The sequence below is a fragment of the Cupressus sempervirens genome, chromosome 5 (assembly GCF_028749045.1).
Source record: "Cupressus sempervirens isolate cs-2001-9-10 chromosome 5, ASM2874904v1, whole genome shotgun sequence".
In the NCBI taxonomy this organism is placed as follows: Eukaryota; Viridiplantae; Streptophyta; class Pinopsida; order Cupressales; family Cupressaceae; genus Cupressus; species Cupressus sempervirens.
This window is the reverse complement of record NC_143122.1, coordinates 542,729,722-542,801,810: the sequence shown is the minus strand read 5'-3', so window position 1 is coordinate 542,801,810 and position 72,089 is coordinate 542,729,722.

Below are 72,089 nucleotides of genomic sequence, written 5' to 3'. Positions count from 1 at the left end.
TGGTTCCACATGTTCCATGTTGAGGGTCCGAGGTTCAGAGTAACCAGTCCAAGGTAACTCAACGCTTGAGGGTTCGATGTCTATTAAGAGACCAGTCTAGGGTAACTCAAGCAGCCATGTGATGACACTCCCCTAGAATGTAGCCTAAGTCTCCTCTATAGAGTTGGTGTACCTCTGGTGGTGTACTTATTGTTGGATGTGCTTATTGTGGTTATTTACTTTCATTGATGATGATTGGCAATTTTTGGATGATGTACTCTTGACATGTGGATTTTGACTTGAGCCTCTCTCCTCCAACGCATTCTTTGTTGGCATTTACCTTCCTTCTATTCTTGGATCATTATGATGGATTTTATATCCTATGTTGGATGTTATTTGTTAACACGATTCTTTATATTGATGATTCGCATGTGATAGATGATGTTATCTACTTTGTAGGATCATCTTATGCTTTATTCTTGTATGCTAGATTTCTTTATGCATATGATGTAGCATGATAGATTTCTTTATGCATATGTTGTAGCATGTTTAGGAGTGACATCCTTATCATGATAGTACCGATGATCTCTTTGATGGATTGGGATGTTACGCACGGAGGGATGGCTAGGGCCCATGATGGTCTAATGATGCTATTGACGGTTGGGAGGAACCGTGCACTTATATTAATTGTGTCTTATGATGGATCATTATCTTTTACTATGGATGGATGTATCATGTAAGTTATTAGTTTCATTTACATTATTGTACTTGTATCATGAATTCAATGAGGATGATGCATCTTTATTTTGACATATGTATATTCTTTTAAGCCTTTCATACCCTGTGACATGTATAGTAGATGATTGAGCATTCCAAGTCTCATTTGCCAAGAGGCATTTGGAAGAGATGTATATTATAGACTTTGGACTATTCAATCATTCTTTCATGTTGATGTGGTAGTTGTTGGACTTGGTATTAATTAAATTAAATGTGATTCAATGTCATGGGATCCTTAAGAAATGTAACTTGTTATGTATGCCTTGGTTGAATTTATGTTATTGCTTCTGCTACTATGTGATGATGTGTATGATGTTATCTTTCATGTTAAAAAAAAAAACTCTACAAACATAGTGAAACTTTAGGTTAATTCTTTTGGATCCCTTGGTAGGGCATTACATATTCAACCTTGCGTACTAGACTCTAGGTGCTTTCTTTAATCCATACAGTGCTTTCTTCAACTTACAAACCATATCTCCTTTTGTTAAAGGAAAACCTTCAAGCTTCTCAATTTAAACTTCTTCTTCAAATTCTCCATTTAGAAATGTTGATTTGACATTCATCTGATACACTTTGAATTTCTTATTAGCCATATAAGCCAAAAACATTCTAACTACCTTTATTCTAGTAATATGTGAAATTTTTTCCTCATAATCAATACCTTCTTGCTGCAAATAACCTTTACAAATAAGTCTTTCTTAGTTTCTGACAACCTTTCCTTGTTCATTCATCTTATTTCTAAAAGCCCACTTAATTCCTCTAACATTCTTGTCCTTAGTTCTATCATTCTTCTCAATCTTATCTAATTCTTCTCTCATAGCTTTAATCCAAAAATCATCTTTACTAGCTTCATCTATACTTTTAGGTTCTACTTGTGAGATCAAACATATTTCTTCTATTTGTACCTTTTTCCTTGTCTTCACTCCATTATTTTTGCTACCAATAATCTAATCAGTAGGATGATTCTTTATTAGATTCTTATTGTGTCACTCTCTCAAATCTTACTTTAGCTCTAGGTTCACTCCTTGTTTCTTCTCTTTGTTCCACAATCTGTAGGTGACTCAAAAAATTTGTTTCAGTCTCATAAAACAACTCAAAATTCTTTTGGTTAGCATTTGCATTAGTCTCTTCATCAAAATTATAATGAAACATTCTTTCTTGAACTCCAAATTTCTTATCAACCTTAACATTTGTGCTTTCAACAATAGTCTTAGTTTTTTGACTAAAACATTTGTAATCTTTACTTTTCAATGAATAATCAAGAAACATACCTTCATCACTTCTTGCATCAAACTTACCAATATCATCTTCTCTCTTAACATAACACTTTTTTTCAAAGTTTTTGAAGTACTTAATTGAGGGTGCATGTCCAAACCAAATATCATAAGGGGTCTTACTAGTACCTTTTCTTATTTGTACTCTATTCATGGTGTATATTGTTGTACTAATTTCTTTTCTCCAAAATTTATTTTAAACATTATTTTCAAACATCATAGCTCTTAATACCTCTATTAATAATATGTTTCTTCTTTCTGATATACCATTCTTCTCAAGTGTCTTAGGGGTTGAAAGTTGTCTTTTAATGCATTTTACTTCACAAAAACTATAAAACTCATTCGAAGTAAACTCTCCACATCTATCAGATCTTAAGAATTTAATCCTCAATATAGATTCATTTTCAACTCTATTCTAAAACACCTTAAACTTTTTAAATACTTCAGATCTCTCTAAGAAATACTACCCACATCATAATAGTAAAATCATCAACAAGAATCATGAAGTACCTTTCACCATAGAACAATATTGTCTTTGTAGGACCACTCAAGTCTATGTTCACTATTTCAAAATTTGTTGATGTAGTAAACTTTTTCATAAAAGAACTTTTCTTTTTCTTTTCCATACAATGCTCCTTGCATACCATGTTAGTAGGCTTTATAATGTTAGGAAAATCTCTAATAAAATGTCTAGTTACTACATGGACGGTTGGGAATTAGGACCAAAGGCATGCCTAACTATCCAAACACCCAATAGAGTTAACACAATGGAATAAAATAATAAAGAAAAACACCAAGGAGAGAAGAAACAATAATATCTATTATTGATTCATCAAATTATCTACAAACATGCCCAACTATGAGGCCTTTTAGGTTAAGGCCAATACAAGATGATTATAAATTACAACTTCAAGATCTATGATCTCTACAAATGCTAACTCTAGACTCATGCCTCTATGATCATCTACTCATTTTTCAAAACTCTCTAAGCACTCTAATCTAAGCCTAAACACCTCTACTTATACTTGCTTAAATGGCTTACAAAATATTTTAGATCTTTACATAAGAGAAGTCTGATCTTATGAGGATCTGCATGTATCCCAAAATATTATCCTTACATTAAGTTCATGGCTTGAATAAATGAACAAGTTGACTCATACTAGGAACCAATCAAAGACAAACTAAGGAAAAGAAAGAACTGAGCATCAGAAAATCAACACATGAAGGAACTTGGCAACAATAGGACTCAGCCAAAGAAGAAAATTGGAAAATACAGGGAACTCAGTCATCACTACAACTTAAAATAATTATGCTTAGCCATAATGCACAAAGATGAGTTGGATATCAAGGCAACCCAAGATGCTCCTGCATCAGAAAACTAAGGTTGAAAGAAATGATTCTCCTAAATCATTTAGATGTCTCAACCTAAGCTAAATCCAACTTAGATTGATAAATCCATGTAGCATCTTCAACTAGTATGTTCTTCCACTTCAACAAATATTCACAGTACTATTTTCCTCTTGTGCTCTTACAAACTCATTGATCCAATATCTATTTAACCTCTTCAATTTTCTTCTTAGGATAAATATATGGTACAAGAACTTCATCATCCAACTCATGATACTTATACAAGAAATATTGAATATAGAAGATATATCAATATCATTAGGTAACTCAACTTCATAAGCAATTCCACTATCAAAATTCCTCAAAATTCTACAAGAACCAAACTTCTTCATTTTTAGCAACAAGAAATCTACCTTTCTTCAAATGAACCATCATCTCATCACCAACTTCAAAAACATGATGTCTTCTCGACTTATTTGCATTCTCCTTATACTTTTGATTACTTTGTTCCAACCTCAAATACACTTCCTAATGCAAAGACTTCATAAAATTAACAAATACTTCTTCTTCAACACTTCTCTTCTCTTCACCAATAACATCCCTCAAATCTGATATACCTCTAGGTTGCATTCTAGCAACAATCTCAAGAGGTGTTTTCTCTGTACTCTTATTCACAAGATTATTATATGCAAACTCAACTTGTGCCAATACCATATCTCAATTACGCATCTTATCTCCAACTAAACATCTCAAGAATTACCCAAGATTCTATTGACAACCTCTATATGTCCATCTCTCTGTGGATGGAATGTATAACTAAAATTCAACCTAGTATCCATCTTCTTCAATAAAGTCTTCTATAAAATTTCAACAAACTTGTTATCTCTATTAGAGATAATACTTCTGCAATCTAACAATCTCTTTGAAGAAAAGATCTACAACATGCACTATGTCATATGTCTTCTTACATGGTATGAAATGTACCATCTTAGAAGATCTATACACAAAAACAACTATGGAATCATACCCTCTTGTTGTCTTAGGTAATCCAAGAACAAAATCCATACTGATGTCACTCCAAGAATTCATAGGAACAAAAATGGGTGTACACAATCTAGTATTCTAACTGACTTCTTTTGTAACTTGACAAATTGCACAACTCCTAACAAAATTTTGAACACCCTTATACATTTTTGGCCAATAATACTTACCCTTAAGAAAACTCAATGTCTTATAAATTCCAAAATGTCTAGCCAATCCACCACAATTATTTTCCTTAATAAGATTTACTCTCATAGAACTTCTTGGTGTATACAATTGAAATCCTTTCAACAACATAACTTCTTGAATGAAATACTCATCATACTTACTTAGTTGATCTAATCCATGCCTTAGAAAATTCAATGTTAGTATCATACAACTCCTTTATCTCATCAAAGCCAATAACTTCAACCCTCATCTTGGTCAACAAAGAATGTCTTATACTCAATGTAGCTACAACTTGATTAGTAACTCCACTTTTATGATTTATTAAAAATGTAAAACTTTGCATGTACTCAAACCACTTCATATGTATTTGGTTAAATTTACGTTGACTTCCAAAATTCTATAAAGCTTTATTATCAGTATACAACACAGACTCTTTAGGAATCAAATAATGTCTCCACTTCTTCAAGGCTTGAACAATATCAAAGAACTCTTGATCATACAAAGAGTACTTCATTTTAGCATCATTCAAATTCTCACTAAAGAAAGTAGTAAATTTACCTTCTTGACTCAACATCTCAAAACTCTTATCATCTCCATGTGTCCACTTGACATCCTTTTTTTTATCTCCTCTCATAGTCTCAGTGATACCATTACAAACAAAACTAGAATTCCTTATAAACTTTATGTAGAAACTAGCCAAACCATGAAATGATCTTACCTCACCCACATCCTAACATGTAGGCCACTCCAAAATTGCTTTAACCTTCTCAGGATTGATTCTCAAACCATCACCTGAAACCACAAATCCCAAATACACAATCTCCTCTTGCTTAAAGGAACACTTCTTCAAATTGATCAAAAACTTCTCCTCATTTATCCTTTGTATTACTTGCCTAATATGCTTAAGGTGTTCTTTCTTAGTCTTACTAAATATCAAAATATTATCCAAATAAACAATCACAAACTTACCCAAAAATTTCTTTAGAACTCCATTCATCAACCTCATGAAAGTACTCAGTGAATTAGTCAAACCAAAAGGCATAATCAACCACTCATACAAGCCATCTTTTTTCTTGAAAGAAATCTTCAACTCATCACCTTCTCTTATTCTGATATGATGAAAACCACTCTTCAAATCAATCTTGGTAAAATATTTTTCTCCACTCAAAGAATCCATTTTGTTAGCCATCCTTAGCATAGAAATGTTGATCAAATAAGTAAGGTTGACAAATGAGTGTCAACACACTTAACCATCTTCACTATACATGCCAAGTATACAATGGAAGCTGAGCTAAAACTCTAACACATGCTAAGTTACAAAGAGTGTCGAGTAGATCAGAAGATAGTATGTGCCGAGCAAAGCAGAATTCCAATGTGTGCCAAACACAGGGAGTTAATAGGTGCCAAGTAACAAAGGAAGTTAATAGGTGTCGAGTAACATAGGAATTCTATAGGTTTTGAGTGACACATTAATTCTATAGGAGTCGAGTAACTAGGAAATAGAGTGGATGTCGAGCAATCTAGAATAGATGGTACCGAGCATCAGTATTACTTCATGTGCCAAGCAATGCAGGATCAGAATGAAAGTTTGTGCAATTGCAAGCCAAGATGTAAAATGGTTATGCATGACTCATTACTTAATAAGGAGATAAGATCAAATCCTCTCAACCACCTATGTAATCTTCATGTAGCCAATAGATGAATTTCAGGGGTTTGAGAAATAACACTTGAATCAAGGATGCATAACGAACGACTAATCCTTATAAGGGAGTCTTGATGCCATTGAACAAAAAAATAAAAAAAGAGAAGAGTTGGAAGAAGAAGGAAAAACATAGCCTATTATTAAGGTCGTTGCAAAACATTGGTGTCAAAGATTTAGTGGAAAAGATGGCATTTACACATCTAGTTGATCAGAACAGAACAAGGAACACAATCAGTAGATCAGATCTAGTAGAGATCAGTGATAGAAGAGCAGATCAAGTACCTGAGATTAGCATCAAAGATTGCATTAGATTAGGTGTATTATTCTAATACTCTCTCACAATTGTATTAGAAATTTGGAAATCCTATTGAGTTAGGTGGGTTTAACAGCTCTATATAAATCCTTTAATAGGGTGGCATTCTAAGTTGAATGTTCTTAAGTCCTCTAATAGGGCACACTCCTAATAGGGTGTAGAAATCTTTTAATAGGGTCACATTTAATAGTGTGTTGTAGCCTTTAATAGGGCAGGCCTTTAATAGGACAAACCATCAGAAGTGGTTGAAATCAATTGCTGCAATAATTTTGTGGGTATCATCCCCACCCCAATTTTACCTTCTTATACCTGGAGGGTTTCTGGGTCACCAAAATCTCAAGTGTTATGTGGTGATGCATGTTTTCTTCTCATGATTGTTTAATGTTTATATGCATGCAAAGGCCAGTACTTTTGATTCAACACCCCCCCCCCCCCCCCCACCCCCTCTCAAAAGCACTCTTCCCATTAAGACATTCCAAAAAGAAAACCTATACTTCAAAGTTATCTTGTTAATATCTCTAGAATTAGCACACATTCTCCATTTTCCATTCTTCTTAGGTAACAATAGAAAAGGTACAATACATGGACTCAATATTTCTCTAATAAAACCCTTATGCAACTACTCTTGCACTTGTCTATTAAATTCTCCATTCTTTGTAGGTATCAATCTATATGGTGCTTTATTCAAAAAGTTAACTCAAAGAATCAAATCCATATAATGACTTACAATCCTTACTAGTGGTGCAAAAATCTCCTCATACTCATTTAGTAAGTTTTTAACTTCTATTGTCACTTGGCCTCTATTATCTTCTATTGCTTGGCCTTTATTATCTTCTGTCACTGAACCATTATTGTTGTCTTTTACTTGGCCATTACTATAAAAAATTGGCCCTCAAGGAATTACAACAAAGAAAACTTGTTTTTTCTTCATCTCCTTCTCAAATTGTTTCCCATTGACCATACAAACTCTAACAGTAGTACAATTTACCTCATTTGGAACTTCAATCAAAGGAAACAATGTTTTCTTCCCTCTATTCACCCAAATAATATATTGATTCAATCTACCATCATGTAGAGATTGTTAATCATACTACCAAGGTCTACCTAACTAAATATGACAACAATCCATAGGCATTATATCACATAGAACTTCATCAAAGTTGTTTCCAATCTTGAATTTTACAACATATTTTTCACTAACCAACAACTTGTGCTCATCATTGATCCATGAAACATGATAGGGTTTAGGGTGTCTCAACCTCTATAACTATAACTTTGTTACCAACTCCTTTGATGAAATTTTTTTTGAACTACCACTATCAATGATAACTTTACAAAATTTTCCTACCATCTTACATTTGGTCTTGAAACGACTTCTCCTCAATATAGGTTCATCATCAATTCTTTCACTACATAAAGTTCTCCTTACCATCAAATTTTCTCTAGCCTTAGGTCAACTTGATGCACCCTCAAGATCTCCTTGAATCACAACATTTCTATTACTATTTCCACTCTCACTAAAGTATTTACACTCAAAAGGATCTATGTCCTTCTTAACCACATTTAAAACAATTACCATGAAAACAACCTCTAGGGTAAGAATTACCTCTTCCTTAGTAAGAACTAGTACTTTTAGAGAAGAATTAACACAATTTAACACTTTTGTTTGGAATGGAATTGAATTCTATGTTAACCATTTTTGGTGAGCTGGAAGTGTGTTTTGAAGATCAAGGAGGTGAGCATTAAAAGAGAGATCATTAATCCCTAGGCATGGCTATCCACAATCAAAAAATGTAATGGTTAAATGAAAAAAGGATTGATTCTAGATCATTGATTTGGATCTAGAAGGTTCACCCAATTATCTATTTAAGGAGGGTCTTTGACCTAATTTAGTATGGATGAGATGTATGTGCATGAATAGGTTAAGAGAAAAGTTTTGGTGGTGAAATAGTGTGTGTGAAGAGTTTTGAGTAGAGATAAAGGAGATCTATCAAAGTCATGTGATATTTTATTACATAGAGGAGATCTATTATCAAGCATTAAAGTACTAACTAAAGGATTAGATACTGAACATTCTAACAAGTGTTTCAGGGTTTAAATCTCTTAACAAAGTAGCTTTAACAGGCTTGTATAAATCTCATAACATACTACTCACTTTATTGAGATGTAAAAATCTTTTAATCAAGTTAGAACCTAGCAGTTCTTTTAGTCTTTAATAGGGTAGGCCCCTCATAGGGCAGATCACCAAAAGTGGTCAAATCATTGTAGCCTTAATAGGAACAACTTTATTGCTTTAGTAGTGAATATTTTATGGGTGTCATCTCCACTACAGTTTTACCTTTACCTTGAAGGTGTCATGCATTACCAAATATGTGTGTTGATGTGTTACATGTTTATGAGTTTACATTTATGTAGTTAGAAGGTAGATCTAATATAGAATTAATGTGAATGGTTTTATTGATATGAGATGAATGTTTAATGATAGTTTTTATGTGGTGATATAGAATATGTTTAATGTTGAAGTGAAATAATTTTTATGAATATGGATTCACCCCAAACACCCCCCCCCAGAATCACACTTTCCCTATTAGATTTCCAACAATTGGTATTAGAGCAGTGTACTCTTCACATAAGTCTATACACTTGGGAGTAAAAGATCTTGAAGATGGAAGCCTACAAACTCAAAAAGATCATTGAGAACCAAAAGATTGATGTTCAGCTTGCATATAAATAAGTGAAGATCGCAAAGGAAACATTAAGGAAATCCTTGAAGAGAAGGAAGGAGATGACTATTCAACAAAATGACACCCAATACCAAGAAGAAAATATTGAAGAACAATTTGATGAAGCAATTTCTAGTGAATCTAATGCACTAATAGCAAATCTATTGGAGAGGAACAATACCTTAAATGAGGAAGTCAGAGCATTGAAAAGAGAACATGAAATCTAAGAAATAAAGCTATGTGAAGTGACTAAACAAAAGAAAAAGGATGAGGAAGATAAAGCAAAGGTTAAAGATGACAAGGCAATAGGTGATGAACATAAGAGACATTTGGTCACAAGACTTGATGAAAGAATCAAAGAAGTATAGAAGCTAACACATAATTAGTTTTATATACTCAATCAATTTCTAAGTGCAAATCGTGAGATTTCAAGATAGGATTTGAAGATTACAAATCTAAAATATGAGTGTGACATATTGACAATGAGTTGAAAGATGAAAAGAATTTTTTTGAGAGGTTAAACAAACCTAAAGGGGCTATGAGATACCTAAATGAACATATGAGTACACCTAGGAGACCATGTGACACCTCTAGACTAGGCTATGTTGAGTTCATATTAGGTGTTGAGCAAGGAGAATCATCAAAGCAAGGATAACAAAGGAATGTGAATACAAAGCCAAAAAATAAGAAGCCTACATGTTATCACTGCCACACACCAAAAATTTATAGGAGCAATATTGGTAAGTTAAACCCTAAACCTAAATTCATTGGTCATTACTTTTCTTGTAACAAATAAGGTCAGCAAGCACATGATCATAGATCAAAGGTCAATAATGCACCAACTACTTCTAGATTTGAAGGGTATTTTTATACATATCAGAAGTATGGTGATGAGTCACAACATTGCAATCAAAGGAAAAGAACAATTGGACACCTAAAGGTCAAGAAAAATCACCTAAGCCAAGTAATACCATAAATTAGGATTACAATACTTGGGCAAATTGTATATATTATGGAAAGTATAGACACATTACAGCAAATTGTGCTAGGATACATCTTAAAGGAATATTTGGTAAGTGGAGAAATTTTGGACCAGTATGATTCAATTGTCAATAGGTTGGTCATCTAAGTAAGGATTGTATGAACTAAGCATCAACACCAAATATTGAGGCAAACAATGGAATGGCAAAGGTCAATACTAAAGAAGTAAGGAGTGAAATGAACCAAACAAGGAAAAAGAAGTTAGATGAAGGAAATAGTTCAAATGGAGAAGTTGTGACCATTGAATCTAATAGATCAAGCGATTATCCCATCTCAAACTAAATAAGAAGGTATATATGGAACTATGTTTCAAATTACTATATCATACACTAGTTCCTAATATCACATGCATAAGTCCAAATCAATATTATTGAAGATACAAAAGGACATATGTTAATGTTTGAATTAAAGATGAATTGTGGTACCGAATTGAAAATTTGGTTGAGACTGAGTGTCATTTTTGTATGTCAGTATGAATTGAGTTTTGATACTAACTGAACAATGTTGAAGGATGTGTGTGTACTGAGTTTTATTGAGTAAATTGAGATAGTTGTTATCCACCTAGAACATAACTACTAATAGTACAAATTATTTAATAAAATCTTATTTCAAATTTTTGAAGCTATATAGTTGACTTTGAAGTTCATTTTGATTTACCATGATTTTGAGTTTACAAAGCAAAGAACTAAGACAATTTGCATAGAAATTTGTGTGAAGTGCAAAGAGATCTAAGTGCATGCTTGTTTGATTTGAAAACTCTAGATTGCAAGAATGTCATCATCTACATCTACAAGAGAGAAGAGGGAAGCATTGTAGGATAGTAAAGTGAAAATTATTCATAATGATGCATTGCCTCCACCTAAGTTCAAAGCATATCCTGACATTACATTGATTGGAGATTCATCAGGAGTATTATCTATGATTCCACCAATAGTAGTTATGGTACATGATGTTAGATCATCTTATATGTGTAATATTGGAGAGATAGGTAGATTTGAGTTGAGGAATGCCTATAATAAGTTGTGCAAAAATGGGATATTGAAGGATGAGAACAAGGTCTTGTATGAGAAAGGGTTAACTTATGCCCTAGCATTCCCTAAAGTGTTTAAATTTTAATGGATAAATATTGTGTTGAGTACGATACATGAAATAAAGTTATGGTTAGAGAATGGGCTAGTAAAGATCACAAAGTCTATCATTCATCATGTGATTGATTACCCTATTTTGGATTGAGTGAAGACTATTCATTACGAAGTGAAGGATGTGATTGAAAAAATCACAAATACAAAGTGAAATAGTTGGATATGTTAATTAACATGATTGAGAATTCTATGATCGAGTTTGTAGTTCATGTGATTTCTCATAAGTCTTATGAGTCAATTTAAATAAATAGTGTGCCATGTGTAGCTATTGACATCAGCTAAAAATTGGTCAAGAAGCACCACAACTATGATTTGGATGAGTTGAAATTGATACAACTTGCAAAGAACCTTGGAGCCATAAGGAAAGTGAATAAAAGATCTTGTAATTTTGGTTATCTCATCTTATATATATTTTTGTATGTACTTATTTATTTTCCCACTATTGGAGATGTTGCCTGGGATAAGTCCAAACTAGTGATAGAAGATAAATGAATCCATTACTCAAATAGGTGATAATTTTGAAACCACTATGGATGCTTATTTTGAAAACTTCAAGTGGAAGATGAAGAATAGGTTCTAAATACCTAATTTAATCATTGATCATTAATATGATCACATATGTTTTCTTGTTGATATAGATTATATATGTTTTTAGTCAATAATACATAGATTGGAATGGCTAAGGCCTATGCATTATGAATTTAATGTTGATCAAGTGTTATCTACTATCACAGTTTTGTTAGCAAAGGGGATTGATAAGAATGTTGAGACCTTTGGCACATACGAAACTACAAAAATCAAGATAATGATGCAAAACAAGGTCTCTAAGATGGACAAAAAGAGAAAATAAATGATCCAAATATTGATGCTAATGAGAAATTGATCCAATGTTCTAGGAAGAAATTTGAAAAAAAAAAAAATGGAAAAGGTTGCAACTAAAATTATTGTTAGATAGGTTGAGTTATCCAAACTTGTGAGCAATAGAATAATATAACTATTATGTTAAGAAAATTGTGTGATAGTTCCACCTATACAATAGACATAAGATAGAGGATGGATCAACTAGAAGCAGACTTGTACTATAGTGCAAATACATTAACATTAGATGCTAGTTCAAGTGTTGCACATTTATCCAAGATCAATTTTCAATATGTAAAGCTCATAGAACTGTCTATTGAATATAGGAAAATAAGAGAAAATTTGATCTCAATTAAAGCCATGATGACATCTCATCTTGAGGTTATGTAGTTGCACCTCAAGAATGGAAAGGTGATGAGAAAGGAACCTATCAAGGAAGAGGTAATTCTTACCCTAGAGGTGGTTTTCATGGCGATTATTTCATATGTGGTCAAGTAGGGCATAGATCCTTTGAGTGTAAATACTCTGGTGAGAGTGGAAATAGTAGCAGAAATATAATGATTCAAGGAGATTTTAAGAGTAGACCAAGTAGACTTGAGGCTGGAGAAAATATGATGGTAAGGAGAACTTTATATGGTGAAAGAGTTGATAAAGAACCTATCATGAGGAGAACTCTTTTCAAGACCAAATATAAGACGGAAGGAAAATTTTGCAAAGTGATCATTCATAGTGGTAGTTCAACAAATTTGGCATCAAAAGAGTTGGTTACAAAGCTTTTATTTGTCAATAGTCTAGTGGATCTTGTTGTAAAATTGGAGCTAGAGATTTAGTGTATTGAATCTATTCAAACTAATTGGGATAATACTTTGAGTGGTATTTTTCAAATACACAAACTATTTTTGGATAAGTTTGGTTTGACATCCCCTCCTCAATAGCCATAAGTGATGAAAATAAGGAGGAAATAAGAGTGATCAAGGGTGAATAATGAGAATATTTGAAGTAGGAAATATGAAGAATAAAAGGGAACTAAGAAGAGAACATAGCAATTTTTTTAATTTTGAAGTTTTGAAGTTTTGCATGTATATATTGAGTGCAAAGTCAACACATGTATAGTGTAAACTAAGAAAAGGTATGGATTATATTCTAAGGGAGAGTACTTGTATTTCAATTTTATTATGAATAGTTTTAAAAGTTCATGATGAAGTGTTTTTTCCACTAATGTCAAAGGGGGAGATTTTTGATCCCTAATCCATGTTGTCTATTAGTGTCAAATCGTTAGTCATTCACAAGTTAGGATTATTTGATCACTACAACTGAATCATCCTATATTGGTTGAGCTAAGAAATGAAGACTTGTATATATTTCAAGTAACGTCTTGAGAAATAGTTACTACTAAGAGAGCTAATGGTTGTTGAGTACTCTAATGATTGTCAGGATTATTAGAGATAACTATATTTTTGAGTTAGTCATAATTTAATGGATGTCAATGATATAGAGGCCAATTTATTCAGTTCATGCCAAACATAGTTAAGGCCGAGGGATATCATTAAGAAATAGTATATGTTGAGCATTAGTGTGATGTAAGTGTTGAGTAACATAGTTTAACAAATTTGTTTGGAATAGCACTAAATTCTATGTTAACCATTTTTGTTGAGATGGAACCAGGTTTTGAAGATCAATGAGGTAATCAAGGAGGTGATTACACATTCAAAGGGAGATCATTGATCCCTAGGCGTGTAATGGGAAGCTTCTTTAACTAAGAGCTTCTATCTCTTCCTAGGCTACTCCTAGCCCACTATAGGGTCTTCTCTCCTAACCCTAACCTAGAGGATTCCTCTTTAATCCCCTTCCCATGGGAAACTCACCCACCAATTCAAAACTCAATTTTCATTCTCCCTATTCACCCCAAATGCCTTCTTTGGCCTAGAAATGCCAAAAATTCTTAATAACACCAAGTACCTAAAAAATAAGGTGGAACATCCTAATGAGGTTCCCAATGTACTCCTCATCATTCTATACCAATCTTTCAAGGTTCTTTCATCCAAATCACAAGATTGAGTAGTTAGGCCTTGTAGCCCTAAAAATACCTATTAGCCCTCCAAGAATCAAGGAAAGAGATATAACTCACAAAATTCCTTAGCAAGGCACCTTGGTTCATACTATACTTTTATTCCTTATGACTACCTCTTGAAGATTTTACTAGTCTAGGATTCTAGCAATGTCTATAATATACAGATTCAAAGAATCCTATTTTCAAGGTTTTTGTAAGAAATGGTAGTGTTTCCCTTCTTGCAAGCATCAAAATCCATACCTAGCCTCCTCTTTTTATTTTATATTCCCTCACACATTTATCCTAACTTACCTATTCAATATTGACCTATGCAAACCATTTTTTCTTCACAAGAACTCCTTACAAGCATCTCCTTGCACATTACCAAGCTTGCTAGCTTGCCTAGGGCTCACTTGTAAACATAGAAAATGGCCTTCCACAACCTCCAAATACCCTATTTAAAATATGTACAGAGTATATTTCTTGTTCTCCAAGATCCATGGTGATTAGACAAGGACACTCAAGCTATAGCCTATTTCATGATTGCTACTCAAAACTAGACAACAGGATTAACAAAAACAAATAATTTTCTAAACCTTATGGAATGCTTACTTGAAACCAAAAAAATTGCACAAAAAATTAAAAAATGGACACAAGATCCTAATTCATTAGTAAAATTCCTCTATTCAATCCAAAAATCCAACCAAAAACTCAAAACTATGCTCAAAATGCTCAAAATTATCGTGTTACTGGTGTTGTTCTTACACCCAACTATCCAACCCCTAGAACTAAGTTGAAAAATTCTTAAATAGAATTCTTTTCTCCTAGTCTGAAGTTTGAACCATAACTACCCCAACTTGTTTGTTTTCCAAAACTACCTAAAAAGTTGTCAAGCAATTTTGCAAAATTCTAAAGTTTTCAATGCAACTTTTTTGACAACTTTTGCAGTTTTGCTCCTAGACTCTCCAAACTTACAAAGAATGTTACCAAACCTCCTAGTATGAAATTATAGCACCTAAGGGACATCTTGAAACACTCCTTGCCCCTTTCTCTGGTATTTTATCTCATTTTTCCTCCTAGAGCCATTTTTGCAATTTTTAACTATTAAGACCTAATTGACCAAATTATCCTCCTAAAACAAAACCTATCAATTAACACCCCTTAAACACACCTTGTAACTTTATTTGTAGTCCTTATTAACCCCATTTTTTTTAGACCATCCACAAACCAAAAAATAGACATAGGGTTTGATCTTACCCTAGGTGCTCCTACACCATTCCCCCTGAATGAAGAAGTTAAGGTACTACTAGAGACAAGAACTTAGTGTTGATACCAAGCTTCTTGAAGTCACTCTCAGCAATCCAACTTGACTCAACTTTAGGAAAATCCATCCATTTTAACTAATGATCCTTTTAGACCTTATTTCTTATGCTCTTCTTCACTTTGGAGTCCAATATCTTTTCAAACTATGGTTGTTTCTTCTCAGGTATCTTCATGTTTGTTGCATCCTTGTTCAACTCTTCCTGATACTCTATGTCATCTATCAAAGGACCTCTATAGGGTATGAAGTCTTTCACATTAAAGATTGGAGAAAGAGACATTTCCTTGGGTAGATCTATCTTATAGGTGTTGGGTCCATACTTCTCAAGGATCTTGCATGGGCCAATCCTCCTAATCTGCAACTTTCTAGGGATTCCCTTTTGTAGTCTAGCTTTGTTGAGATACACCATCACCAATTCTCCCACTTGAAATTATTACTCTCCCCTCCCTTCATCCTTCTTCTCCTTCAACTTATGATTGGCTTCCACTAAGTTTTTTTTTACCTGGTCATGTACCTCCTTCATTGATTGCACAAAGTCATCAGCTTGTCCACTAATCTTGTCATTTGAAGGTAGGTCTCTCAACTCCATTATACCTCTTGGGTGAGTACCATATACCACTTGGAAATGACTTAGCTCTATTTTCCTATTCTTACTATCATTGTATGCAAATTTAACTTTTGGAATAACTTGCTCCCAACTTTGTCCATACTCCTTGGTGAGGCACTTTAATAGGTTGTCCAATACCCTATTTATCACCTATGTCTAACCATCAGTTTTTGGATGGTAGGTAGAGTTATGTGCTAGGTTTATTCCAAGCCTCTTCCATAGGGTCTTCCAAAAGTGTCCCATAAACTTAGCATCCATATTATATACTATTCTCCTTGGCAAGCCATGTATCCTAACCACCTCCTTGAAGAATAGGTTGGCCACATTACTTGCATCATGTGTAGTCTTGCATGGTATGAAGTGCCTCATCTTACTAAACTTGTCTACTATCACAAAGACACTCTCCATCCCTATCCTATTCATTGGTAATCCCAATATAAATTCCATGTTGATGCATTCCCAAGGTCTATGTGGAATATGAGGGGTTGGTAGAGCCCTACATTTGATGAAGTTCCCCTTTGCCTTCTTACATATGTTACATTGCTCCACATACATCCTAACATCTCTCTACATTTTAGGCTAGTAATAGAACCTTTCCACAAGGTCCAAGGTCTTGTTTAGACCAATGTGCCCACTCATGCTCCTATTGTGCTTTTCTTGTATAAGATTCTCCCTCATGGACCCCATTGGAATGCATAACTACTAACCCTTGAAAAATAGTCCATTATGCAGGGTATGTTCGAAAAAATAACTATAAAAATTATTACCAAACTTAGTTTATACCTTATAAGCCTCTGAGAAGTTAGTGTCCTCCTCGTATAGATCTTTGAAACCATCTAATCTAATCCTCTACAACTTGACCTCTTGCACTGTTAGTAACCTCATGCTCAAGGAATCTATCACCTTATTGTTTGTCCCCTTCTTATGCTTGATAGTTAAGGTATAGGACTATAAGAACTCCATCCATTTGATGTGTCTTAGACTTAGCTTCTCTTATGAGTTAATAAAACTCAAGGTCTAGTTATCTATGAAGACAATAAACTCCTTAGGCAACAAGTACTACCTCCACTTCTTAAGGGCTTGGACAAGTTCATAAAGCTCTAGCTCATATGTTGAATATCTTGTCTTGGCTTCATTAAGCATTTCATTGAAAAATGCCACTGGTCTTCCCCCCTGGCTCAAAACTATCCCAACTACTATGTTACTAGCATCACATTCCATCATAGATGGCTTCTCAAAACTAGGTAGAACCAAGATAGGTTGGGTTGCAACCTTCTTCTTTAATCTCTCAAAAATATATTCTACAGGTTTGGTCCACACAAATTTGACCTTCATGCTCCCTTTCATTGTATCCATCATAGGTGCACATATTTCACTAAACCTTCATACAAACTTCCTATAGAATAGTGTTGATCCATGAAAAATCCTAACCTCAATAGTAGATCTAGGTGTAGGCCAACTCAAAATAGCTTTTAATTTTTCCTTGTCCATCTTAAGACTTCCTTGGGATACTACAAATCCCAAATACACTAGTTTCTCTTTCATCAACTCACTTTTCTCCAAATTTACTGTCAACTTCTCCTCTTGGAGCTTCCTCAATACCAACTCTAGGTGTTTCATATGTTCCTCTTTGGTCTTACTAAAGATGAGGATGTCATCTAGGTATACCACAACAAATACCCCAATATAATCCTTTAAGACCTCATTCATGACTCTCATGAAGGTTCTTGGTGTATTTGTAAGGCCAAATGGCATTACTAACCACTCGTAGAGACCATAAATAATCTTAAATATAGACTTCTATTCATCCCTTTCTTTCATCCTAATTTGATAGTATCCACTTTTAAGGTCAATCTTGGAAGAATATCTAGCTCCACCTAGACAATCCATCAAGTCTTCTATCCTAGGAATAGGAAATATGTACCTAATTGTGATCCTATTAATTTCCCTAGAATCAATACACATTCTCCACTTACCTCCCTTTTTAGGTGTTAAGACCACTAGTATGGCACATGGACTAATGCTCTTCCTAATTAGATCTTGATCAAGCAACTTTTGAACCTATCGTAATCTCCTTATTTTTCTCTAGAGTCATCTTATATGTAGCCTTGTTAGGTAGTGATTCCCCTGGTATGAAGTCAATCCAATGACTTATGGCCCTCTTAGGTGGTAGGATAGGTGGTGCTCCATCACAAATGATGTCTTTAAACTGATCCAATAACCCTTACACTTATGCAAGTATAGGTGTGGATTTTTTTCTCTCCTCCTCCTTACGCTTTAGCATAACAACATAACCTACTCCTTCAAGTCCTTAAGAAATTCCTTTCTACTCATGAGAAAGGATTTTTAGTAGTAGATTTCTCCACCTTATTTTCTTCCACTATTGACTAGATTCTATACGTGACACCATATTTCTTAAAGGAATACTTTTTTCCTTCCCATGATGCACTACCTCCCTGTCATACTACTAAGATCTTCTCAATACTAGGTGATAAGCATCCATGGGAAGCACATCACACAAGATCCTATCCTAATACTTTCCAATGGTGATGTCTTCTTGCACTTGTTCATTTACAAGGATATTCTACCTCTTATTTAATGATGTCACCTTGTAAGGGCACACATGTGGAATCTTGGTCAAACCAAGATTTTGTACTACCTCCTCAAAAAAGACATTGTCAGTAGACCTTGAATCTATGATTACCTTGCATACTTTTCCCAATATATTGCATGTGGTTATAAATAGTGCTCTCCTCTTCTTTGGTTCATCCTTGATTGGTTCCTTAACCAACACCCTCCTCAACATAATATTTTCACCTTTCTCCACATCAAGGTCCACTTCTCCTGCCTTCTCATTGTCCTCCTCTTGCACATAGTTAATCTTCTTTTCCCCATAAGAAGATGATGCATTTTCTAGACATCTATAAGCATGGTGTCCTAGCTTACCATAGTTGTAGCACTTCATGTTACTGAAGTATGAACCTCTATGGTTGCTTCCATATCTACCTCTACTAGATCCTCCTCTCTATCATTACTCCTACCACTAGAGCCTCCCCTTGAACCACCTCTTAAATCCTTGCCTCTACCTCTATTATTAGAACCGGATTCCCCTTTCTTACTTAGTTTTTCCTCCACCTTCCTAGCCATTTGAAAACAACTCTAAAGAATTGTGAGGCTAAAAAAACTCAACTCATCCTATATGAACCATTTAAGGCCATTCAATTTCCTTGCAACCTTGATACTCTTTGCTTCTTAGACTCTTGATCTTAGTGCCAACTTCTGAAACTCCTTAGTGTAGGTAGCCACCTCAAGTTCTTTTTGCCTGAGATTTTTCCTTTACTTATGGATCTAAATCTCATAATCCTATAGTAGATATGTTTCTCTAATCTTTTCCACTATTACTTTCCAATTAGCTATTGGTTTCTTTACCTCACTTTCCCTTTCTTTCTACATAAACTTCCACCATGTAAAGGCTTGACCTTTCAACCTAGACTTTTCAAACCTCACCTTTTGGGCCTCTGTTGTTCCTTCACAAGTAGTTCTCAATGCTTTTAAGCCACTCTAAGACTATCTCTACATCCATATTGCCATGGAATAAAGACACATTCTCTAGACTCTTCCCTCCAAATGATTTGAGGGCTTTTAGGAATGGTTCTTGTTCACCAAGTGGAGGATTTGGTTCTAGGATCTCATCCTCCAAACTCACCATCTATTTACCCTTGCCAAATTTTTCATCTTCATTAGCTTGAGTTGCATCCTGTATCTCTTTCAAATTGTCTTTTACCTCCTCTATGGCCTCATCTAGAACCTTAGTCTTTTCTTCTAAGAGCTTCTTCTACTCATCCACTTCCTTTTCCAACTTTGCATTGGTCACCATCTTGGAAGGTTCACTTGACTCAGTGGAATACACCATGCCACCACAAGAAAAATCTTATGGCTTTGATACCACATTGATGGGGAGCTTCTTCAACTAAGAGCTTCTATCTCTTTCCAAGGTACTCCTAGCCTACTATAGGGTCTTCTCTCTTAACCCTAACCAAAATTATTTCTCTACAATCCCCTTTCCATGAGAAACTCACCCACTGATTCAAAACTCCAATGTCATTCTCCCAATTCACCCCAAATGGCTTCTTTGGCCTAAAAATGCAAAAAATTCTCAAGAACATCAAGTACCTCAAAAAAAAGGTGTAACACTCCTAATGAGGTACTCAATTCACTCCTCGTCATTCTACACCATTATTTTAAGGTTCTTTCACCCAAATCACAAGATTGACTAGTTAGGCCTTGTAGCCCTAAAATCCCCTATTAGCCCTCCTAGAATAAAGGAAAGAGCTATAAATCAAAAAATTCCTTAGAAAGGCACCTTGGTGTATACAAGAATTTTATTCTCTATGAACACCTCTTGAATATTTTTCAAGTCTAGGGTTCTAGCAATGTCTATACTGTAGAGATTTAGAAAACCCTATTTTTAAGGGTTTTGGAAGCAATGTTAGTGTTTTCTTTCTTGCAGGCATCAAACTCCATACTTAGGCTCCTCCTTTGAGTTTATCTTCCCTCACATATTTCTCCTACCTTACCAATTCAAGATTAACCTATGCCAACCATATGTTCTTCACAAGAACTCCTTACAAGCATCTCCTTGCACCTTGCCAAGCTTGCTAGCTTGCCTAGAGCTTAGTTGTAAACATAAAAAATGGCCTTCCACAACCTCCAAAGACCATATTTATAATATGTATAGATTTTATTTATTTTTATTCAAGATCCATGGTGATTAGACCAAGGATACTCAAGCTCTAGCCCATTTCATGATTGCCACTCAAACCTAGACAACAGGATTAACAAAAACAAATTATTTTCTAAACCTCATGGAATGCTCACTTGAAACCAAAAAAATTGAACAAAGAATTAAAACATGGACACAAGATCCTAATTCATTAGAAATAGTCCTCTATTAAATCCAAAATTCCAACCAAAACCTCCAAACTACACTTAGAATGCTCAAAACTATCCTATTGCTGGTGTTTTTTGTACACCCAATCGTCCAACCCCTAGAACTAAGTTGGAAAAGTCTTAAATATAATTCATGCTTTATACTATTATATAGTTCACAACATAACTACCCCAACTTGTTCATTTTCCAAAATTTCCTAAAAAGTTGTCAAGCAATTTTGCAAAATTGCAAAGTTGTCAATGCAACTTTTTGACAACTTTTGTAATTTTCCTCTTAGACTCTCCAAACTTGTAAAGAATGTTACCAAACCTCCTAGGATGACCTTATAAAAAATAAGGTACATCTTGAAACACTTATTTCCGCTTTCTTTGGTATTTTACCTCATTTTGCCTCCTAGAGCCATTTTTGCAATTTTCAACTATTAAGACATAATTGACCAAATCAGCCTCCTAAAACAAAACCTATCAACTAACACCCCTTAAACACATCTTTGGAATTCATTTTTATTCCTTATTAACCCCATGGTTGGTTAGAACATCCAAAACTAGACTTAGAGTTTGATCTTACCCTAGGTGCTCTAACACTAGCATGGCTATCCATCAAACAGAAAAATGGAAGGGTTAAATGAAAAAGGATTGATTCTAGATCATTGATTTGAATCTAGAAGGTTTACCCAATTATCTATTTAAGGAGGATATTTGACCTAATTTAGTATGGATGAGATGTATGTGCATTAAAAGATGAAGTACAAAGTTTTTGGAGGTGAATCAGAGTATAGAGATCAAGCAATGCAGTGAAGAGTTTTGAGCAGAGACAAAGGAGATCTATCATGGTCAAGTGATATGTTATTGCATAGAGGATATATGTTATCAAACATTAAACTGCTAACCAAAGGATTTGGTACTAAATATTCTAATAGGTGTTTCAGGGTTTAAATCTCTAAACATAGTAGCTTTAACATGCTTATGTAAATCTCCTAACATAGTACTCACTTCATTGAGATGTAAAATCCTTTAATCAAGGTAGAACCTAGTATTTATTTTAGCATTTAATAGGGCAGACCCCTTACAAGGTTGATAACCAAAAGTGATAAAATTATTGTAGCCTTAAAATGCACAACTTTATTACTACAATAGTGAAGATTTTATGGGTATCATCCCCACCACATTTTTACCTTCACCTCAGACAGTTTCTATGTAGCCAAATATGTGTGTTGATGTGTTATGTGTTTATGAATTTACATTTATGCAGTTAGATGGTAGATCTAAGATAATGTTGATGTGAGGGTAAAAGCACTGATCTATGTCATTGTTGATGATACCAAAACCTGTTTTGGTCAAATCTCATTTCTCTATCAAAACTCAATTTTTTTCAAAAACTAAAAATACCCTTTTATAGATCTTAGATTTAATATCATCATTATCTAAATTTTTGAGTATTTTGATTAGTTATAATATGTTATAATCTCAAAATATTATAAGTTGATATTTCAACATTTTAGAAGATGCTCCCTTAAAAAAGGAAAATAAATAGTAAATCATATCAAAAAAATTTAAATATATATTTATCTCTAGAGGAGAGAATCCTCTTCACGACTATGTAATTTTTTTTCAAGAAGGTATAGATTTGATAGGGAAGTTTTGAAGAGAGGAAAAAACTGTTGGATTCTTATAAGGTTGAACTTGAGTAATTATAACAAAGAAAATATACATCAAAAATAATTATTTATTTTTTTGTTCACTAGCTATAAATGTCATCTATAAGATATTTTCAAATTAGAACAAAAAAAGATGATTTGCATATACTTGTTTTACGGGAACTACACCCTATATTTTTTACAGTTTAAAAAGGGACTTCAAAATAAAATAAAATGAATAAATTCTTACTCAAAAAAATATAAAAATTATAGGCATAAAATTCATCCAATCCTACACATTTCATCAATTTACATCATCTTCATATTTTAGACAAAAATACCATTTTTTTTGTCATTAATGTTGAATTGTCACATTCTGATATCATGTTTCTTTATAAAAGGTGACACAAATTTGTGCTTTTACCCATGAATGGTTTCATTGATATGAGATGAATGTTTAATGAGAGTGTTTATGAGGTGATATCAAATATGTTTCATGTTGAAAGTGAAAGAAGTTGTATAGATCTTGATTCATCCCCCTCCCACCTCTTCTTGGTATCATACTTTCCCTATTATATTTCCAACAGGCTCTACATGATCCAATTTCCTCAAGTATGAACCTCAATATCTAATACCACCTAACACAGGGATGGTTGGGAAAAAGGCTCAAAGGCATGCATGACTATCCAAACACCCTACGAAGTTAACACAACAAAAGAAAATAATACATAACAACACCAAGGAGGGAAAAAATGATAATGTCTCTTATTTATTCATCAAATTATCTATAAACATGCCTAGTTGTGTGGCCTTCTAGTTGTGGCCAATACAAGATGATTACAAATTACAACTTTGAGATCTACAATCTCTACAAATGCTAACTCTACACTCACTCCTCTATGATCATTTACTTTTTTTCCAAACTCTTTAAGCATCCTATCCTAATCCTAGACACCTCTACTTATACTTTCCTAAATGATTTATAGAAAATTTTAGATATTTACATAAGAGAAGGTCAACCTTATAATGTCTTGCACACATCCCAAAGCATGATCCTTAAATTAAATTTACAACTTGAAATTAATAAAAAAGTTAGATCATACTAGGAACCAATCATAGATAAACTTGGTCAAAGAAAGAACCAAGCATTAGCAAACCAACAAGTCCACTCAGCACATGAAGGAACTCAAAAACAACAAGACTTTGCCAAAGAAGAAACTCAGAAAACATAGGGAACTTAGTCATCACTACAACTTGGTAATAAGTGTTCTCAGCCAATATAGGAACTTGATAAAAATTGCAACTCAAAAATGACTAACATAAAGCCCAAAGATAAGTAGGATAGCAAGGCAACCTAGGATGCTCCTACACCAATAGTGCTCACTTTCACAATGTTATTAAAATTTGTTTGAGAAAACCTCTTAATACATAACCAACTAGTATCAACCTTAGCAACTAAGAATGTCATCTCAGTAGGGTTCAACTAAAAAACACTACCTCTTGATCTTGTACCAGTACTAATTATCTTACCATCTCTATCCTTGATAGTGCATGTCTTCTATGTGAATTGCAACTAATATCCCTTGTCAACTAACTGTCCAAAACTTAGAAGATTATGTTTCAGACCATCAACAAAATAAACATCATCAATGTTAGTTTTTCCATCAACAGTAATAGATCTTATTCCTTTTATGTGATAGGCCATATTGTTTCCAACTTTAACAATTCCTCCATCACAACTATTGAACTCAATAAAGTTATTCATATCACCTGTCATATGATGTGAACAACCACTATCTATGATCCAATTAGAGTTCTTCTTTTCAATTTGCAACATTAATGACTTCTCTTCTCTAATTTTTTCTTTTTCAAGACTTTCCTCTTTGATTGCAACAAATCCTATTTCATTACTTTCATTTCTATTTTTCTAATTGGTTGCATGATGATTGCATAGGTAATCCAAATAGATTTCATCTTATCTTCAAAGCTTTGAGATCTATCCATAAGTTAGCTCAAATTTTTTTTGCATAGTTGTTTGTGTCATCACAAACAAATTGGCCCATTCTATGTTACTCAGCACTTGATAATACTAATGCTCGATACTTACTATAATTATGTCTTGGTCATCACTTGAACTTGTTTGGCATCAACTGTTCACTTGGCACTTGAATTTCTCAACACATGAGTGACTCAACACTCATTGCAACTTGACATCTATACATATTATACTCAGCATGTGTTACTAGCTCGACATGAACTTAGTAAATATATTAAGTGTGTTGACACTCAATTATCAAAACCAATCTAAGATCAACAATCTCCCCCTTTGACATGAGTGGCAAAAACACTTAACTGTACATAATAGATCTAATTTCCTCGAGTATAATATACATATAGTTTGACATATATACAAAACTTCAAAATTTTCAAAATTTCGTAATAGACTCATATACCTCAAAATTTTGTAACCCCCCTGAGTTAATGTGCCCATTCTATATCCAAAATTTCTTCTCTTCTCTGAGTAGATTTGCTTCATGTTGATACTATTTGTCTTCAAAATTTCTAATACTCTATTTTTGTCTAATATACTCTATTATTTTTCTAGTTTCTCCCCCTTTGGTTGCTCTCCCCCTTTTTTCTTTATTATCTCCCCCTTTCATATTTATCTCCCCCTTTAATATTTCTCCCCTTTTTTGACACTGATGTCAAAGGGTCTATACATTGATTGTGTATTTGTCCAAAAATTTCTTGTGGACTTCCATGATGATATTCAAAGTAGCATCCCAGTTGTCTAATGCAACATCTAAGGACTTGATCTAGATGGTTGTCTTTGTTGCAAGATGAACGAGACTGTCCAATGTTGAAAGATTGGGATTTTTTTTAACACTACTTCTACATATGCTAATTCTTTTTGAAGTATTTCCATATGGGGGGTAAGGGAGGCTTATATGTTAATCAAATTGGCTCTTACACTAGCCTCTTTTGTTGTTAACACAACTAGGTGATTTTGTGTATGAAGCATTGAGTGGAGGTGCTTCTCACTTTGAGTTTGAGTTTGAGGCAATTGCATACTTGAAACTTTTTAATTCCTTTCTAGACTCAAAATTTTGTGGCTCATTTCTTGTGTGAAGAGTGTGGGATCACACAATTTTGTGTACAATGAGAATATTTTCTCAAGTACCTTCTTCACTTTCTCAATTTTGTTAGCCAGTTCAACTTGTGATAGTGCTATCTCACCAGATATCTTCTCATTTACTTTCCCTTGAAATTTATTTTCAGACCATTCCATGAGTTTAACATTGGTTTCTTGGTCTTCATTAGTCACCTATTCAATAATCTCTTATAGTTGTTCTAATATAGGCTTAGATTCATCAAGTGTTCGCAACCTAAAAGCATCCAAAAAGATGTCTTTGATCTCTTGAATTATTTTCCTCTATTTATACTCTTTCCTAAGTATCTCTTGATTTTTCTTTCTTTCCAATGCCTCTTGCATGATATTGATTTGTTCTAAGTTCATGGTTGCATAATCATATTTGGGTATCACTATTTCTTCATCTAAGAGTGCATCACCATAGTGGAATGCTTTAGCAACCTTTTTTCAGTTGGAGCCTAGTGCTAAAATTTACAATGGTATTGCATCAGTGCTTAGTCTTTGAAGGACTTTAGTAGGACTGCTAGTTGTTGGTAGATTTACCAATGTCTAGATGTATTCTTGCTCCTTCTCCTTGGGTATGTCCTCTTCATTAGATCTACCTTGATCAATTATGCTCAATTGTGGTGCACCTTATGTTTATGTAGTAGGTACAATAACATATGTTTGTCTTGCTTGTTCTCTTGTAGGCTCCTTTACTTTTGCAGTTTGAACTTCATCAACTTTTGTAGTAGTGTTAACCTTTGTATATTTGTCCTCTATTTGTATTAATGGTTGAAAATTAGTAGTTGTAGGGATGGTGGTAGGTGGTTCTTGTGTGCTCACCTTTTCCCTTGTTATATTAGCTATATCCTTTTTTAGTTCATCCACACTGACCAATATAGGATTTTCACATAGCCTTGCCTGTAATGTGCATTGGTCAAGTATCTTTTTCAAATCCTCTACAGTTAATGGATTGATGTTCTGAGGTGATTTTTTAGGAACATCTTTCACTATTATAGTCTCTACAATTGTGTTTGTTTCATGTGGAGGGCTCATGGTTGGCAATTGTGAGTCTTCCATACTCTATTTTTCTTGTTGCTCCTTAGCTATTTCCACCTCATCTTTCTTTTATTCTATCTCTTCCACTGTAGTGTCTTCTTTCCCTTTTTTTTTTATTCCTCCTTGTCCTCAGCTTCTTCCTCATTATTCCTTCCCTTAAAAGGATTTGCCTCTCCTTATTTTATAGTTGTCAATCCATATATTAACCTCCACATTTATGTGGATTTCTTCACAACATCCTTAATTTTATTCTACAAAATGCTAAATGCCCTATACTTTGGTACAAATCTTCTACCATATTTCTTATTAGCCTTAGTTATTTGTCCTTTTGACAATTATGGCATCACTTGTGCCAATTTAGATTCTCTTATTTCCTTTTCCATGTTTAGACAATAGTGCCATTTATTCTTAACAATTGTATATAAATCTTTGGGCATTGTGTTATCAAATTCAAGAGGATTGTTCTTGAATTTTTCCATCATAGCATATACAAATTCTTCAACCATCTTTTGGTCTTCTCTACTCAGTTTACCAAATTCAATGTTTTTCAAACCAGTCAAATCTACATTATCTCTAACATTATCACAAATGTTTTCAAGATTAGATTTGGGAGCATGACTTACCATTCTAAATTGGCTTGTGTCCTTTGACTGTGTCTTCTCATCATTTGACTCTAGTTGTGCTACATATTTTCTTCTTGATTTCTTCTACACAGGAGCAGTCTGCTTAGTTGCTTTGGTTTTCTCTTTGGCTTGGTCCTTGGCCTTTTGTGTCTAGTTTCCCTTGTATTGGCTTTGGTTGCTGGAGTTGCAAGCTTTATTATACTAGGCTTTGCAATCTTCTTTGCCTTAGGTTGAGAAATTAGCTATATCTTTTCTTTTCTCTTCTTTTCTTGAGGCTTGGTTGGTGCTTCCTCAGCATCTTCTCCCTCGAAACCTTCTTCTTCTTGATCCTCACCCATACCTTGGGTCAAAGCAAGAGGTTCTTGACCTTGTACCTCTTCTTTGTCTTCTTCTTCTTCATCATCTTCTCCATCATTAGCTTCTACTCCTTCCCCAAACCTAGCTTTCAGCTTCTTCACCATTTTGTCTTTCTTCTTCAAAGTTGGTGTTTTCTTAATTCCATCTCAACTTTAGATTTTGCAACATCATAATTACCAAAAAAAATTGTAGCCTTATTAACTTCTTCTATGAGAAGTGTAGTGATAGCAGCTGAAGCTTCATCAATATTAATTTCAAAACCTAGATGCCTTAATCATCTAACTCTAGGTACTGCAGCCTAGAGGAAGGTGTAGTCAATGTCTACTAAAAAGAAAATATCATTGTAATATTTCTCCAATAGGCAAACAAGAATTATCAACCTCTATTTCATGGACTGCTTGAAATCTTCAAAATAACTAGTCATCACTGACTCAAAAATCTCTCCCATTTGATCAAAACACTCATTTATTTATACAGTAATTGACCTATTGGTCTTCCATCCTCCTCTACCAAAAGATGGAAACTCATTTTGAACATAGAAAAATATGCATATTAGTATGGAACCAAACTTACATTGAGTGCTTTTAGATTTCCTTATTGCTCCTAGGTTTTCAATTATTTGCTACAAATAGAGTTCTACAAGATCATAGGATGATCTTTCTTGACTATATTGTAGCCTACATCAACTACTATACAAGGAACATTATTCAGTCAGCCTAACTGATAGAATTTGTGTGATAACTCTAACTACAAATTCAAAAAGTGGATCTTTGATAGTGTCAATAGTCATTCCTTGCTTATTCCACTTAGCTCTTGTATTTTTCTCAATCACCTCTTTTGAATCGCTCCTCAAGGTCTTAGGTCAATCTAGGGTTGGGTATCCAGTAACCCTATGTGCAATTTTCTTTAAAATTTTGATAGGTCCACCTTCTAGCGATAAAATTCCATTGTGTATTCTACTCAAGAAAATTCTGATCCATTCAGTTTTGAAAATTATTGGAAAATCTAGGGCATAGGTTAAGCCCTTCCTCTCTACAACTTTGAATTCCTCATTTAATACTCTATTTTCACATAACCTATCATATGATTGTCTAATTTCCATGTCTCCAATCCCTCCTAGCTTGTTGTTAAAACGCTTCTTCACATCTTGAACTATAACAACCTTAGGCAGAATGACAAATAATGCACCTACTGGATCATTCTTGTATGCAATCTCTGGTATGGCCCTAAAATATAGTTATTTTACTTTTTTGCTAACTAATTGAACTTAAAATAGTTCCTTCTCCTTTACATTCTTAGAACTTGAGGCCATTGTGTAAGCTAGGGTTTAAGAAATATGAAAACTGTGTAGCTTGGCAAGTGAAGAATACCTTAAAAATTGATGAATTGACACTTGATCTTTGCTATGATTCATGCAAATGCTTCATTCTTTCTTGTCAATCACTTCTTCACTGTACTTGCTCTTGATCTATGTTTTTAATGACAAAAAATATGTAAAATTTTCCATTATACCCTTTCAAAATGTAGCATTTATTACATGGTACATGTATAGCTATAAACTTAGCTTCAATGCAATTTTTTGTTTCACTTGGCATTCATTGGTTTTACCATCACTTGGTAGCAATAAGAATTACCTTTACTTAGTACCAATAGAAATTTCCCTCACTCGGCCACTACTCCTAACTTGGCTTCAACGATTATGACAATTGAGTGTCAACACATAAGTCTAGCATAGTTATAGGATGTTGAATGTTGTAATAGTATTTTTGGATAAATAATTGTGCTAGTTCATCAAATTTTTTTAGAGGAGGACTCAATTTTGTGAACCATTAGAGCTTGCCCTCTTAGACTCCTAGGAAATAGATGCATAAGAAATGTATCTTCATGCATAAAATCCATGCTAAGTGCATAACAATGCCTCACATGATCATGAGGATCACCATTTCCATCATATTTCTCATACTTAGGAACCTCTATATTCTTAGGAAATGGTAGCATGTATAGACTCCTATCAAATGGAAGAGCACATATTGATTTAACAAATAAAGTTTTGGTGGTTCTTTTGAAGTTTGAAATTGTGTAAATTGTTTCCTCAGTTCTTGTATTTCTTCCCTTTATTGGGTTCTTATTTTTAAATTATGCATTCTACATCAAAATCTTGAGGGAGTTTCCATCTCCTTGCTGCCATGCATTGAAAGTATTGGTCTTCATTTTCCTCTAAAGCTCTAAGCATCAATTTTTGAGCAAGATTATCTTGTTATAATTTTATAACATCTTCACTAATTACTTCTTCATCACTTTCATGATGGGAAGGGCATGCGCCCATGGTGACTCTAGTAGTTCTTGGAGATGTGTTGTCACCATTATTGCCATCAAAAGGATTTCAAGAGCAAGTCCCCCTATTCCCTTCATGGCAGGTATGGTTATCATTTTCATCTTGTTGATGTTCTTTCTCCCTAGCATACATGGCTTTTAAGATCCTTTGATTTTCACACACTTGTTCTTCTAAGCAGTGTTGGACTTCATCAGGGTGCACCATGGTGATCAAACTATTCTCACCCTTAAGTCTCTCACAGGGTGTACTGAATAGATTTTCAAAATTGTAAAGCAGATTATGCCTAACATTGGTTATTTGTGTTTGAGTAGATTTAGGGTCCTCCACACAAGGTTGTCCACAAGGATGCCTAGGTGGTGTTTCCAATTACTTGAAGACAAAAGGGGTATGACTACCACTACCAACTTGAAATCTAGTTGTAACCAGCATGTAAGGATTCATCTTTGCTTAATAGGACAAGAAAAGTATGTCATATTTGAAGCTCGTATAATCAAGATTAGTCACTTCTCAAAGTATAATATATGGCTTGTAAATACTCTTAGGCGATACTTTCTCGGGTCCTGTTTTGGTAGTAAATAATCTCAAGCGATACTTTCTTAGAAACCAAGTGATAGTGAGACAACATAATATGTCGTACAACATATTTTAGAACACTTGAGTGATACTTCTCTCTTGAGCAATAGTTCACACAAGGAAAGATGGTAGAAGTTAGTATAATAGGGCATAGACTTTAAAACACAAAGGTGACACAATTTTGCAAAAATAATGTTGCACAATATTTCTCTAGAGAACAAGCGATAAAGTGCTAGTTTTTGTGCATAAAGGACCAGTTTTGACTCCAAAAGTTTCAGTTTCAGTTTCAAAATCAGGTAATTTTTTAGATTAGACAGTGTGAGATTTTAGTTTTTGTCAATTATCAGCAAGATTTGCAAATAGTAGGGGTGATGAGACCAGAATATGGTCTATTTTGTCATTTCATTTTTAGTTTAATTTGTAAACTTTCTAAAGACTTTGATGTTCAAGAACGTGATGTTAATGATGATTTCAGACAAATGTATGCCTAATTACTTTTTAGGATCAAAATGAATATGTTGTGAAAAGATATGTCATTTAATTACAAAATAGTGAGAATGATGCTTTTTCTTCCTTAGTTAGGTTGGGTAGTTCTCCTATAGTAATGTGACAAAGGGTAAACTAATTTAGATAAGATATTTTGAATAACTCTTGATGTATGTTATTTTTTTGGAGGCACTAATATTTTATCACATTAACAGACTAGCCTTGAGCAGAGGAAATTCAAGGGTAGTGAGCTCCTAAATTACTATTCTATTTGGTGCAAAAATTAATGTACCTATTGTAATAATCAATGCCATAAATTTTTTTTAGTAGTTGATGAGTCTTGAATCTAGGAATTCTATTCCTAGTTTTTATTTTAAATAACTAGAAGTCTGTGTTCTAGACGTGCTACATTTTACTCAGTCATTTTTCAATAGAAAGAAGAAGTTGTTGAGTTTTAAAGTACTGAATATAATCTTGTTGTTGATCATTATGTACATTTTATTGTTATGAATAAAAAGATCATCTCATATTTACATCTCTAAGTTATTTTACTTCACTTCTCTATGGGGGTCCACAAGGGGAGTGAACTAATTAGTTAGCATAGGATTTATATTTAGTTCGTAGAACCCAAAGTAGACTATGTTGTTCTTGCAGGCACTAATAATAGAATTAGTGGACTATTCCTATAGCATAGGTAGTTGAAGTAATTCTTAGCTATATTTTCATGCTTTATTAAAATATTTTTGGTTCTCAGCTTTAGCATAAATTTCTTATAGTTTAAGAACTTGAATTTTCGTAGAGTTCTTAAGTTGAGATAAGTTTGAAGCATATATTTTGCTAACACCATTTCAAGTTGACATCCCTAGTTGATAAATTAAATGAGTCCAAATTAGTTTAATAAGAACCACTTGAGATGTCCAATCTTGGGTTAATCAACCGATTGCTATAGGATTTTGATCCCTTTCTTTGGCCAAGAATTTTTAGCACCGTTGTCGAGGATGGTGTTAATTCAAACTAGTCTCTCTAGTTGTATTTATATTTCTTGTAGAATAGAGTTTAGTAGTAAAGAAGCATGTTATTCATAGAAGAAGAGACCACTTAGGGAGATTCCTTCCTCATGATAATCAGAAAGAACCATTCAATTATTTTCAACCTAAACTAGATGAACCCCAAACAGAGAACAACGAAGATGAACCCTTTGAAAATCCATTTGCTAATATTGACGTTGAATCAGAAGAATCATTCCACTTGAATGAACTTTTTGATGAGCTTGAATATCAAGATAATCTACTAACCATTGTTATCTATCAAGCACCACCTCTTCCTCCAAGAATGGTTTTGTCTATGTTTCCTTTTCCTATCCCACCTTAGCAACGAAACCAAAATTTGAAGAACATACCTACTATTACACTTCCAAAATTCTATGACCTTATTACAAAAGACCTTGAAACCTTTCTCTTTGAATTTGACATTCTCTATAGGAGCTATGACTACACAATTGATGCCTATAATTTGAAAAATTTTCCCTCTACTTTAAAGGAGGTTGCTCTTCGATGGTTCATGGGGTTAGGTGCAAATGTTGTAGCAAATTGGACTGAAATGAGTAATTTGTTTCTTCAAAAATATAAAGAATATTATAGAGGTCAAGATATGAAGGGGGATGACATTTTCAAAATGTCATAGAAGGAGGGTGAAACCTTGGAAGACTATGTTTCCAGATTCTTGTTTAATGTGTAGCAAAATACACAACATAACCTAAATGAAGAATCTAAAGAGCATCTTTTTTGAGAGGTGTACAAGAACAAAGTATGGAAGAACTAGACCTAATGGTTGGAGGAGATGTTACAAAAAAAACTTGGAATGACATCAAGGAGATATGTCATAACTATTCAAGGGCTACTATGAAGAAAGGTAGAGGACTAAGCAGCCTACCACATAAGACCAATGGTGGGTCAAGAGTATCAAAGATGGAGTTATCTAATCTACTATCTGACTTCAAGAAAGATATCATTAATGATGTTGCTACTCTATTGGATACCATGAAAGCTTGAAGGAAAAATGATGAAGGTGATGCTATGCTAATTGAATTTTTCTCTCGTTGTAGAGAAAGGAAGAAGAACTACACATGCAAGACCATTTCAGTAGTGAATGCACAACCAATGCCAACTAAGTTCAAAAAAATTGATGAGTATACAAGAGAAGTGATTTATGTTACTCAAAGATGACCATGGGCTCAGAGATAAGGTATTCCTCAAGACCGTCTAAATAATTTTGATTATAATAGTAATTAGTGGCAAGGCAATATTCCCCCAAATTTTGTCCCTCAAGGATAGAATTAGAACAATAATCGGCCCAACCAGCAACCTCAGTATAATCAAGCCTATCATCAACCACCTTAGTATCCTAAGTAGAATACTCAATGGTCTCAAAAAAATAACCAGTATCCTTAGTGGGGCCTTAATCAACAACCTTTGTATCAAGGGAATTGGCAGCAACCACCTTAGTGGGGGCCTAGCCAATCACCAAAACAACAATCCTTGATGCCTCTACTTCTTGCAGTCAATGCTAGCCCATACAAGCAACCACAACTTCCTACTTAGCCAACACCAAATCCCAATAATAAGTAGCAAGCTTATTCTTTTTAGATCAATAATATTCATCTTAGGTCTGAAACCAAGTAAAAGACCTATAATAACTGAGGTCGTTGATACTAAACATGTTCCAGTAAGTCAACCAGTTGATGTTCCAATTTCCTCATTTGTACAAGCACCTACTCCTCAATTTCCACAAAGGTTACTTCCTATAGCTCCATCTAAAAAAAATCTTATAGCAACTGATCTCCTAGACCAACTTAAGAAAATGACTTATAGATTCCCTTATTGGATGCACTTAAGGAGATTCCCCTTTACAATAAAACTTTAAAGGAAGCATGTGTCAAACAATCTGCAAGAAAGAAAAAGGATCATCCTATTGTCCATGTGTTGGAACAACTTTATGATTTAGTATTAAGTAAAACCCTTACACCTAAATATTTTGATAAAGGAAGTCTTGTGGTTACCATACATATAAATGGAATCCAAATTTAGAATATTTTGATTGATTTAGGAGCATCAATTAATTTCATTACCAAAGAAGTCTTGTTAAGACTTAGCATTATTGGATCAAGTGATACTCCTATAATACTTTAGTTAGTAGACAATTCAAATGCCAAACCTAATGGTATGATAGAAGATATCATTGTAACCCTGGATTCCTTAGATTTTCCTTCAAACTCTATTGTGCTATCACTAAGAGGCACCCTTAGAGGATATCTATTGATCTTAGGAAGACCATGGTTGGAAACTACAGATGCATGCATTTCATGTTGGTCAAGGAAATGACAATATCAAATGTTACCAACACTAAAAACTTAACTTTGTACTCTCCTACACAACCTCAACTAGATCATGACCAAGTTTCTTGGTCAGACCTTCATGATGCTCCTCCAGAAGTTGATTATGTTCAACAACTCATGATGCTAAAAAGAAACCCATTTTTTGTATCCCAAGAAGAAGATGATATACTAGTGGTAATCCTTACTAATTAGTATTATTTTGAGGAGTCTACTTCTAAAAATCCTACTAGCTTCTTGCAAACTGTATTGCCTAAATGTGATGCATCTCAATCTCCTGTAGCACTTGATTACCTTCATACATTATTACCTCATGAAATTAAATCTTCATTAATAGCAGAGATTTTAATGATGGACAAGGTAAAGAAAGTAGAGATTGTTATAGGAAAAGAGTTGAATATCAATAATGAACTTACTGCATCTTAGATGACAAGTATCATTAAACTATTGCAAGATAGTCAACAAGAATTTGCATGGGACTATACTAACATGAAAGGTTTAGATTTTAGTCTTTGTACACATAGGCTATTTTTCAACTCAGAATGTAAGCCAGTGAGACAACTCCAGAGGAGGGTAAACCCAACATTAAAAGATATAGTCAAAGTAGAGTTACAAAAACTTCTTAATGTTGGATTTATTTATCCTATTTCTGATAGCCAGTGGGTGCCACCTTTAGTTATTGTTCTAAAAAAGGGAGGGAAATGAAGAGTATGTGTAGACTATAGGGAGCTTAATAAAGCCACTAAAAAGGATCACTTTCCTCTGTCATTCATTGATCAAGAACGGGATAATTAGCAAGAACAAGATATTTCTCATTTCTAGATGGTTTTAGTGGCTATAATCAAATCCAGATCTCTCTAGAAGATCACGATAAGACAATGTTCACCTGTCCATGGGGAACATTTGCTTACTTTTTTTTACCATTTGGATTATGTAATGCACCTACAAATTTTTAGCAAGTGGTCCTTATCATATTTTCTGATATAGTTGTTGATTATGTTGAGATCTATATGAATGATTTCACCACTTATGGTGACACATTTGAACAAGCTCATCCCAACTTTAAGAAGGTGTTAAAAAGGTGTCAAGAATACAACCTTTCTCTTAATAGTGAGAAGTGTTATTTCATGATGGAAGAAGTAGTTGTTCTTGGGCACTACCTTTCCTCTTTTGGAATTCAAGTGGATACTGCAAAGATTGCTATCATCACTAATTTACCAATGCCAACCAAGCAAATAGATGTTAGAAGCTTTCTTGGACATGTAAGATACTACAGGAGATTCATCAAAGATTTCAGTAAGCTTGCTTCTCCTATGTATACCCTACTTAAGAAGCAAGTTAAATTTGAGTGGACAAAAGACTGTGAGGCAACATTCCAGCAATTAAAGGATGTTTTGACAACAACACCTATTCTTAGAAGACTTGATTGGAAGCTACACTTCCACATTCATACTAATGCATTTAACAGTACTTTAGGGGTAGTTCTTTGACAAAAAGAAGGTATTATTGAGCATGTCATTTATTATATTAGTAAGAATTTGTAGGGTGTTGAGATGAATTATACTATCACTAAAAAAGAATTTCTTGCTTTTGTGTATGCACTTAATAAATTTTGGCATTATATCACAAGCTATGAGGTTTTTGTCTATATTGACCACTCTGCTATAAAATACTTGATGAATAAACCTACTATCTCTGGTAGATCAGCACATTGGGTACTCTTCATGTAGGAGTTTAATGTAAAGATAATAAATAAACTAGGTTAAGCTAATATAGTAGTAAATTTAATGTCACGACTTCAAGTACCTAATGATCCTATAGCCATAAATGATAGCTTTCTTGATGATCATCTATTTTCAATAGAAAATTATAACCCATTATTCATAGATATAGCAAATTACCTTGCTACAGGAAGAAAACCACCACACTTTTCACCCAAGCAGTGTTGTCTCTTGGTGGAAAAGAGTTTCAATTTCTCATGGATAGCTAGATTGATGTTCTAAACTGGACCAGATCAAGTAACTCATCAGTGTGTAATGGAAGATGAAACTTATGACATCATATGGGCATGCCATGATGAACCATGTGGGGGTCATTTTGTAGCAAAAAGAATAGCCTACAAGATTTTAACAATTGGATAGTATTGGCCTACTCTCCACAACGATGCAAAAAAGTATACAAGGTGATGTGATCAATGCCAATGCAAGGCCCACTAAAATTGATGAAATGCCCCTGCAGCCACAGGTGGTAGTTACAACTTTTGACAAATGGGGTATCAATTTTTTTGGTCCAATAGAGCCCTCTTCTCATGGAAAATCATACATCTTAGTATGTACTACTTATGCAACTAAGTGGGTTGAAGCACAAGCTATGACACATGCATGACTTCACAAAGTAACCAATTTTCTATATGAATGCATATTCACTAGATTTGGAGTGCCTAGGGAAATTGTCACAAATCAAGGAGCTTAATTCACATCAAACTTGATTGTAAAACTCATGAAGAAATACATGATCCATCATGGTACATCTTCCCCATAACATCCTCAAGCTAATGGTTAGGCAGAAATCAAAATAGAGAGATAGAAGCAATCCTCACTAAAACAATTGCTATTCACAAATAGGACTAGGTTACCACGCTTCCTGAAGCAATTTGGGCTTATAGGACTACATGGAAGAGCACTACTAGATTTACCCCATTTGAATTACTTTATGGTAAATATGCTTCCATGCTTATAGAATTTGAACACAAGACTCTAAAAACTTCTTTAGAGCTAGATGTTGATCTTTCAAAGGCTCAAAAGGATAGGTTACTATAGCTGAATGCCCTTGATGAATACCATAAATTTTCCTTGCAAAATACATAGATAATCCAACATCAACAAAAGAAATGGCATGGTAAGTTCATCTATGACAATAAGTTTTCTGTTGGAGACTAGGTTCTCTTGTATGATTCTTGTTATCAAAAAAATCCAGCAAAATTATAAACCTATTAGCTTGGACCGTATGAAATCATTTCTATGTTTAAGAATGGTGCAGTGTAGCTCTCTACCATTGATCTTGTTTGCTTCAAATTCTTGCAACAACTGCAGATGAGTATCCTGCTCATTTGTCATCCTCTCTCTAAAAGCATTTCACTCATCATAATAAACTACTTTCTTTGTGAAAGTATTTTCTCCATTATAATTCTACCACACTCCACTTTTTCTTGTCTTCCACCTCACCTCACCCTTCATCAACTTGCATGATGGTATCAAATGACAACACGACTTAACAGGTTTGTACACATACTCAAGTTTAAATATTTTCTTAATATGTTGTTCTATTTCTAGTTACCTTTGTCACTAGCAATTGTAGGAGCGATTGCCTAATTTAGTTGGGGGGAGGGCTATTATATTTCATTTTTTTGTTATAATTAAATGTCTATGCTATTCTTTGTGTGCCACCACATATTGTGTCCTTTCCATAAATCATGAGAAGAGAATAATTTGATGTGACAATCACCTTCATGTCGCACATTTTTCGCAAGTTGGTAAGTACGAGTTCTAGCTAAGGTACTTAATGAAAATTTAAGTGATCTTAAGTGATCTTAAATGCTAAAAATGTTAGTTTCTTAAAACAAGCACCATCACTTGTCTTCTTGTCTGTTGCAAGTTTTTCCATTTTTTAAATTACTCCTGTAATCACTCCAGAGGAACAATGAGGGGTGCTTTGTTAAGAAGAGAACTAGCTAACCATACAACATTGTTGGGAGACCTAGTTTTCCTACCTATATTTCAAGCTAGGGGGTGGAAAAATTACATGTTCAAAATATCTGCATGGAATGAGGAGCTTGCCTTAGAATTATTGCGAACATTGAGGGATGGTTTTTCTATGGTTAGAGGAGTAAGGGTTTTATTAAAACAACGTACAATCTAGACATCTTTACTAGAACCATTTAATGAATGTGATATTTATATTGTGAGATAGTTTACTTGTGAGGGGAGACATTCATATTTGAAAGCCACACATTTCAAATTTTTCAGCTGCCTAAGACATGATGACTTCCGTTTGAATGTTCCTCATTTTATGTATCATATTTTGTTAACAAGAGTCACTGTAGTACAAAAAGGAACCCTGAACGATGTTCCACACCACTATTTTATTAAGCTCATCATAGAAAAAACCCGTAGGGAAAAACTTGGGATATCTTGGGATGAGTTTTTTGAAAATAAAGTGCAAAACCTTGTTAGGAAACTTGTAGAGCAAGTTGAAGAGGAAAGAGAACCTCAAGAAAATACTATAAACCTAGCACTAGGCTCTTCCTCAACTAGACCCAGGAGGTCATAGAGAACCTCAATTTGCACTCTCATAGCTTCTACCTCTGGGTCAAGACCAACATCTGATAAGGGTAAAAGGAAAGTTAAAATTTCCCCAAATACTAGCTCTCCTGCAATTCCTAGGGTTTATAAGAAGAAAAGGGGGAATGTATAGGAAACATCTCCAGAACCTCCTGGAGCTTCAAAGGTAGTAGAAGTACCCTTTAGGCATAGAACTTAAAGGAGCCAATCATCTATAAAACCCAATAAGGGTGTGTCTTTTCAATCCCATATGTTTGAAAATGCAACTATTGAAAAAGAGCAATCCTCTTCTTCTAATAAAGATAAGATCATCATTGAAGAGGATGAAAGTGCAGAACATGTACCTGCAGTAGCAGGAACATCCTTTGTCTAGCCACTCATCATTTCCATAGATTCAGACAATGATGATAGTGTATCTATTGGAGTTTCAAATTCTCCTCCACCTCAAAGAGAAAAATTTCATGAAGAAGATGTTGGAATAAATTTTGATGTAGTTAATATTGTTGTTGAACAAATTCTTTCTCAAGGACTTGATGCTTTAGCATCCACAGCCCACCAAATTGATCCTATTGATCCTTCACCTGAGACATGTGTTGCTTTCCATCCTAGCTCCACTATTTCATTGTTAAGCATTATTTCATAGTTATCTAACCAATTAATTCAAGAGAGGGAAGAATAGAAAATAGAGAGAGAGAGAGAGAGAGAGAGAGAGAGAGCATAGAAAAAAACATCTTCAATCAAACTCAAGATTTAATTGAGAAGGATGAGGAGATTGAGAAATTAAGTGGTAAACTTACAAAAGTCACTGCCACAATTCTTGAATTAATGTCTTTTTGCTCTCCTTCTCCTGTTTATGCTCTCTTTTTGAAAGAATAATTTGTCAATTACTAGATGACCTATGTAATGTAGGGTAAAAGCTTAACATTGAATACTCCTCATGAATTCTTCCAAGCTTTTCATGCTACCCCTATAGCCATTAGAAATTTTCTCGATGAACTCTTTTTACATAATTTAGTAGTCATTGATAACAAAGATTGGAACCCTCTTCCTTATGTGGGTTATATTCAACTCAGGGCATCGATGTCTAGGATCTAAAACGAAATTAGTAGGGAAAACTAGGCCCATTAGTATAAGGAATTAGATTATGATTATGCCAATTTTTCTTAGGCCTGAGGCTAAGGATGACAGAACTCTGTACTATGAATGGTTGAAAATTACTTACTCAAAACCCAAAATTTGGAATATTCTTGCTTTAAGGGAAATAGTCTATTAGGAATATAAAGCTATGGCAGAAATAGATCTTCCTGTAGCAAAGTATGCAAATCAATGGTGTTGGATAGGATTGAGTGAAGACCTATATAAGAGGGAACCTCATTCTCCGCTAAAATTTATCATGGCCACTTGGTGAGCACTCTAGTATGTAATGAACCCATTTTAGAGGTCATTAGTTTTATGACTTTTCCCTTATTTGTATCATTTTTTTTTGTCATATTTCTTTCAATGATTAAAATTGTGCCTAATATGTCTTATGAATGTTTCAATAGCAAAACCATTGTTATTTCTAATATGACAAGAAACTATGCAATGCACCTTCTTACGAGGTTGTGTCTGATATAAATGTTTACAAGTCAGACGATTTGGTGATGTATCTGATATGTCAATATGCTTGGACAATCACAAGATGCTACTATATATAATATGACAATGTGTATGCAACCAAATGGTGATCTCACTTAGAGAAATGAGGTTGATGTGTCTAATTTGAATATGTTTGGCACTACTATGGTGGAACTCGATTAGAGCCTCTGGAAATCTTTGGCACTGATTCTCTTATCTCGCACTTTTGGTTTCTAAATCAGGTTCCTTGCTATTTAGAATTTGGTCATCATATCATGCTTACATTCCACACTTGTTTATTTTTCTCAATCCCCCATCATTCCCCTCATATACCATTGACTCGTATTGAGTGGACGTGTCTCAAGATGTGGCTCCATGATCATATATATTAGATTATGTATTAGTTCGTAAAAGGTTTATTAATATGCTTTTGTGTTATGTTTATTAAATTTATATTAAATTATCTAATACAAATGCCATCGGCATGTATGTATATTTCATAATTCATTTATTAAATATACTATCAATAATGTTTATATTTTTTATTATTATGAATAATATTAACTTATTATTATTACAGATAATATAAATAATTAAGTAGAATAAATAGACCATAAATATTTAATTCTCAATTATATTATAATATGGTCCTTGAATATGTCCATTTCATAGTATAATATCATTAATTGTTTATCTATATATTTTATACTATCATAATAATAATTATATATCAATATTATATAATAATGCTTGATGCACTACTATTAATACTTATACATTCAGTATTTATTTAATAATAGTGTACATAATTTATTAATAACATTATTGTTATTATTATGTGTACAATTGATATCTATGAATCTTGATTACCTTACTAATATTATCAATCCTTTATTTATTATATTTTAATACTACTATCACATTATAATTATAATGTAATATCATACTATATGATAATAACATTATTATATTATTATTATTATATTTATTAATAATAATTTGACCTTTTAATATTACCTTATTACCTTAGTAACATATTATTATTATATCAATAATATATTATTATTTATTCTTTAATAATATATTATACCATTAATAATATATCAATATATTATAACATTAATATAATAATTTACTTATATTATGCTAATTAGGAGACATGACAGTCCACCTTCCTCAGATTGCTTGTCCTCAAGCAATGAATGTTTACTCTAAACCTTTATTGTGAATTCAAAGTACAAGTTATAAACTAGAATGAAGAATACATAAGGTATGCATGTAGTTAATGTCATAATGCATGAAGTAAATACCTGAGTGCTTGCAGACACAAAACATACACGAAGAAGATACATTAATGCATGAAGACACGAAGTATACACGATGCAGACACATCATACACTCCTTGTTGATTTTCACAATGAAGTAGAGTAAAAGGAATGAAATATACTTCCCCACTACTCCTTTTGATCATGGATCCTGTAAACACAAATAATTATTAGTATATAATAGCTCCAAGAAAGATGAGTCTTGTGATGATCCCCCTTCTTTTTTTTGAAACGAATCTTTCTCTCTCTTCATTATGATTATTATAAGATGGTAGATTGACGGTGCAAAGGGCGTGTGAAACAGGCCACAAGCAATTCCCTGGAGGATATCCGTCATGTGCCCAAATTTACTCCGCCTCTCCCTCCACCAACTCCCTACCTTAGGATGTCATAATGTGGATGAGAAGCTAAGTGTTAAATTTAATTTACTTAGTTCATTTGGAAGATTTTTTCTTTAGTACACAAACAACTTTCTTTCTCCTTATTACGATCATCTTGAGATGGTAGATTGATGATGCAGAGGGTGCATGAAACAAGCTACAAGCTGTTCCCTAGAGGATATCTGTCAGGTGCTCGAATTTACTCTGCCTCTCCCTCCACCAACTCCCTATCTTAAGAGATCATAATGTGGATGAAAAAATAAATGTTAATCTAATGAATAGGAATCTTTCTCTCTCCTTATTAAGATCATCTTGAAATGGTAGATTGACGATGCAGAGGGTGCGTGAAACAAGCTACAAGCGGTTCCCTAGAGGATATCCATCAGGTGCTCGAATTTACTCTGCCTCTCCCTCCACCAACTCCCTATCTCAAGAGATCATAATGTGGATGAGGAATAGACCCCTATGTACTATCTAATCATGTGTATTTCCCTTCTATCATAATTGGTTAAATTCTTTCTTTTTTGGAATATACATTGTTCTATGGACATGTATTTACTCTTTTGTAATGTCAGGTGTAAAACCAATAGTCACTAAACTATGATAGGTCACTGCACCTCATTTCATATATTTCCTTGGTGTCAAATACTTCACTTGAGTGGTGGGATAACATTTTTCATGGCTCATCCCACACCTTTTTTATTTCTCAAACCTATTCAATTTCCCCTGGTCTAGCAGTCTGGTCTAACATTAATAATATCTCCAAATCTAGGAAAAGAAACTCTAATACCAATTGTAATGAACCCATTTTAGGGGTCATTAGTTTTATGACTTTTCCCTTATTTGTATCCTTCTTTTTTTTTCATATTTCTTCTGATGATTAAAATTGTGCCTGATACGTCTTATGAATGTTTGAATAGCAAAACCACTGTAATTTCCAATATGACAAGAAACTATGCAATGCACCTTCTTACGAGGCTATGTTTGATATAAATTTTTACAAGTCATAGACGATTTGGTGATGTATCTGATATGTCAATATGCTTGGACAATCACAAGATGCTACTATATATAATATGACAATGTGTATGCAACCAAATGGTGATCTCACTTAGAGCAATGAGGTTGTTGTGTCTAATTTGAATATGTTTGGCACTACTGTGGTGGAACTCGATGAGAGCCTTTAGAAAGCTTTGGCGCTGATTCTCTTGTCTCACACTTTTGGTTTCTAAATCAGGTTCCTTGCTGTTTAGAATTCGATCATCATATCATGCTTACGTTCCACACTTTTTTTTTTTCCAATCCCCCATCATTCCCCTCATATACCGTTGACCCATCTTGAGTGGGCGTGTCTCAAGATGTGGCTTCATGATCATATATATTAGATTATGTATTAGTTTGTAAAGGTTTATTAATATGCTTTTGTGTTATGTTTATTAAATTTATATTAAATTATCTAATACAAATGCCATCGGCATGTATGTATATTTCATAATTCATTTATTAAATATACTATCAATAATGTTTATATGTTTTATTATTATGAATAATATTAACTTATTATTATTATGGATAATATAAATAATTAAGTAGAATAAATAGACCATAAATATTTAATTCTCAATTATATTATAATATGGTCCTTGAATATGTCCATTTCATAGTATAATATCATTAATCGCTTATCTATATATTTTATACTATCATAATAATAATTATATATCAATATTATATAATAATGCTTGATGCACCACTATTAATACTTATACATTCAATATTTATTTAATAATAGTGTACATAATTTATTAATAACATTATTGTTATTATTATGTGTACAATTGATATCCATGAATCTTGATTACCTTACTAATATTATCAATCCTTTATTTATTATATTTTAATACCACTAACACATTATAATTATAATGTAATATCATACTATATGATAATAACATTATATTATTATTATTATTATTATTTTATTTATTAATAATAATTTGACCTTTTAATATTACATTATCACCTTAGTAACGTATTATTATTATATCAATAATATATTATTATTTATTCTTTAATAATATATTATACCATTAATAATATATCAATATATTCTAACATTAATATAATAATTTACTTATATTACACTAATTAGGGGACATGACATAGTATATCAAGCTGAGGGAAGAAATAAAATATGATTGGATTCATTTAACTTTTCAGCATCTACTATGGCTATCGCCATTGCTTGCTAATCAGCAAGATTTAGAGAAATTTGATATGTTAGAAAAGCTCCACAGATGGGAAGGTGTAGGGAGAGTGGAGGTTTTTATTGGAATATTTTTGTAGGATAAGAATGACTTGAGATGTCCAAATGAGTTGATAAGAACCACTTGAGATGTCCAATCTTGGGTTAAGCAACCCATTTTTGTAGGATTTTGATCTCTTTCTTTGGCCAAGCAAGGGGTTTTAACATGTCTCAAATAGTTGAACAAGGGTAAAAACAACCTTTCCAACATGAATTTGTGATATTAGAATAGCATTTCTACTAATATTACCAAGATATTTGATTTTTAAGAACATTAACACTAGTCAACACATTTGAAAATAGTAGCCAAGCAATCTACCTTAGAGTCATGGTTTATTACTCAACAACTTGGCCCACACTTGATGCTCCTTCACCTCAAACCAAGTAATTTCCCACAAGAGATATTTGATTTTCATGAAAGTGCCATAAGCACAACCAAGAGAACACATATGGTGAATGTAAATCTTGGGGTGATCCAAGTAGTCCACTAGGATCGATCCTTGCACCAAGAAGTTGAGCGACAAAATAGGGTAGATACTAACCTAGGGTGTTTAGAAAGCGCTTATGTTCATAATGTTCCTCTTGCACCCAATTAAGGGACACCCCACCTTGTGGTGGGTAATAGACCTCACGGTCACAAGAGCACCATAAGTGTTCTTGCCTAGTACCCTCCTTATGGTTGAAATCCCATAAGCAATCACACTAAGTGAAGATAAATACTACATCTACCAAAGTTTTGTGTTCTTGATAGCCTTGAGTTTATAGTGGGTTGGAAGAGCCAAGTAATTTTTTTGTCCCCACTTGGTTCATTACTCTCAGGTTATCTGAGAGTAGGCCCTCTAAAGAATCCTAACTATCACAAAATAGATTCACTCTCAACGGTCAAGATTTTTGATTCACCTCAAGGATGAAGAGCATACTCTCCTACCTTAATTGCTTCCCCCAAACACACCAAGAAGATTCAATCACCCATTTTCTTTCAAAATCCAAAGGTGGGTCAAGATTTTTGATTCACCACAAGGGTTAAGAGCATATTGTCCTATCACCGAGGAATCCCAATTACAAGTTTAATGTGCCTAAAAAATGAACAACTAGTAGATGTCACACATGAAATAAAAAAGCAAGCAAGTTGGGTTTTTATGTGTCAAGCAGCCCTGCAAACAAGTGTTAGTAGCCCTTGTGCATTTGAAGCTTTGGCATACATTCTTTTAGGAAATTTAGGCAATGTTAATGCTTCAAGACAACACCCTGCAATCACAACCATTAGCCCCACAAGTTAGCTTCAAAAACAATACATAATCTGTAAACAAGAACCTCTGTAAAATAGTTAAGAACCTATAAGAACCAGTAAGCAACAAACAACCACTGAAAAACTAACAAAATAACCTTAAATGGAAAAGAAATTTGAGTCTGGTGATAGTTTTTGCTAGAAGACTATCGTATGATACTTTTTAGTATGAGTGTGCGATAGAACCTTCCTGTGTGATATTTCTTCTTAAGCTAGATGATAGAATTTTCTATACTGGGGCAATAGAGTACAGTATAGTTGTGTGACACTATTTCAAAAAATAATATTGCCTAATAATTATGAAACCTATCACATGAAACTAGAAAATTGTGACTAAAAAAAGAAAAAGAAGTGTAGAGAGTAAGCAAAAAATGCAAATGAAAATAGTAGAGCGAAGGACACAACTTGATGTTCTGCCCCATCGTGGGCACCAAAAATGTACACTAAGAAAGTGTCCCACTCCAAACCCTTCTATCCAAGGGATTCCATTGAATTTGGAATAGTTGGATGTCAACTTGGAGCTCCTTATCCACAGAGTGCAAGAGAGTGTGTTTCAAGTACAATAGCTCTCAACTAAGCCTTAGGAATACTCTTCTTGCTAGAAAACCATGCAATGGGAGGTTCCAAAGACAAGATGCAAGAGTGAAAATGTCCACAAGGATTTCCTCAATGATGCAATGCAAGATGGAATCTAAGCTAGAAATGAGAATGCAAAGTGCAACTATTCTAAGTAATATGCAAGTATTACAAATCCAACTAATTACTATGTAAGTTAAGATATTGTAAAGAAACTACATTAACATGCAACTATGCTAGAATGCTATATGCTAACAATGCTATGGATGAGAGAATGTAGATAATAAATAGAAGTTCTCCACAAAAAGCTCTCAAGAATTTGAATAGTAAACCTGGAGCATAAAAATACTCAAGAATGTGGATCCTTTGAGGGGGAAAGCTCTCTCCCTTTTAAATTTGTATAGACAGTAGAGATCAAGATGAAGATGGTGGATGATCAATAGTGGAATTCAAAAAGAGAAGTGATCCATGTGCAAACACAAGCCAACCAATAGAATATAAGTTGACTTCTCATATAAGACAAAAGTCACAAAGCCTTTTTCTTTTAATATGATAATTAGAAAAGGACTTTGTGTGTGCACTTTAAGTGGGTTAGAAGAATAGGGTCTTTTATTTAATTTAAAGGGGACATGTTCTTTTAATAAAATAATGAACTTAGGATAGCATAGTCAAACTATAGGTTATAATCAAATTAATTGATTATTAATAATTTGGTCTAAGTAAATGATTAATTAATTTAGCCAAAATGTTGAGAAGGGAGCTAATAGTCTAGATGGCCATTTTTAGGTGATTACACAAATAAGGGATAACATATTTACATAAGAGATATATATAACTTTAACAACTAAGTCTACAATGATAGAAAAGGAGGGGTATTACAAATAAATTGATGATTTGAGCAAAGGTTAGATAATTGATAAATTATGCAAAATTGATGAAGCATAAGATGTAATCCATCATATAGATTTAAAATGTTGAAAAGGAGGCTTATAGTTTACTAGACCATTTTTTGGTGATTACATTTTTCCCTCTTTGACTAATGTGTGAGTGATCTGGGAACACATTAAGTCAAAGAATGATAATGTCAAGTGGGAGATACCTAACCCTGAACTAGAAGTGAACAAAGGTTAGCAAGGTTGATAAGACAATACTAGAATTGATGTGATATGATAAGAATTGATATGTCAAAGAGTGATTAGATTGGATAAAGCATCTGAAGAGGAGAAAAGATTTGAAGGATCTCAACTTGATGTGAAGTGAAGAAGCTAAGATAGCCTAAGCAAAAAAATAGCATAGTGAGATCAATTTGTAGTGCGCAAAGATATGACCTACCCCTTCAGGATAAAAATCAAAATGATGTAGAAGAGATGTAGAAATAAGATAGATATGATCAAATTGAGCTAAAATAATCCATAATTATAGATAAGGAATTTAGAGAGAACATGACCAAGTTTGACCACCAAGCAGTGAGAATGTGCCCTAGTTTAACTAGGTTTGACCATAAAGGATAAACCATTAGAATTAGGTCAAACCAAGAAAAAATGAGATTGAAACAATAAAAAGTGGGTGATGGAAAGGTAGAAATGATGAAATGATGCTTTCCTTGAAAGATGCCTATTTTTTGCTTTAAAAGGGTCAGTCAATTGCACATAGAAGAGAGAAATTTTAAATTGTAATTTTGAAGCTCAAGCCAAATCTAGATTTCTATTTTGATCCTAAAATTGGATCCAGGAAACCAAAATTTGATTAGGGTTTTTTTTTGTGGAAATCAAAAACTTTTGAAAATTAGGTAAAAATGTTATATTATATAAGGGTTAAATTAGATATGGTGATATGATAAACCCTTTTAATTGTAGGACAGAAGAGAGAAAATGATGAGAAAGATAATAAGAGATGATGAAGATAAGATCAAGAAGAGAAGAAAAGATGCAAGAATGAACGTAGTTGATTGACAAAGACTCTCTCCTCACTCAAAATTCAAAGCCTAAAGTGAAAGCTAGAGCGGAAGCCTAATATGCAAACTATCATAAAATACAAGGTGTGGTTTGCAAGGGTCAATTAGATAGGTCCTTGATATTATCATCGAGCCTTATTAAGGGACACCACAAGATCATACAATTGTTACTAGTACAAGTGTAGCTATGAAGATATGAATATGATCTATATTGGATAGAGTGTAGAAATCTAACCTGTGCATCAAAGACATAGAGTTCAAGATGACAGTGCAGTTAGAATCCAAGTTAATATTGCAAGATTCCATACATACCAAGGCATAAGTGCCAAGATAACCATGAGTGTAGTTTTGAGTAAACAAATGCAATGTAACAATCAAGGTCATAGTCCCAAAAACTCACCTAAGTGTCCAAATGAATTGATCAAGGTATATGTGGCATTCCAACCAAGAGGAGACACTTACCAAAAACACTTGATGCACTAGAACACACAGGATCATCAAAATTACACACACATGTAGAAGACAAAGAAAGTATTGCCCATGCTCCCAATCCTCTAGTTAAGTGGCATCCCAAATTAATTAAGGAGTGAACATCAATAAAAATTGATAACAAGAAACACATACAAAAAAAACCATCAATCATGCCTCAATCATTTTAATTTAAGTGTGGTTTGAAAATGAAAAGATAATTGCTAACTCACTAGGACTTATGCTTACAAGTGAGATATATCACCCAAGTAGATTGTTGATAAAGTGTAAGTCCAAGGTAGACTATCCAATAAGTGTTTAGAAACACTTTTTGTCAAGAGAAAGTGTTGAGAAATAATGTTGGGGTGGTGTTAAGAAATACCAACACATCCTAGAGACCAAAGATGACATAGTTTGTGCCCCCTAGACCTAGACAAAGACCAATTCCAAACCAAGGAGACAAGTGAGCATGACGAAATAAAGTGGTTAAGTGTCAAAGTTATGAGCTGATAGATAGAAGCACATAGGTCTCAAGCAACACCTGCTTTGAGGTTTTCACCACTTTGAAGCATTTTTATTTCAGATTTTTAGATTTTTTGGAAATAATTCAAGTATTTCTCTTTTTGGATAATGCTCCACTTCAAAGGATGTGTCATCATAGGCTGGGGCTGGTGAGTGGTATGCTCAAATATGTTGTTAGGGTGATGGTAGAGAAAATATAGGTATATGAAGGATAAGGTTTTATGCTTTGGAAGGATGGAAGGTGGATGAATAATAGGTAAGTGTAGGCTTGAAAAGATTGTGTTAGTGTACTTTTTTTATTTTTCCTATTTTGCTAAGTTTTTCCTACACTTTTAATAATCTCACTTAGGTTAATAACGCATGTCTTATTAGGTGAATGGTTGTGAGGTGTCACCTTCCTACATGTGAGCATCCATTAGCTATCTTGGGAAAATACTTTGCTATCTTTAGTTCGATAGATGGTTGCTCCTCATTGGTTGGTGTTGCCACCTCCTCCCTCTTTCTAGCCTATATAAGCATGCTACCTGGCTTGTATTTGCATCTCTTGTTTTTGCATCCTCTTAATGCTATTTTGCTTCCAGCATTTGCATTACTCTCTTGGAGACTAACTCTATGATGCTATTTTGATTTTGTATCATTTGCATTTATAGTTTAGATATTTATTCTTTGCACTAGTTTTCTGGGTTATTAATCTTATCAGATTCTAACATGGTATCAGAGCTTTTCTATGTGCAAGAGTAGATTTTAGTTTCCTTATTTGAGAGATTCGGGGGGGGGCTAATAAACTTTATTGTAGTTTTTTGAAAAATGAAGTATGCTCTTCTCTTGCATCTTTGGATGATCCTGAGAATCAAAAAAGTTTTGACAAAAATGATTTTTCTCTGGGGTTTCAATCTCAAATCTGACAACCAACTTGCATATTTGGAGTTTTCAATCAGTATTGCAGGTTCCAGCATGCCATTGATGGACTTAGGAAGCTGATCCAGCATTTGCATGTCATATTTTGGTTGCTGGGGTCGGTTTTTGATTTTTGGAGCCATTTTTTACTGTTAAAGGCGTTTGATTTACACTACAGCAACATCTTCTGTACATCAACAAGGAAAACACTTTCTGGGTTTTGTTTGCAGCACCGAAAAACCATCCGGGTATCTTTTAGATTTTGCATGCAATCTATATATTTTTCAAGATCTAGCGCGAAAAGCTACAACAATACCCCTCTCCGTTGGCAATCGCAGATTTGAACGCTGTTTTCAAATGTCTCATTCTTGCTCATACAGACTCCGATTTTGATGATTCTTATTATGAACTTGGCTATTTTTTTGTGCTAGATCCACTAGTGGAGTTGTTTTTTGATTTTCATGCATGAATTCTTCAAAAATTGCAGATTCTCAACCATGACTATGCACAGTTCTCATTTTGGAAACTTCAAAAGATCATAACTTTCTCATATGACCTCATATCGAGATGATTCTTTTTTTGAAAGTGCATGATTTTTTGAGTAGATCATAGTGGTGCTATTTTTTTCCTTGATTATTGTGCCCAAGTTTCACTTTTAGCATATTCTCTTCATGAGGGTATGTAATGCATTGAAATCAAGACCACTAAGTATTTATTTCTAGTGGTAGTTGTAAACGCACTAAAATAAAGTGCCAAATCATATTTCTTTGGGTGGGGGGGGTTCTTTGATTGAGTAAAGAGGGAGGGGCATTGACGTGGCTGGGTTCTCTTCTTTCTAGCATTTCTTCTCTGCATTTCTTCATCATGGATCAAACAAATATGCCCATCCTAACTCCACACAATTACTTTGAGTGGAAATCACACATGACAATTCACTTAAGGAAAGCTGGATTAAATAGGATAACTATGGGACTTGAAACTGAACCTGCTAAAGATGAAGATAAGCCTAAGTGGTTTAACAAATGTGATGAAGCATTTGGAACATTGTGTTTGTCTATTTCTCCTGACTTGCTATTTCACATTGAGTCTTTGGATACACCAAATAAAGTATGGACAAAGCTAGAAACACTATTTGGCACACAAGATTCAATGAGGAGTCATATGTTGGAAAATGAATTAATTAGTTTGAGTCCAGGCAATTTCAACACAATCCAAGATTTCTTAACCAAATTGAAATCACTAAGGTTGCAGTTAAAACAATGTGGAATTGAAAAGAAAGATGAACAACTAATTCTTAGTATTCTCTCTAAGCTAAGTTCGAAATATTTTGTGTTTGTCTCTACCTTCTATGCTACTAAGGGTGCACTTGGTACTCAATTCACCATGCCATCTTTAGATGATTTTGCTGTCAATCTCACTCGAGAACAAGACAAGCTAATCCAGATGGGCATTCTTAAGTCCTCTAAGTCACATGCCTTGGCTGCCAACCAAGGCACAAAAGAACAACAAGGACAAAGTAGTAACAACAATAGTAAGGACAAGAAACAAAAGAATAGTGAGGAGAAGAAGGATCAGATACCAATTGCTTCAAAAGCAACTATTGATACCTCATCCTCTAAGGGCGATAAGCCTAAGAAAGAAAAGGTCAAATGTGCTTATTGTAAAAGACCTGGTCATGATGAACATAAATGTTTGTAGAAACAACTTGATCACTTGACATACATTCTTGAGAAGAATAATATCAGTGTTCCTGAGTCTATCAAACAAAGTTCTAATGAAGGGTCTAACAAAGAAAAAGAAAATAGCAAGGGGAAAGGAAAGGGCAAGGCTCTTTTTGTAGTTGCTTCCTCAACATCCACTTGGGTTCTTGATTCGGGTACTTCACACCACATGGATTCATCTAAGGAAGAAATTGCATCCTTAGAGCCATGTACTATGCCTTCTATGTTGATGGGTGATAACACTCCTATTGAGGTGTGTGGGAGAGGGTTTGTTGATGTGGGGGATGGGACATTCCATGATGTTCCTTGTGTACCCTCAATGTCAACTAATCTCCTATCAATATACCAGATCACTCACACAAGTTTAGGCAAGCGGGTTGAGTTCACTCCTAGTTCAGTGGAGATACGTGAGTTGCACACTGATTCTACAGTTGCAGTTGGGAGAGCAGATCATCAGTCATGACTCTATATGTTTTCTCACTTTGTTCCTGATCCTCCTTTGAAATTTTCACTCACTCACTCTAATGATGTGAGCAGATTATGGCATAAGCAGTTTGGCCATCTTAGCTTCCACTACTTGCATCAGCTTAACCAGCAGAGCATGGTCACAGGGTTGCCTTCTACTTTGACATTGGAGTCACTTGGAATACATGATAGATCTTCTAATGGGTCAGATTCACTTGAGCAGTCTTCTACCTCCACTTCTGATGCAGAGAGTGATTCAGAGGACTCACCTCCTTCCTCTCCTAGTCATCATTCATAGGTTGATGATTCTCCTCTAGATTCTCCATCTTCTAGTCCACTTTGGGCTAGAAAGACCTTGCAGTTTGCAGGTGATTGGGTTGGGGATCCATCAGACACCAAGCAAACTCATTCACAATTCTAGGATGCTCTACATATCTTCATTGCTACTACCTCAAATCCACAGTCCTTTCATGAGGCTTCTGGTATTTTTGACTGGGATACATCGATGCAGGAGGAATATAGTTCCTTGATGAGGAACCACACTTGAGATCTTGTCCCTTTTCCTAAGGGAACAAACTTGTTCGATGTAAGTGGATCTACTAGACAAAATTTAGAAGCTTTGTTGGGGGTGTGGGATGCTTCATCTTTTGGGGGGACCTCTTCCTCTCACTTGGAGTCCTAATTTTCTTTGGGGAGTCTCTTTTCTCTCTCTTTTGGGGGAATTTTACGTACATGGGTACCTCATCAGGCTTGACTTGCCGGGACCCATTTCTACATCCACCAAAGCTTCGCTTATGGGGGGGTGTTAGTGTAGTTTTTTATTTTTCCTATTTTGCTGGGTTTTTCCTACACTTTTAATAATATCACTTAGGTTAATAAAGCATATCTTATTAGGTGAATGGTTGTGAGGTGTCACCTTCCTACATATAAGCATCCATTAGCTATCTTGGGAAGATACTTTGCTATTTTAGTTCGATAGATAGTTGCTCCTCATTGGTTGGTGTTGCCACCTCCTCCCTCTTCCTAGCCTATATAAGCATGCTACCTGGCTTGTATTTGCATCTCTTTTTTTTGCATCCTCTTAATGCTATTTTGCTTCCAGCATTTGTATTACTCTCTTGGAGACTAACTCTATGATGCTATTTTGATTTTGTATCATTTGCATTTATAGTTTAGATATTTATTTTTTGCACTAGTTTTCTGGGTTATTAATCTTATCAGATTCTAACAGATTGTACAAGGGTAGGTCAGAAAGTGGTAAATATTAACATTGACACATACCTTGAAGGGTGATAAAATGATGGAGGAAACATGGATGAAATAACTTGAGGTTTGATGTAGGAGGTGGAGGAAGATGTTTGGAAGAAGGTGGAGTGGAAGCCTTTGGAAGCTTGAATGTCTATTTTCATCTTTTTTCAATATTCGAGTATTTCAAAAGAGACTTGGGAATCCATATAAATTTTTATTTTTATTTTCCTTTAGATGCTTTAAGATGTATTTCTTCAATAATGAATTTAAGAACCCATATTTTCTTTGATTTTACTTTTTTTTTAGTGGACCTTTATGGTCTCTTGAGTATTTCTTTCTCTCTTTTTATTCACATGTCAATTTGATAGGACATGGTGATCTTCACTTGTAAATAGATTCTTGTGTTTCTTTCTTTTATGTTGGATGGGTGGATGGAAATTTTTCAAAGGTGAATGTCTTTGTTAATCTTGGGGTATGATGGGAGAAGTAGATGATGAGCTAGGAGTGAAAAGTATGGCAAATGGAAGTTTGGAATGTTTTAGCTTTGATGGGTAAGGACCAAGGATGGATTTAGAAGATGAGAATGGATAATGGGTATGGATATCAATATCTTTAGAGTTAGCAACATGGACAACGCTACCAATAGGTTCATTGATATATTTCATAGGAGAAACTTCATTGATAGGAGCACTGAAAGCTTGAATATATTTTTGAGGTGGATATGGAGAAGTGGAACAAGGAAATGAGGGGATAATTTAATCTTGGAAAATGTCTTTACATAGCATAGGGAGATTTTTTTTCTCTTGAATTTCAATAAGCTCACTAGAAGTGGTATCTTTATCTTTCTTAGGAGATGGACATGACATAGGATATGTAGGGATAGGTTGTTCTTGAGATGGAGATATAACATCTTGGAGGAGATGAAAGGGTATGCAGGGATCTTGATCTTGATCTTTACTAACATTTATTTCTTCTACTTTTTGATAGTCCTCTTAACATGGAGCCACTTTAAGGGAAAAGGAGAATTTTTTCTTTGTGCAATGGGTTCTTGAAGAGCTGATTGAAAATTTATTAGAGTAGGTATGATAGGTGTGGTAGAGCATGAAGGTAGTAACAAATTTGAATCCTATAGCTTTGGATGAAAAATCAAGCATGAAGGAGAATAAAAGAATTTTATAGGAAAACTAGAGTGTCATTGATTTGCAAACAAGGTAAGAAAAGTGTGCACTTGTCCAAAGTAAAAAAGTGGAAAAGAGATAACAGATAACTTGTTACAAGATGCCCAAGTTGTAGATAGATGACCTATGTATGACACTTGTGAACAAGAAAAGATAAGATTAATAAAAAAGATATTAAGAGAAGATGGACAATTAAACAATCCACTAACTAAGGTTTTAGTCAAGAAACAATCCACTAACTAAGGTTTTAATCAAGTAGCTTAAGCTAACTTTTCAGAAAAAGATCATCCTAACATGCTTAGACAAGGACAAAGGATAAAAAGAGCTAATAATGATAGTGAAAAAGCTATGTTGACAATGTTTAAGCCCAATTTGGAAAATTTGACACTAAAGATTCATTCAACTTTCTATTGTGATGGTTGACTATTTTGGACATTTTGACTTGGAGAAAAACATTTTTTAACTTTATTTTTATTTTTTGAGGTTTTATGATTTTTTGAATTTTGAAATTTAAAAGTAAAAAATACACAATGAAACAATGCAAAAGAAAATAAAATCTTGAGGCTCAATTTGATGGATGTGTCCTCTTTTGTACCAATTTGGGAAGGTTTTAGACATTCAAGCACATCAAACACACCAACATCGTATTCAAGTCTCTACTAGGATGTACAAGCTCAACTAAGGGATGTCCTTAATATATCTAAGGAACGTGAGGCCCAAATCCATAGATGAAAGAGAATACTACCAAACACTAGGGGTAAATAGTAACTCAATCTCAATCTTCACTTTCCAAAGGTATAAAGTTCATCAGGTCTTAGCCAAGTTTGACAATATTGCTACTTCCAAGAGGTTTTTCTTTAGATTCAAGCCCCACTATTTATACTTTGGTGGAATAGGAGAGTTGAGGTCATCCCCTGAAGTGATCCTTTCTCTAGGAAGCCCCCCTAAAAACACAAAAAAAATATCTCTTATTTATGTTTCCAACAAACTCCTTAAAAAGGATGCAAGAAGAAAACATAAATAAGAAAATATTGGAGATTAAAAGATAAAGGGATTTATTTTAAGACCAAATCCAAATGTAAAAGATTGATTTTAAGCCATTTTTTTCAATATTGGGAAGACACATCAATTAAGTTGACCAGAAAAAAAATTATTCGATGATGAAAAAGAGGAGAATGATCACCTTTACACAAGAAAATAAGGTTTGGAATACATGCACCTCAATTTCACGCTTTCCAATTTTTCATTTTTTGTTTCTTTGACCTCTAAGTTGCCTTCAAAAACTTCAATCAAGTGCAAGAAATCATGAAGAAGTATGATAATTTAAAGAAAATACATTGCATTATCTAATTCCACATGAAGTAACAATTCATACTGATAGATTTTATCATGCATTAAACTTTGTGCAAATAAAGTGCAAGCTAATCATAAAATGCCTTTTTTAAAACTTTCCTTTTTGACCTAGTTAACCAGATTAGATTTGTATGCTATGATGTCGATTCAAAAAATGAAAATTCAAAGAAGAGACCTAGAGTACAAATCAAAGAGCTATCCAAAAATGTAAAAATTCCACAAATATCTCTTAAGTTGTGCCCTAGAGACTCATTTTACCAAAATAGACCAATTTTCATTAATTGACTATTTGAGTTATGTTATTGCATCTAAATAAAAAAATACAAAGAAGTAAATCCTGGTAGAATTCACATGCCTTTCCAAAAATGGAATTTCTAAATAATATGTTTATTTGCAACCAAAAATGAATTTTAATAAGAACAAATTATAACTCATGAAAAAATGATTAGAAAATTTTGAAATTTTGACCGAGACACCTTTGATCCATCACTAACCTACAAAAAAATTGCAAATTAAAATACTAATCTATTAGAAAAGATGAAAAAATCATTGAAAAAACCAGGGCCTTCAACTCAACCTACACAAGGGTTAGACTTAAAAATCAATGTGAATATGCAAAATTTATAGGTTGCCCCATAGTTAGCACCAAATGTATGCTAAAACGTGAGCACACTTCTATTAATCTTTATTCTCAAGTGATCACATTGATTAGGAGACTCAAAAGGCAAATAATAGCTCTCTATCCATGATGTGCAAGAATGTGAGCACACTTCTATGAATATTTATTCTCAAGTGATCCCATTGATTAGGAGACTCAAAAGGAAAATAATAGCTCTCTATCCATGATGTGCAAGAATCCAAATGAAGTGATTGTGGCTCTCAAATGAACCTAAGATAGGAGATCCTTACATAGTGCACCATAGAATGAGAGATTCAAATAAAGATGCAATGCAAAGTAATCTAAGATGAGATGAAAGATTAACCTAAACAAAACAAAATCTAGACTACATGGATGGCAATTACTATGTCATACTAATTAAGCTAGATGCAAGAGAGTAAAGGAAAAAACTAAGATTAATTATAATGCAAGCTCTCAACTAGTGCTCAAGAAAGAAAATGACAAAGTAACAATATTACATTAACACAAATCATGATGATCTACCATGGATGCAAGATGCAAGATGAGTGATCCTAAGATGCCAAAGTCACCAAGATGCAAGATGCTAAGATGCAAGAAGATTCCAAGAAGAAAAATGAAAACAAAATAATAGCATCAAGACCCAGATACAAGAGAATAAAAAGAGAGCCTCCTTCTAAAGAGATTTTGATGGTAGAAATTAAGTTGCAAAATCAAGTGTGGAGGTTTTTTCTCATTTTGACTTTGAGCTCAAGATTCTCAAGAGGCAAAATCAAAGGCTATGTTTAAGAGGAGAAAGAATGAGTGGAGATTAAGAGGCAATAGAGATTCCACTTGCCTTGAAAAGTGTGCATTCAATGCGTAGACAAAAATTCTTTTTCTTTTATTTATAAATTAGGAAATTCCTTTTTATGTGCACACATGGGATAAAGGAGATTTCATTTAATTAAATGGGGACATGTTCTTCTAATTAAATAAAACTTAGGATAAGGTGGTCAAAATATATGATATAATCAAATAAATGATAAAATGTTGATTTGATCAAAGGATGGAGTGATAAGTTATGTAAAATTGATAAAACATAAGATGTACGCATAGAGATTTAAAATGCTTAAAAAGGGGCTTATAGTTTACTAGACCATTTTTGGGTGATTACATATATAAAGTGATTAAATATTTTTTCTTCACACTTAATATTAGATTGTTTTAAAGCATCAATGCATGAATATTGAATGGCAATATTAGTGAGGATGGAGGAAAATATTTTTTTATTAGTTTGAGAATTGATTTCACATTATTTCGTCAATCTTGGTCATTGTTTGATGTTTAATAAAACATAGAAGTATTGGAAAAATGACAATTATTTTTGGAAGGGTAATGGGCCAAAGCTGAGATTATTTATTTTTATTTATTTATTTAGATTAGTTATTATTTGTTAAGCTAAAGTAGACTCGAACCCAAGACATCTCACATAAGAGGCTAACAATGTATTGTTGTGTTGTAGGATGAACCAATATTTCACGTAATCATTTTTCTATCATATTTAAAAGGATTACAAAATGTGGAAATCTTGTGCTTTTTATTTTTTAGCTTGTACTTTTAAAATATATATATATATTATATACTTATCAAGTGGGTACCAACCCTAGAAATCTCAAGATTTGAATTACTTGAATCGTTCGATTTTTTCTAATATTTAAATGAATATAAAATTTTAAGATATTAAGAAAATATATTTAAAAATATTATCATGACTAAGTTAGAGGTATAAACTACAATACTTAGAAAGTGGTTGAGGTATAGAACTTATGTTTGTGTTCTCTAGATTTCTTACTAACATTATAAGAATAATTATATAAATTAGGAAAGTGGAAAAAAAATTATATATGCGAGTATAAATGATAACAACAATAGGAGGTCAAAATCATGAATACTACACTTTATTACAATCTCAATAGCTGATAGTAGACCATTGAAAGATTCAAATGTATGATCCTATAAAATTTTAAATCAATGATGGTAAAACTTGTGGAGAAAACAATTTTCTAAAGATAAAGGATGAGCCTCAATGAAGGAAAAGTCTAATAAGGTGTGTTCCATGGGTACCCAATAAGGAAAAATGTGCAGCAAGAAATGATAGCAATTTCAACATAGTAGAACTAATGATTTTTAGCCTAGTTCCCTGGGACAACAGTTCTAAGATCAATGTAGTATAAAATGTCAAAAGTGGGGTGGAATATCTCCACTATATTTGATTTTTGGACTATTAAAAAACTCCAAGGATCTTCCATGTTCAATCATGGGGATAATTGAGGTGTGTTATTATGCTTTTGAAAAGGATGTCACCTATTTTGTGTGACAGTATATTTTAAAAGAATATTACATATTCTGCATGACAATGCTTTTTAAAAGAATGTTACATATTTTGTGTTACCATCCATTTAAAACCCTAAATTAAGAAAAATGTTAAGAGTGGGTTGAAATATCTCCAATTTTTTTGATTTTGAGACTATTAAAAAGATCCAAAACTATATCCTTCTTTCAACTACAATTATTTTATGATTTTAATCACATTTTCATTATGAAATATTATCCTTATAGCAACAATAGCATTTGCATAATGATATTGGATAAAGGACTTGTAAAAAAAAAAATTGGGAGTTGTCTCATTTGAACACCTATAATGAAGTGAATTGAGATGAACATTATTCAACTATCCCTAAAACGCATGCCATGTTTGAAATATTCTTCTTTAGTAGAAAATGAGCATAAATTTTACACATATAGGGGAAGAGACCCGTTGGACATTTTTCCCCCCATTCAGCCTATCATTGATAACCAATCAGAGAGATCTCTAGTGGGCTAAATTCCTTGTAGAGGGTTAACATCATGCCAGGTCGACAGTTAACATTTCATATTGACTTGATTTGTTCTCTAATCAAGCAATGGTTCTTCTTTTACCAAGTTGACTTGGTTTGTTCTTGGTCATGTTGACTTTGGCTATGAGATCTGATGGCTCTCGTGTTTTTGTGAGCTATCTACCCATCTTCCCAAAAGAAAATCATAGTGTCACGCATCACCATTCTAGTGTTTCCTCACTTTGTAGAGTCTTCATGAGACTTTGAAGCCTAGGATTGCATGAGATCCTACCATGTGTTTCCATCTTGGTTCCTCCTCACATTGTGATGCTTTCTCAAGGCTCCAAAATTTAGAATTATACCATGTGGCAAAGGGTCCTATCTCTAATACTTAAGCTAGCCTAATATGCGCATGCATAGATCAATGATGGAGATTCAATAGAGGATTAAAATATTGTCATTTGATCTGTCAAATGGAAAAGTGCAGGATGATGCCTCATTTCTTTAAGACATGGAATAAATTAAAGTTGTGACCTAGCAAAGTTGTTAAATATAATGCAAGAGATACTTAGTCACTCGGTCAAATGGTTAAGTGGTAAAGAAAAAATTAAGGTCATGACCAAGCGATCACTCAGACTAAGGCTTGATCACATGATTGCACAATTAAAAGTTATAATTAATAAAGAAGTTTTGAAGTGGTGATATAGTTAAGAGCTTGTAAATATTTAGTGCTTGCATGGTCATGCAATTAGAAAGATAAAAGGAAATGAAGGTAGTGACCAAGAAATTATGCAAATCCAAGGGTTTCATGTGGTCACAAGTTTTAAATGTTGATGCGAGAATCAAGTAGTGCTCACATGACATGATTAAAAGATGTAAAGGTTTATAGTATTCACTTAGTTGTGTGGTTGAAAGCACAAGGTAAAGCATAAGTTGTGGAGAACCTACGAAAGGGTTTCACATAGTCACAAGTAGAAACAAAGAATAGAAAATGAGCCCCTTGAGGTCACCATTCTAGTGTTTCCTCATGATGCAATGCTTCTGTGAGGCACTGAGACCCAAAACTATACCATGTGATTAGGGTCCCCACCTTCTACGTTATTTGCTTCCTTCATTGAGAGGATTCTCCTTGTTGCATCTCAATCATCCAGTGTTAATAAGGAGGATCTACATCAACAACTTGCAAGTTTTTGTGAGATGGTATTATCATCTCATGAAAGTGTGAGATGCTACCAAGTGTCATCATTCTGTTGTTTCTTCATGGTTTACAGTCTCCATGAGGCTTTGAAACCCAAAATCACATGACAACTATTGGATCTAGTGCATCTTGGGGGGCCTCCTCACTCCATCTTAGTCATCCATCTCGAAGAAAAGATCTACATTAACGATTGCATTTTAACCTTTCATTGGGGAGATTCTAGCCACATCTAGGTCACTCATCTCATGGAGAAGACCTTCATCAATGACCATCATCTTTTTGAGGAAAATCATATTTATTCCCCATGGTCAACCCTTCATGTTGCGGTAAGATACACATCATGTTATCTCCTTTTGTAGTTTTCTGCTAGTGGCACAAATTAGCTTCATGTGGCCATGACTCGCCATTAGGGCTTGTTCTTCAATATGAAGTAACTTCTCAAGCCTTGTTTCTATGGTGCCAATGCACTCCATGCCTCTTTAATGCATGAAATGATCAAATCCTCAGTGATTTGATCTCTTATAGATGGATGCCTCCTTTCTTTCTCTTCCTGTCACTTCTAATAGTAATTGCACTTCATGATCAAATCTCATTCTAATTCTCAGTTATTGCTCTCCTCTACAACTTAGCTCCACCTATTTAGGGGTTTGAACTCAATTTCAACATCAAATTTATGACTAAACTCTATAAAGGAAAGATATAAATATTTCTTAAGAGTTCTTCTCTACTGGTGTTCTGCAGCAGTGTTATGCTCTACAACTTTTGCCTTTCCATTAATGAAACTTCTCATTTTTATCTCTTCTTTCCATTATACTATCTTGTGCATGTTATTTTCCTTATAGTGAATGTTTCTTTTCTAGTTTATGAGATTTCCATGTGTGTTCAATTCACTGGTGAAGTGTTGTGTTGTGAAGTTTCTCCTTCCTTTTAGCACCCAATTAGTTTCCAACCTGCATGTGAGTTCTTTGAAGGTTGATTAGAGTTTAGATCTATGTATTCAAGTGTTTCATTATTGGTTTGTGAAATTGTGGGTACAGTTGTAATCGAAGTTCTATCTCAGTATATCATTGCCTTTCCCTTCCTACATTTAGTTTTAGTGCTCCTTCTCCCTTTTCCTCTTGAGTTGTAGTTTATGTGCACCCTGATAGTGAGGAAGTCGGCCTTCTCTAGAGATTTAGCCTTAGAGTGCAATTCCTACACTTGGAGGTTGTTTCCATGCAATAGAAGGTTGCTTGGGGATCATACTTCAAGAAAGGGTGTAGACTTTTGTGTCAACAAGATCTAATAACTAAAAATGGATCTAATAACCATAATATTTTTTTCATAGATACATGTTAATTACCACTCTTAAAAGAGCCCCAAAAAATGAAAACACATGTTGATCACCCATGTGCTAACAATCAATAATTTTAAATCTTTTTTTTTAGCATTTTTGGTTGGTGATTAACTAATTTAACCACAAGGATTGGTGTTTTTTAAGTGAGTAACTATTGGTGCATAAACAAAGAGAATTCTAGACAAATGTTTTGAAATGATGATTTTGGACTACTTTGTTCTCCATGATCCATACAAAGAGATATGTGAATACCAAAAACCTACAACCTTAGATTTAAGCTCTTCATTTTCCTAAAGAGGTACACTAAAAAAATGGGCAAAATCCAACTTATGATTGAGGAGTTTTAGGTGTGTGAAGTTAGCCTAAGCGGCTATGGAGACTTTTCTCTAGAACATTAAAGATGAAATATCCTACCAAATGTTTTACTATATACACTTTCTACATTAAGAATGTACATTAATATCATTTAACATATATAATACTATCACCATAACCCTTTTACCCTTCAAAGATATAAGTACTAATTAGCCGATTAGGCTATTTACTTCCAGATTCATGGCTAGAAAATGTCTTGTCCAAGCCATAATCCCCTTCAGGTGTCAGACATAAATTCTTGGTTTCAAAATAGTGCTCCTATAGTAGATATGAGTAGTGTTCACCATAGACCTTCTATGGCCTCTTGTCATGCCCGACCGTCAAGAGAGGTTACCTGCAACATGCTATGGGTATTTTGTATCCTAACAAAGTGGTGTTTAAATGGGAATCGACTGACTACCTTGTGGTCAGTATTTGTAGGAGTTGTGGCTTCTTACTACATCTTGTGTTTGAGGATTTTAGAGTAAGAAACATATTTTAGGCTCCTATTACTTTCATCTTCTATTGTTTCTTTTCTCCATATAGAGGTTGACATATAGGAAGAAGGGAACCATTTTATCTTCTTTGGCATACAATCAATTCAATATTTCTTCCTTCGTGCTCATTAAACTACTAGTACTAAGGTCAAGGGATTGAAACTTATACTATACAATGTTTCATGTGTCCAATGTGATTGTTTGTGAGATGATATCTTATATGCACTAAACATTAGGAGTGGTGTTTGAAACCAAGGGTTTGAACAAGAAGTGAGGTTTTGGATTAGGGAGATGGGAAAATTTCTTATCAAAAGATATGGATGCCAAATTATGGGTTGACCATTTTATAGTCACTAAGCACCATCATGTTGTTCATTGTACATATGTAATTTCAATTTGTTTAGACTTTTCCCTTCTCTCTATCTCTTTCTAAGTAAAGACTTACAGATTTAGGGGTTTTCAAATTGTTCACTTGATCTAAACTGGACATTTATTACGTTGAAGTTAAAATCTCTACAAAAAGTTTTCTATTGCAACTATAAAGACTCAAAGAAATGGTCCTAGGTCCTTCAAGTTCACCTTTCTTTAAGAAAACCCAAACATTGAAGGTAAATAACAATGAGATTACCAGGGTGCTAATATTTAGGTTACTACTACAGTTTCAAAGAAACTATTTCAAGTCTTTATTTTTGGACCTTTTAATTTCATCTTTAATATTGACTTTTGATTAATCTTTCTTAGAAATAAGAATCTTGAAGGTGATTGTCACCATTGAACCCTTTCTATTACAACAAGACTCCATTAATGAAAACTCCCCAACAAATTTTTTCAATTTTTACTATACTTAAGAACAAAGTATAAAAAATCTCATGTCTTGGGTTAGGGTTATTCACAATGAATATAGAGTTTGTCGACATGAGATGAACAATGAAGATACAAAGTCCATAGATATTTTAATTTTTATTCATTTTCAATTTTATTTTTTTGCATTTGTTGAGAATGTTAAGATTTTGGATTAATGGTTCATGCTATTAAGTATTGGAATTACAGTGAGTTCATCTGAATTAACAATGAAACATATTTCTTTCCCATTAATGTCAATACCTATATAATCACTTGGGCCATTAGTTATGTGGGTCTATTTGGTTGTATTCATTTTGAATTAACAATCTTAGAAAGGAAGATTAGTAGAAGAGGGGTTTCAAAGTTATTGATGCAAGAAAAATAACACTATGGTATTTCTATTAATGGGGCTTTTAAAAGGGTTGTTAGTGAACAATGCAGATTTTTACTCTGTGACATTGAGGTTGTAGATATAAAATTGTATCAAGAGACATCTAACAACTTACCTAAGTTAAATATCTCAACATCTCTAATCGAATAACAAAAAGAGGTAGGGAGTTCATGGTTTTTGGTTACAACTCACAACCACTAAGAATACATCCTAACATATTAAGTGTAATTATGAGGACATGTAACCAATAATATGACAAATAATCAAATAGTAATTGGTTCCATTAATATCTACAAGAAATGATCAGCATAGTCACTCACCTTAGAACTAAGAGGCTACAAAGGAGATAAATGCTTTGAATTGGTGTATAGATAACCTAGACCATATTTTTTAGCTAAGAGATTAAAAGAGTGTACTAGATCATGCTTGCAAATGGAATAGAAAACTTGAGAAAATGTTTAATATCATTCAAAGCCTCCCATGTAAAGGGTATCCATATCCTCATGCATGTAGGAGAAAATTTAATATATAGTAGAGGAAGTATAGTTTATGATGTTGAAGGTGTATTTTAGATGTTGGTGTAAAATGAGACTCTCCTTGCCTTTTGGACCAATAAACACTTCAAAAAACAAGTCCAACCAAAGACCCTAGTTGCATCACATGAAACATAAATTCCCTATATTTTAAAGAGTTGCATGTTATCCACATAAAGAGTAGTAAAATTATGCATTAAATTTAAGTACTCTAGCAAGGAAATGGCTATCCAACAAACTAAAATGTAAAATATATAAGGAGGGTTTAAAAAAAAAAGTGTCCCCTTTCTTAGATATGTATTTTAGTTTGTTGTTTAGACATTGCCCTCTAGCAGATCCCTATTAGTGGTACAATATGATACCTACCTTTTAATTATTTTTGTGCATGAACATTTTACAATGGGGATCAAATATTTTGAGGTGGCAAAATAATTTGAATTTTTTATTGATTAAGATTGTCATCAATTTACTAGGATTAACAACAACTTTATTTAGAAGGGAAATTATGAAACTCATGTACATGTTGAGCTATTGGCTATATTATATTGCATTCTTTGTTGCAATGCATATATTAAGTTTCATGTTTAAGCTATCACCCATAAACTTTACTTTCATGATGCCTTTAACAACAAATTCAGAATGGTTTCATTGAACTACTTCAAGTGAATTTTATGTCATCTTCTCAAAGAGTGCGTATTATTTTGTTCTAGGATAATGTATCAATGAACTCTTAAAAAAATGTTAGTTGAGTCATTCAAAATAATTCATATACATTAGTTCTCAACTGATGACTATAGTTATGTTTGGAACTATAATTAAATGAAGGTTACATTTTTATATAATTGAATAAAGACAATAATTGAAAAGTATGATTTCATCTACCAACTATCATGTGATTCTTCTTTTCAAAATAACAATTTAAAAAGATTAATTTAATAATATATCCTTATATTTGTATTGCTAATGTGCTCTCTTAGCTACAAACTCTTTTATCTTCTTGTGGCTAACTTCCATTTATGGTAGCTGATTATTAGAATTTAAATCCTTTTAAGTTGATGATAGATGATGTTAGTAAGGTTACATCATTTTTACCATTTGAGCTTTTTATTGTTCTTTCCACTTAGTCATTCATATCTAGCATAATGGTTGTTCTCCTTTGTTGTTCAAAGATGTTGGAGGCATTTTATTGTTAGATTGTGTGGTTTTTCTTTGATTTTTCTTTATGGCTTTTCCACTCTTTGGATCATTATATTATTACATGCAACTGTGACTATTTTCTTAGGTTGTTGGCCTTGGGAAAAGACCAGAAAAAGATTAGCATGGCCATTTTATTGGTGGCTAATTAATAAGTATCCTCATAGCAATGATTACTTGGGAATTTTTCCCTATTTACCTAACAAGCTTTTGTTTTCAATGTCTAAATCTCTAATCTCTTGTCAATCAATTCTTTGTCTCAAACACCAGTTAGCATTGCCTATCTGAGTGGCTTCTCTTTTACTTCTTGATTTGTGATTAGAATTGTAATGCTCAAAAAATGTTTCTTCTAGTTCTTGGCCATTTTGGGTGGTTTATTGCTTGGAAATGTGATAGGTGGCTATAATAGCCTCTTGGCTGAAATCTACAACATATATAACTTTTATTTTTTTAATTCTGAGAAGTGATTGAATCTAGAGAAAGGGGAACAAAGTAAAGATTGCATCCAATATACCTCAAAATCCTTTGGCCATTTTGGGTGGTTCATTGCTTGGAAATGTGATAGGTGGTTGTAATAGCCTCTTGGCTGAAATCTACAACATATATAAATTTTAATTTTTATATTTTGAGAAGTGATAGAATCTAGAGAAAGTGGAACAAAGGAAAGATTGCATCCAGTATACCTTAAAATCTTTTTATATTATTTAGGTGATAGTGCATTTTCCACTACCAACAGTCTTTCTCTTTGAAGGTTCCAAGGTAAAACTTATGAACTTACCTAGATTTTGTATGATTTATTTTATTCCAAACTATTAGTTCCTACCTTGCTACACTAATTCCCTATAAAAATTCATTTGATAAATTGCATAGAACAGTATGTTTCAAATATCTAGCTCTTGAATTCTACATTTAATTGAGGGTTTACAATTTTTTTACACCAAAAAACTTAGATCTTTGTGGATTTGAGGAAATATGTGGAAGAGAATTGACTAGAACAAAATTCCCAAATCCAAGAATTAAATGTCTAATAGGGGCTACAACTATTTAGATATATTTTGCTGCAATGACCTATAACTGTATATTGAGAAAAGTCCTATATTTTGAAGGCACAATCTCCTATATGTGTGCATGTGAATTCAATTAAACACACCCAAATTTCTATTCTCTAAAAATAAATAATTAGTTATCAATGCTTGAAAGTAAACTCAAAACAACTTACCTAAAAAAAAAAGTGGAACCAAGAATTTATATACACCTAGATCTTGCAAGAAAAACCAAATAATTCATATTTAGCTTTCTATTACTGGGGGGACATGACCATTAGTATTATGTGTTTTCACTCTATTGTTTAAATATTTAAAACACATGGTTAATGGAAATATGTGTGCATTTCCTCTCATATCATTCGTAAATGAGATGATAAAGAACCTAACACTAAAAATATAGGTTGATTTCATCTCTCTGCTCATAGGGAAAATGTATTTGTACAGTAGCAAACTTGTATTTTGCTATGCCATACCTGCAAAAGATAGGACATCAATTTCCATCTCAGAATATGTTCCTATTTCAAACACAATATCACCACAAATATGAATGCTAACATTAAAATCTCTATTAAGTTTATTACCTATAAAGAATTCAAATTCATGAAGATGAAAAGCTTTCTTAAGTTTCAAGACGTTGTAAATTAACAATGAATTTAAGTTAAAAAATCAAAATCAAGATTGTGGCATTAAAAATTGGTGTAACTCTTGAACCTATGGGGTACAAGTGCTAGTTTATAATTGTTTTTTAAAATTTATAATCAAAATGAACTTGTCATCATTAAAAAAATAAAAATAGCCAATAGGCTAGTTATGGGGGAACATGTTGACAAATCCCCATGATGTCTCACCCAACAATTTTTTTAACTAACAAATAATTAAAATTTAGGAAATAGTTACTGTACACTTGATTTGTGTCACACTCTAAACCATTCTATCCAAATGATTCCATGAGTTGGAATGCTTGGATGTCGGCTTAGAGCTCCCTATCCACAGAGTGCAAGAGAGTATATTTCAAGAATAAGAAGGCTCTCAGATGAGCCTTAGAGATACTCTTCTTGCTAGTAAACCATGAAATGGGAGGTTCCAAAGACAAGATGCAAGAATGCAAATGTCCCTAGGAGTTCCTCAAGGATGCAATGCAACTAAAGATTAAGCTAGCATTAAAATGAAAAGTGCAGCTATTCTAAGCATGGATGAGAGTGTTACAATCCAACTATTAGACTATATTATTTAAGCTACATGTAAAAATGAAAGCTAAGCTAAGCTAGAATGCCATGGATGAGAGAATGTAGACAAGAAAGAGAAGTTCTCCACAAAGCTCCAAAGAAACCTGTTAGAAAACCTATAGCATAACAATATTCAAATGATGGATGGATCCCTTGAGGGGGCAAGCTCTCTCCCTTTTAAATTCATATGGATGGTAGAGATCAAGATGAAGATGGTGGATGATCAACAGTGGAATTTGAAAAGAGGAGTGATCCATGTGCACACACAAGTCAACCAATAGAATATAAGTTGACTTGTCATATAAGACAAAAGTCACAAAGCCTTTTCTTTTAATTGAAAAATAGAAAAAGGACTTTATGTGTGCACTTTAAGTGGGTTAGAAGAATGGGGTCTTTTATTTAATTAAAAAGGGACATGTTCTTTTAATCAAATAATGAACTTAGGATAGCATAGTCAAACTATAGGTTATAATCAAATAAATTGATTATTAGCAATTTGGTCTAGGTAAATGATTAAATTAATTTATCCAAAATGTTGAAAAAGGGGCTAATAGTCTAGATGACCATTTTTAGGTGATTACATTTGCCTCTTTTTGACTAATGCGTGATCGATCTAGGAACACATTATGTCAAAGAAAATAGAAAGCCAAGTAGGGGTGATAGATATAGATATCTGATTTTGAAGAACAAAATGTAGAAAAATATAGCAAGTCCTAAATGTACAGCCTGATAGTGGTAGTACTGAACACTAGGAAAAGATGATGTCAGAATTCAAGAAGAATGCTAACACTTAGCAAAGTAGATAGATCGAGAACAAGTGAAAAGATCAAACAAATGCTCCTAAGAAATAGATAGTTGTAGCAATTAGTGATAGAGTATTTCTGCCCCCTTGGGATCGAAATTGAAATGAGGTAAGGGGATGCAAAAACTGGCTAGACATGAGAAAATTAGAATATAGCAATGTCCAAGATGACAGATAGATGATTAGAACCCAAGAATGACTATAAAAAAATTGATAAAATGCCCCAATTTGACTAGAGTTGACCTTGAAGGATATAGCATAAAAATTAGGTCAAAACGAGTAGAAAGGTGATTTTAGACATGAAATAGTGAATTGAAGTAGATATGAAGTATGGAAATGATGAAGACATGAAGAAATTAAGATGCGCCAGTGATGATTCAGAGATTAGACCTCAAAAGGTCAGCTAACTGCTCAGAAGAAAGTAGAATTTTTAAAAGACAATTTTGACCATCAAGATGAACTCGAATTTGGATTTCGATCCCAAAAATGAATCCAGGATGTCAAAATTATTTAAGAGGTCAAAACTTTATATAATGTGATGATAAGATAGAAAAGAGATGAAGTGAAAGATTAAGAAGGTGAAAAGACATGAACAAGAAGAAAGTAAAGAAATATATGAAAGGAGTTAGCTTATATGTCCACAAAAAGATGAAGAGAGAGCTCTCCCCATATGCAACAATGCAAGACTAACCTAGAAAATGAACCTAAAATACAAGCTAATATGCAAAATGGTTTGCCAGCAAGAAGTGCATAACATTTAGACTCTTAATTTCATCATTGAGCATTTATTAGGGACATCATGAGATCATACAACCATCACTAGTATAACTATGAGGATATGAATATGATCGATATCAGATAGGTATGTGGAAATCCAATCTAAGCATCAGAGACATGTAAGTCAAGATAAATACGTGATTAGATTCCCTAAGTTTAATTTAGCAAGATCATACTTGTACCAAGGCATAAGCTCCAAAATAACCCCTCAGTGCGGTCTTGCAAAATAGTCAAGGATGATACATTTGTAAGTCAAAATGTTTAATAGGACAAGCATAAATGCTTACAACACTATAGACAAACAAAGTATACCCACAAGCAAAAATCAAGAAAACATGCCCCATGCCCCCAGTCTTCTAGTCAATGACATCCTTGAAAGACTATTAGGGATGTAACATATAGTAAAGAAATTGTCATAGATAGCACACAAAGTAGATAAAGATTAGCATAGCTCAGTCGTTTAAGTGTTAAAGTGCATGTTTGTAAGTCACTTGGCCATTTCTTCAAGACTTGATTCTAATAGTGAAAAATATTGTGACATCGAAGACCGTAGGTAAACTATCTGAAAAGTGTTGAAAAACACTTGATGTCAATGTGGGGGAAGTGTTGAGAAACACTATTTTGTGAGTTGTGAAAGAAACCCAAATGCACAAGAATACCTCAAAAAGGCTAAGTAGTTATGCCTCCGAGATGAGGACAAGAAACAATTCCAAGCTAGGAAATGTGTAGCAAAGTAGGTGATTGAGACTGATAGACATAGGTGCAAGGGTTTCAAGTAGTGCCTGTTTCCAGGTTTTCACCACTTGACAGATTTATTTAGGAATTTTTTCAATTTTTTGAATTTTTGAATTTTTTTGGTGATACATCAGAGTGCCTATTGCTAGGTTTTCACTAAGATGATCTTTTTTTCAGGACATTTTCTAATTTTTAAGATTTTTTCAGCATCATATATGATTTTTTGAATTTTTTAGAATAATTTAGAGATCACTAGTTCTCAAGCAAGATCACATCATTTTCTCCCAATGTCTAGCAAGGTATAGGACATGATGGAGAAACGAGCCAGTGGATAAGCAAAGATGGATGAAAAAGGAGTATGAAGCAAGTGAAAGTGATCCTCAAGGATTGACTCCTCAAGAGTACCCAAGCTAGGGAAAGAGGTGAAATAGTCATATGAAGCATGTTTTGGATAAGCAATGGAAGTAATGAGAAAGATATAATGTAGGATAAGTGGTGAAGCCAACAAGTGCGATAGCATATAAGATAAGTGATGGAAGCTAATGAGTAAGATAGCATGAAAGCGTGCAGTCCAAAAGAGTAGCCATGTCAAGAGACCTATGAGAACCATGTATGGGAGAGCACAATAGAAAATCTGGTGGATAAGATAGCCAATATGCAAAGATAGCTCAACATTGTCAAGATCAAAGAGAGAAGAAGGGATAGATGGATGATGGAAGAATTACGCATGATGCCTATTTTCTAGGTTTTCATCATGGTACTTATCTAAGGTGCCACAAGAAGTAGTTTTCACCATAGGATGGATTTATTTCTCTTTACTTTTGCTACCAAGGTGCCACAAGAAGTGGTTTTCACCAAGGCACATTTTCAATTTTTTTCATTTTTTTTATTTTTTATTTTTTGAATTTTATATATGTTTTTTTTTTCTTTTTCTTTTTTTGAATTTTTAGAAAGAGCTCAAGCTGTTTGAATGTAGATAGTGCTCCTATAGGAAAGATAAGTCATGATAAGACAAGACCATAGAAAGGTATGCTCAAAGATGTTGATAGGGTGATGAAAGAGAAATGGTAGTAGGAAGAATATATTGAGGATAAGAGTTCATGTATAGAAAGTAAGTGTAAGCTTTAGAGGATTTCAT